Consider the following 71,677-nt stretch of genomic DNA (forward strand, 5'->3'; position numbering starts at 1 on the left):
CGCTGGTGGTGAAACTGGAACTGCACTTCTGGTTTTGCAGCTGGCACTTCCAGGGGTTGCATGGCTGATCTCAGGGGGTGCACATGCACCTGGTATGCACCCCTACACATTGCCAATGTGCCTCAGTGCCTGGCTGTGGAAAAGAGAAAAGCAGCCCACCGGCACTAGAGCAGGGGTGGCCACAAGGGGCAGGGGTTTACATGAACCCCGGGGACTCAGTAAATGGAGGCAGCACAGCCTTTTGGCAAAGACCAAAGGGGGCACATGAATCCCAAGACCTCTGCGCTTGCCCTTGGGCTGGCATGTAGGATGCCTGCCAATGGATTTGGGAGCATCTTAAGTCCCAGGGGAGAGCCTGGGTGGGAGGATGCTTGTGGGCTGTAGCATTAGATTGATTAAGTTCAGCCTGCTCAACCAATATGGTTTTGGGAATAATTGAGTTCTGCTGGTTCGATATGATTTGGAACTGATTTGACCTGGAACACGAAATACATTAATTAAAAAAAAATGAAGGCAGCCTCAGGATGCTACTGGGACCATCCAAGGCGCTGGGGACAGCCTGCAGCGTTGCCAAGTGAGAAAAAAAAGCGGCGCTGCCTCTAACAACAAGCCCAAGGCTTTCCAAAGAGAGGAGTGCGGGCGCTTCTCACCCCGCCACTCCCATAAGATTAAAGGGACTTTTACAACAAACCAAACCCAGTTCCGCTTATTGTAAGTGCGTCGGGCAGCGCGGAGACGCCAGTAGCCACCCCGGGCAGAAGCACTTCCTCCTCCCATCCCACTACGTCACACCGAGAGCAGCACCCCCCCACCCCCCGGCCGGCCCGGGTGCTATTGGCTGAGGTCCGCAGCCAATGGGCGAGTGGCGGCTCTTCCCGCGGCCACCCGCGCTTGCTTTCAAACAGCAAACAGAGGCGTTTGCGGGGCAACCGACCTTGCTCCGGGAGCGAGGGCAAGTCCCGCCCCTCGCGCCAGTCTCCGGGAGGCGAAGAGCGGAGTTCTGGGCCCTGGTAGGGGGTTTCCGCTGTCACTCAAAGCGGCGGGAGAACCGGGTTCGGGTGTCACGCGGAAGAGCGCCCGGGGCTTCTTTGTTGCCCGGAGGCCGAGCGGCCCCGGTGAGTCCCGGGGCGGCGGGGCCGGGCCCCGCCAAGGCTGAGGGGTGGAGCGGGGCAGCGTCTCCCCGGGAAGCGTGGTCGCGGGTAGTGTCGGCGTGACGGGGGCGACCTGCTCCTCGGGCCGTGTTTGCTGGAAGGCCCGTACCCCCGCCGGCATACATTGAAGCCCCTTAAAAGTCAGTTATTATTACAATGAACATTAAATCCGCCACTCAACCATTTCTCGCACATACCCCCAGACATGTCTGCCTATCCGAGGGGTATGCCCACCGCAGTTGGGGAGCCCCTGCCCTAACGCCGTTGGCACCAGCAGGATGTGGGTGTGATGGACGTAAAATTTTGAAGTTGGTTCAAAGTTTTGAAGTGACCGGAAATTTCTTGCTTCGGTCCTAGTTGGGCCCAAAGCTCTGGAAGCAACGTGCGTTCAGCTTTTTGCACATCTGTGCTTTGTTTAGCTGTACCTTGGGCTACAAGGACAGACTAACCATCAGTAGGAGAAAGATGGATTTATCTGCCTATATTGAATGAATGCTTATACAGCCCCCTAGGAGTTCAGTGGGTTGAGATGATGCAAGGATGCCTTTTTGGAACATAAGCAAACTCTGACTCTCTGTGTAGAGGGTATATATTTTAAAGGCTTCATTTATGTGCATATTTTAATTCCTGAAACACTAAATTCTTGGAGGTTAACAGCATTGCTAATCCATCAAAGTGATGCAATGGAAGATCAAGTTAATGCATGGATTATTTACGTGATTTCTTTGAGTAAGTGTTTTTCTGTAGTCACTTTTTTGGTGTTAATATGTACCTTTTCCTTCTCTTGTGACAGGCTCTTTTGGATACAAAACCTTGTTCTTAGAAAACAATGTCACTTGACTTTGACAGTGGAGCTCTGCAAACTCAACATGAAGAAGAAGAAGAAGAAGAATATGACCAGGAGGACTATGCAAGGGAGCAAGAGGTGAAAGCAAATAAAACATTTAAAGTCTGATTTAAATCTCCCTTTTCACTTATTCTATTTACATTTTAATTTATTTTGAAGGATTAGGGCTCTGAATTGATAATTCCATGGATTCTTGAAAGAACATAGCAGTACACTTGCACTCAACAGTTTTACAGTATTTTGTTTTTAAAAGGATTGCAATTGAGCATCTTGGTTTTTAGCCTTGCTTAGGAGAAATGTAGTCTACTGTGGTCACAGGCTTGAGTGTATAAATTTTCCAGAAAATAGTGTTGTCAGTACTGGTATTCTCATCTTTGGAATTGAGGCAGTTCCTTGTCTGCCTATGTTGGGTATGTCTACTGCCATTATTCTACATTGTGAAATTGAGAAGTATGTTGCATCTTAACACCTGGGTGGCAAACTGGCTCCAGGGGCGCACCCAGAGGGTGTTGGTGGATAGGTCAATGTCGACCTGGGAGGGTGTGGGCAGCGGAGTCCCCCAGGGCTCCGTCCTTGAGCTGGTGCTGTTCAACATCTTCATTAGCAACCTGGACGAGGGTGTGGGGAGCACCCTGTTCAAGTCTGCTGATGACACCAAGCTGTGGGGTAAAGGGAATACACCGGCAGGCAAGGCCCGCATCCAGGCAGACCTGGATAGGTTGGAGAAGTGGGCGGATCTGAACAAGGTGCAGTTCAGCAAGGACAAGTGCAGGGTGCTGCATCTGGGGAGAGGGAACCAGCATTATGGTTATAGGTTAGGGGCTGACCCTCTCAGCAGCACAGAGGCAGAGAGGGATCTTGGAGTCATGATTGACTCCAGGATGAATATAAGTCATCAATGTGATGAAGCAATAGGCAGAGCCAACCGCACCCTGTCATACATCAACAGGGGCATCACTAACAGGTCCAGAGAGGTCTTGCTCCCCCTCTATGCGGTGCTGGTCAGGCTGCAGCTGGAGTACTGTGTCCAGTTCTGGGCGCGCTTCAGGAGGGATGTGGACAACACGGAGAGGGTCCAGTGGAGGGCCACTCATACTGTTGAGGGCCTCCGTGGCCAGCCCTATGAGGAGAGGCTGAGGGACCTGAATCTCTTCAGTCTCCACAAGAGGAGACTGAGGGGGGATCTTGTGGCTGCCTACAACCTTATCAGGGGCCACCAGCAGGGACTCAGGGAAAGTCTGTTCACCAGGGCCCCCCTTGGAGTCACCAGGAACAATGGCCACAAGCTGAGGGAGGATAGGTTTAGGTTAGATATTATGAAGATCTGCTTCACTGTAAGGGTGGCCAGAGCCTGGGATAGGCTTCCCAGAGAGGTGGTGCTCTCACCTTCCCTGGAAATCTTCAAGAGGAGACTGGACAGGCACTTGGCTGGGGTCTTATGACCCCTGCCACCCCCAGTGCTCCTTCCTGCCCATGGCAGGGGGTCAGACTCGATGATCTGTCTAGGTCCCTTCCCACTTATTGATTCTATGATTCTACAATATAATACTGTCTGCTTATCCAGTAGTGAATGCTGATTATATCAGTGGACCTTTATAATATACTAGCCAATTGCCTGTCATGAATGATGGAGTGTTTAAGGGAAAGTTTAAGTGCCCCCTCCTGTCCCCTGCTTACCCTTAGCTGCCGACTCACACAGGCCTATTGGATACCAAAGGAGACTGTTTGTTTATCTTGGTTTTATAAATAAATATATAGTGTGACAGTTCAGGAATATTCTCATTGGCCCTCTGTTTTATTCCCCACACCTTTTGGGGGTCCTACCTTCACACCAGTAATAATAGCTTAAGTTAGCATCTTGAGAGCTATTACTCTTCTCTGTGGACACCAGTATCATCTCCCAAGTATCCCAGGAGCTTAAATCCATTGTAGTGAAAGCCAGTGGGTTGGGAGTGTTAAATTGCAGTGTCCTGGCTGGAGTCCAGCATACATGATTCTAAATCTCTTCTTCCTGATCTGTCCTTGCAGGTTGAACTGGACAACTTATTCTTCCTCTCTGGAAATCCTTGCCTTCTGGAAACCTTATTTTAAACACCTGTTGTGGGGAGGGTAGTTTTTGGTGACATCATAATTTGCATGCATTTACTTTTGTTTCTCTTATGATGTCACCAGAAACAACTCTTGACACTTATTTTTAGGTCCCTGGTTACTTTGATTGCCTTTATTTTTTCCAGCTGAAGGGGAGGTATCTCTTGTTCTCATTTTTTTTGTTTTGTTTTTACTCCATAAGGTCAGCTGTTTTTTAACTGAATTCTTTAGTTGTTTTACTTGTGGTTGGTGCTTTGTGTGCATTTGTGTGTATGTCTAGGTTGTGAGCAGGGTGGATATGATTTAAATCACTGGTCAGTAAACTTTGATTTAATCATTGTTTTCTACAAAAGGTACATTATTGTTGTTTTGATATCCTGTATTTATTTAGCTTCTTGAAACTGCACTTTTAGAGAGGTAAGGGCTTGATTCTGTACACAAACTTGCAGAGAGACAACAGGGCTAATGAGTAGGTAATCATGTCTGTTCTCTCTCATCTCCATATACTGTTGTTAACAAGGATGTTATCTCTGGAGACACAAATACAGTTTGAGAACTGAAACTAAGCATCACAGAGATGTTTAATCTTGTAAGCACTGAGTCCCATTGGGTAGAGTTGTTTTCTTTAATCTTTACTAATCTATAGAGGAGCCTCAGGGAACCCCATAGGATTGGGCCCCTGATGCAGTCCATGCCCTCTTGTGACCTATTCATAGTTTTTTTTCTAAAAAGGTTACATGAATGTATTATCTCAAATAGTATATAATTAGAAGGTATAATCCCTATTCCATGATGATCTCTTTGAGCTTTTAATATATCTTAAATTAAAACTATCTTTGTATAGTTTATTTTTTAAAAAGCACCTTACCAAAAAAATTAAATACAATTAAATAAAAAAATCTGATTTAAGTATTTTTTTTGAAAAATTGATTTTTAGGTTTTTTTTAAATAAAACGCCTTTTTTTTTTTAATCTTCCTGGTTGTGAGGAAAACTTCTGGCATCAGTCTTTAGGTTGTGATTCAATTGTTTTCTAATAAGAAGGGGTGGCCTCTGAGCCTGGTAATCATACCGGTTTTCTTTGTGGGAGCTGTCTGCACCTGCAGAGGTTGAGGCAGGCTCTGTTTCATGGTGAATGGCGATGTGTAGTTTGTGCAAACTTTTATATTAAAGAGTAGCATACTGAAGATGCATCATTTGATCCTTGTATACAAACATTCCTTGGCTTCTCTCTAGGTAGCAACAGCATGGTCTATGATGCCCTTCTTGGAAAATGATAGTGATAATTCTTTTGAAGTGAAAGCCTAAGAAGAGGCATTCTAAAACTGACAAAGCAATACTTGTTCCAGTTAAACTTTGGAAATGAATGGAGCCAGCACTGTGCCTGCAGTGTTAGCTAACCAAATTTGAGTAATCCAATCAGGTTGGTGTTCTCAGTAACGATGAGACAGAGTCTGCTGTGTAGACAGACTCCATATCACATCCACTTTCTCAGCAGGGTAAATTAACTCTTGTTGAGCCCTGTGCTGCTGCAGCTAGAATGCTTCTTGATACCCGTACTAGTTCATTTAAGCCAGTGTGGGTATCTTTCTACTGCTTTGCAAATTCCAGCATAGAGATCCACAATTAACAGGGTATGCCATTTTAAGCTCTTTATTTTTATTTCATAACTGTACTCCTCTCCGTATGTTGAGATCAACATGAAAATGATTAAATCTCAGACCAAAAATGTTTGTTTTTGACATATGACATATGTTCTAGTTTTGGGCAAACAAAACTTTTCTTTTTTAAAGGTAATTGGCGTTATTCTCTAACTTTATAACTGTATTAGAATCTAGTTGAAGTTGGGGAAAGTGATCAACTGAAAATATGGTAGTCCTTGCCTGTTTTAAGAAAGAACAAAACCCAAAAAACTAATAGGCATAGGCTGTCTAGTAAGTGGCCCTAAATCATATTCTGATGCCTTCTTTTTGCAAAGTTCTGTAACATAAGCTTAGCCAGCACTTGCATCCCCCAAACACCCCATATTTCCTTTGCTAGTATGACTTATTGCTTGAGCCATCTTGTTATGGTTTCATGGATGAGCACATGCAGTCACTTACATGAAGAGACAGCTCTTATTTATTTTTTGTTGGGCTGAGAAAGATCGTGTGTGTCCTTCTGGGGAGCAGGCAAGGTTCAGAAATCCAAAACTGATCAGTCTTCCAAAAACAATAAAAAAAATCCATTCTAGTCTACATTAGAGTTCATACCTACTAGAACCGTCCTTTTTAACCTGTTCATTTCCATAACATGGAACTGTTTATTTCCCTGTGTCTTTGAGTGATTTTAATGTCATAAAGATATAATGTCCTGGCTTTAAACTAACTTTACCAGGCATTCTTATTTGGAGTCCCAGGGACTAACCCCTTATTAGGTGCCCAGCAGCCTTCTTAAAGAGGAGATCTTTCTTGTTAGATCATGTGCTTGGTGCTTTTCACTCACTTTTGCCAAACTTAAATCTCCAATCTAAGGCGAGGCCAGTAAAACTGCCAGTGTAGGAGTATTTTTCCCAATTGGGAGTAAAAAGGTCTGTTACTCTGCATGTAGCTGCATTTCATTTATTGTCATCTACTGGGGCCGGGTGCAAAAAATTGTGAGAAATTTTGTTGACAAAGTACAGGCAGTCAGAAAGCCCGAGGCTGAATTGATTCAGTCTTTGCTGGTTAGGCTAAGCTACAGAGAGTAACCCAAGAAACAAGTGGACACACATTTACCTTTGATTCAGGAAATGCAGCCACATGCGTAAGTGGCTCAGGCTAGAAGCCAGGGGGTGGGGTGCTAGACCATGGCTCTGGCACATGGCCAGCATGGGCTGTGTATTTGTTTCCTCTTCCTGCTGCTACTGAGGTCTCTGGGATTTTCAGTCCAGAATCATAGAAGGAGGACCCTGCAGGGTTGCTTATCACTTTCTCTTCCTGCTTCCAGATGCCTCTGGGATTTGTTGCCCATGCAGCCAGCATTAACTTTAGCGGGGCAGGGCAGTTCTATACTCAGGGGAAGGGGGGTTTAACCCCCCCTCCCTGGCCCCAGACTCCAACTGGGGTTTGCCTGGGGGCAGGCAGTCCCTGCCTCCCTCCTGTACCTTCTCTTTTGGAGCAGAGAGTACAGCCCCCCAGCCTAGGGCTGCAGAGCATGCTGAGATGCTGGAGGACTCTGATTTAACTTTAAATAGGAAGGGGTCTGGGACAGAAGTTTCATAAACCAGTTTGATCCAAATCTGTTAAGCCTGATCTACATTCAACCAGGTTTATCTTAAATCAGTTTCAACCATTTTGAAGCTGGTTTATGTGTACTAAACTTCTATTCTGTTACAGGTTTAAACCAGTTTCTGATGACTTAAACTGGTTTATGTGTAACTTTTGTCCCTAGCCCTGACGTCCCGCAGGGATTTGAAGAAAAGGGAAGTCTATCCTTTTAATCCAAATAAAGCAGGCCTGAACAGAAGTTTAGCTCTTCTCATTGTCTCTTAATTTTTTTTGCTGTAGCTTTACATTTTATATAGATATGTATACATGGGGTAGGGGTGTGTATATCTGTATCTATGTTCCTTAGTTCAATTTCCAATTCATTGCAGTTGCCAGTTAGAGTCCCAATCCAATCTCAAGCTAATATCATATCTAAAGTCACTACCTAGTTCTTATCAGTTCAATTAGATTGGCATAAGTGTGGCTTCCAGCCAAAAGGCCAGCCAGGCAGTTGTCACCACATTGCTGCTTGTGGTGCCTGGCCAGAATTGCTATGTAATTAAGTTCAGCGCTAATAATGTACATCTAAATTGTATTTTATATTATGCAATATAGAAAAAACATTGATTTTTCAGGGTCTAGAATATTGCTGGATGTCTGGGAACAAATGGAAAGGTTGGGCTGTATGGTGATGTGTTGTGTAAATGTAAAACGATTTTTTTCCTCCCTGATTTCTAGCCCATGCTTTTGTATGAGTGACTGTGTGTAAAGCTTTAGGGAAAAAAAGCTGAGTCTCCTAGTATTTTTGAAAAGTAAAGGTTTAATAGATTTAGGGATATTTGACTTCAGAGGTGTGGGTTGTGGGTGTGTGTGATTGTGCAAGTGAATGCTTTGCACATGTGCAGCCACATTTTTTGGGGCATAATTGTGAGAGCGTCTCTTGCATTTCATGTAACTCATGTTTCTACTCTAATTAACATTCACGTATAGCTTTGTTTGCTGGTTTGAAGAAAGACAAAGTTAGGGTGCAGACACTGGATGCAAAAACTGATTATATGTTATGTAGCTGTCTACTATTCTTATGAAAAAAAGAAAATGTACAGCTCTGATCTACCAATTGAGGCCCACTGTATGGCTATGTCCAGAATATTTTCTGAAGGCTTCGAAGAAAACGTGCGTTCTATACAGGACTCGTTATTCCAAGTAAGTACAGAGGAGTGACTTTTCTTTACTTTCTTTTAAAAAAGCAATCTCTGAAGGCAAATAGTGACTAAATATTGGGAAAAACAGGTTAGACAACTTTTTGATAGCCCACATGGCAGCGAACTTTTAAAAAGTTTTGGTTCCTTTTCCTAAAAAGCCTTGAGGTATCTTGACTTGTTGCTGCCTGTTGAAGTTAAAGAGTTTTTATGGCTTTTGTAAAATGTCAGCGGGTTGCAGCAATGTAAGTCTCTCTTAGCTCACAGGGATACTAGGGGGTTTAATAATGTTTCAACCAAAGTTTGGTATACAGTACTATTAAATACTGGTCCTTGGTAAGACTGCTGCATGTTTCTATTTACATTTTAAGCTGTAATCTCTTCTCTAGTTTACACAGTAAATTTGCAGAATAAAGTAGTACTGACTTGTGAATACCAGTAAGTGGTATACATAGGACATTTATACAGCTGGTAAATCCAGCAGTAGGGCTGTGCAAAACAGCACTGTTCCATTTCGACGGAACAGTGTTTCATTTCGAATTTCGTTTTGATTGGAAACTGCTGTTTTGTTTCATTTTGTCGAAACAGTTCCACTGTTTCAACATTTCGCCCATAGGTTATAATGGGGAAGCTCAAAATAGTCCTATAACTTTGTCATTTCTGGCCTGATTTGGATGAAATATGTAGGAATAGTAGCCCCATCTGAGAGCATGATGCCTGCCAAGTTTCATGGAGATAGGTGCAGGGGTTTCAGGGAAACTGCACCTCCAAGTCTTGAAAGCAAAAAACTCATGTCACATGCATGTGTTAACCCACAGTGGGGTCAAACTGCAGGGTTGTTAGCCCCTGCTGAGACAATGAGGCCTGCCAAGTTTCAAGGAGATGGGTGCAGAGGTTTGGGGGAAAGTGCACCTCAAGCTGCAGACAAGCACAACTTGTGTCATGGGTGATACTGTGTGTGTTAAGGCACAGCAGGGTGAAAGCTGCAGGCCTGCTAGCCCCTGCTGAGGCCACAAAGCCTGCCAGCTGTCAAGGAGATAGGTGCAGGGGGTTCTGGGGCCGTGCACCTCTAACTGCTGACAGGCAAAACTCGTGACATGGGTGGGTGACACTCGTGTGTGTGTGTGTGTGCCCGCCCTCACTCAACTGACGCCAAGGCAGAAAGCAGGTAGTTCAAACAATGCTGCCTTTCATGCTGTTTTTCCATCCCTCCCCCAGAGCACTGGGATTGGAAGGGACCTCAGGGAAGGATCACAGTCACTGACCAAGTACACAGTCAATATTAGAGCAGTCCTCCTCCCCCCTCCACACACACACACTTCTCCTTCCCTCTCCTTTCTTTAGTTTCTGTTTCCCTGCAGGCAAGCCCAGCTTGAGCTTGCAAACTTGAAATGTTTTGAAAATTTCAGAACATTTCAACTTGCCTCATTTTGTTGCACGGTGGTTTTAAAGCTCTCTGTTTCGTTTCAAGCTCGAAACGAGTTGAAACAGCATTGAAACAAAACTGCTGGTGAAATTTTGCACAGCCCTATCCAGCAGTCAGTCTGGAGACTGGAAAAAATAAATTCTCAAGTTAGAAAAACTTGTTGACTGCTCTGGAGTGACCAACCTTCTTTGACTCTTCTGTCTAGGAATTAGGCAAAAACTTTTGCCTAAAACTGACCTAATGCCCTGGGATGTATAGTTTATACACCTAAATTAACAATGTAATGCAGCTACAGAAAAAGCAAATCCTGTTTTAGGCTGCATCAACAGCACTATTAGCTGTAAGACATGAGAGGTTATAGTACCACTCTATTTGACACTGGTTAGGCCTCATTTTGAGTATTGTGTGCAGTTCTGAACTCAGGATTTGAAAAAGGATGTACAGAAATTTGAGAGGGTCCAAAAGTGGGGCAAAACAAAAATAATGAAGAGCTTGGAAGGTGAGCCACCCAAGGGGAGAAATAGGCATGGCTATTCATGGCTGCCCTAGAACAGGAGAACAGTTTTACTCCCTCGCTGCAGAGAGTAGGGTGCATAACAGTGGCTCGAAATTTCAGCAAAATAGGTTTAGATTGGATAGTGGGAAAAACTTTTTCACTGTTAGAACAATGAGCCAGTGTCATAGACTGGTGGGAAAGCTAAGGAATCATAGCTTTAGGGAAGCTAAGGGATCTCCTTCACTGAAAGTTTTCAAAAGCACTGGTCAGAGGTGACGTAGGGCTAGCAGTGCTTACTGTGTGCTGTGAAGAGCAGTGTTGATGTGCAAGAGACCCCCCAGCACATACTCATTGCTCTGTGATCGTGAGAAGAGCTCTGCAGCCCAGAGCAGGTGGAAGTTGGAGAGGGACACGCTCAGCAGCAGAAGCATGGAGCAGAACTGCACAACTGGCTTGACTAAAAAAGAGCATTAAAGGAGCTGGGAAAAATTAACAGGGTAGAAGATGATGGAAAACGAACTGCCTGCTTTCCAATCTGCGTGTGTTATGCATGGAGGTTTTGCTTGCAGCTTACAGGTTGCGGTGCAGGGTGGAGGTGTTTGGTTTTCCCATGCTTCTGGACTTTGCTGCTGGGCCTTGGAAGGAATTTTCCCCCTCACGTTGCTATTGGTGTCAGTTCATCATTTTCCTCAGAAGCTCTGAGTGTTGGCTGTAGCCAGGGTTGGGGACTTTGCCTACTATGTGCCAATGCTCTTTCTAGGACTTAAAATATCCAGAGATTTCTGGTTAGAAGGCCTTGCTTCTCTACTCAGAATCAAATTAATAGCCACATCTGGAATCAGGGAGGAATTTCACCCCATCATGAGTTTGCCATGGACTGTGGGATTTTGTCTTCCTTCATAGTGAGAATGTGGCACATTCCTTGACCTTGGATCTCTTGAGCATATTGTAGCAAGCTGCTTCCTGTCCTCATTGTGGCTGGACATGGACATTTCCCTCATCCTCCTGCTTTATCTGTGGCAAGTTAGGTTTGTTTTTCAAGTCTGAGGCATCTTGTTTGGTGGTTTACAGTCTTCTTAAGAGTAGGTTATAGGCAAACACTTGTTTACATGCAGGTGATCCTGCTGTGAGCAGGGGTTGGACTAGAAAACCACCTGAGGTAGAGTGGATAACTGAAGCGCTCCGATCTGCTGTATATACTAGTGCTGGGAGGCATGTTTGGATCAGCACTCCAGTTAAACCTGCCGGTGGAACGGCAAGCTTTGGGATACCAAGAGCCAACGGCATAAGCAGTGCAGCTCCTAAGCTGGATTAGCTCATTACAAAGCATTGCTTTTCCATGTGAAGGAAGTAGTCTGGCAGGTTTTGCTCTCCAAAAACAGGCTCTGTCTGCCAGACTCAATCCAATTCTCTTTCTTTTGCTTGCTTCCTACAGGCATTTGTTAAAGTATGTTGTAGCTTAGTTACTCCTCCAAGAAATATACTTATCTCTTAATGTGCATCTTTCCATATGGTACCTGAAAGATAACCCCTGAGGCCACAGACAGAAGGTATGCTTGTCACGTGACTGGCCCCTGGAAAATGCTCTACAGCCATGCCATGACACAGGCGCATGGCTGCAGAGCGCTTTTGAAGTGGTCAGTAGCATGACAAATTAACCCTTAACACTTTGTAGCCTCTTAGGAAACTTGTGTTCCCTAGGGTTAATTTGTGGCGTGATCAGCCCAGCCCCCACCCCTGGGGCTGTCAGCAGGAGAGGAGTGGGGAGTAGGGAGGGAGAAGCCAGCAGCAGTGACCTGCCAGCTGGGGTTTGCCGGGCCTGAGCTGCAGGTGGGGGTGAGTGGATCGGAGTGCCCCCACAGCTTTTCTCCCCCCCACCACATCCCCAATCCCTGCCATCCTCTAGTTCAGGCCATGCAAGCCCCAGCCTGCAGGTCACTGCTGCTGGCTTCCCTTTTCCTCACTCCCCCCTCTCTTTCCCAGCTCTAGGGATGTCAGCAGAGGGGGCAGACTGGGGAGAGGGGTGGCTCCTCAGCTAGCTGCTCCCCTGAAATCAGGCTAGATTTCCTGCCCCCCCCTTCCCCTCACAGGTGAGTCTGTTGGGTTGTGGGGGAGGGGAATTGCACTCATGGCACTTTATGTAAAGCGTCATGAATTATAGCAGGGCCCTGCACACCAGTGAGCACCCTGAGCGGAGGTTGAATTAGTGTTAACCAAATGTGGTATTTCCTCAGCACCCATAATATGTATGACCTTTTTAGTTTAAACTCAGTATACCCATGTTCTTTTAAAAGAGAGCATATCTAATAAGTATTATTTGTTTCATTTCAGTTGCAACAGCTATTGACAGACCTTCCCCATGATATGTTGGATGATAGTGGAGATCAACTCTCCAATTACTCGGACTGCAGTGTACATGAGGATGAAGAACAGTAAGGCCTGAAATTAGTTCCAGTACATTTGTTTTGCACACTTTTTTACAAAGAGGGAGGAAGACATTTGAAACTGAATCTCCAGCTCTTGGGAGTTATTGTGTAATTACAACTTAGCCTTAAAGGAATAGGGGACTTTGCCACAATTTCCAGTTCCATGACAAATGGAGCTCAGTGTAAAATAGTCTACTTCTTTCTGACACCATGGCAGTATGTCAGATACCCCAGTAACACTGTATCGTGATGTGTTTTCTCTGTAGAGCACATGAACCCTGGCAGCATGAAGGCAAGTGGAATGACCATCCACTGATAACTAATCCTCAAAATGTGAGTTTATGGGTAAATGGCGATTTGATTAATTGGGCCCTTCCAATTCATAATGAAGTTCATGATTAATTCCTATGGTACAATTATTTAAAAACAAATAGTACAACATTTTACCTACTTTGGAGATTGCGTAGTCTTGGAGTGGGGAAAAATCAATACCATATTTACTTGAATATAAGATGAGGTCCACCACCCCCTACACACACACAATCAGCATAGTGGGGTAGGGAAAGCCCTTCATTTTATAGCCACATACAGGAAAACCTTCTCATTTAAATACATTGTGTGTCATGAAACTGTTCTGTGCTCAGTCATGGAAACCAACTGAAGTTGATTGAATGCAGCCCATGCTGAGAATGCCCATAACCTACCACAAGGCTAAGTTAATGCGGCCCATCTGAGTATGGAAGTGGTTCTCAACCTGTGGCCTATGGGCCACACGCAGCCCAATCAGTAGACTGCTGTGGCTCAATGTTTTGAAAAACAAAACATTTTTAAAATTGATACACAGGCAGTAAGTTGTTTGGGTGCAGCCCACATAATATCCTGAGAGCTGCAAGTATGGCCTACTATGGCAAATAAGCTGAGAACCACTGGAGTAAGGTTAGTGTCGATTTGCACTCAGTCCCTCTCAGTGCTGACTGTTTTTCAAGTTATGGTGAGCCACTACATCAAATACATTTTGACTTGCTCTTCACTCCCAGAGCTGAGAAGTGCCTTTTTCCCATTTCCTATGATTTCTGTTTCTTTACTAGCCTTAAATGTCTGATAAGTGTCACTAAATGTCTGTGTAGATGAGAGGCTGTGTTGGTTCCCTCTCTTGGCATGTCGCATGTGACTGGTATGGCCCTATCCTCCATGGGGTGAAGCTGTACCTGGTGGTTCCATGCCACATCTGCATGTACATTTTTTGAGGGTCCCAGGACTTGTGACAAGAACATCCAGTTCCAGTTGTGAATGGGGGGCTAGTTAGCACATGGCTCTTTTTTGGCAAGGGGTGGGGTGGGGTCGAAAGTGTGCATGCATACTGACCAGTGCTGGGCTGTGGGGTCACCATGGCTTGAAATACTGCTGGCTCTGCTGGTGTGCAGCCCAATGAAATATGCAATTAATCTTGAACCTTTTGGCTTTGGACTAATACAGGGGTAGGCAAAATGGTGGATCCAGCCAGCAGCTGGACTTCATTTCCCAGCAACTCCTGGCCTTATGGCTGGGGCCGGTCTCCATGGAGGCCTCAGCTGCAGCTGCGCTGTGATAGTGCATGGCTGGGTTTGCTATGGAAACCGGCCCCAGCTGCACTGGCAGTGCATGCAGCAGGGCAGGGCAGGGTGCTGATCCAGAGCTGCTGGGATCTTGTGATGGGGGCAGTTTGGCCTGGGGCCAGGACAGAGCCACTATCCACTGCCTGTATTCCCCTGCCTGGAGCGTGCCAGCTGCAGATCACGGCTCTGCCTTGGCCCCAACCAGGCTGCCCTGCCACAAGATCCCAGCAACTCTGGAGCAGCTCCCTGCCCTGCCATGTGCACTGCCAGCATGTCTGGGTCCAGTCTCTATGGAAACCCCAGCTTTGTGCTACCACAGAACAGCTGCAGCTGGGGTCTCTATGGAGACCAGCCCCAGTCATGTGGGCAGGAGCTGCTGAGAAATGAATCCACTACTGACTGGATCCAGTCCGTGGGATGGACTTTGCCTGCCCAGGAGTAATATGTATAGTTTATACTATGTACAAATAGATATAAAGGTACTGCTCAAAAGTGTGTTATGGACTACCTGTGCTGAAACTTGTAGTAGTTTGCAAAAAAGGTAAAATGTATCAATTTTGGATAAACAAAGTCTCTAGGCATCCATGGTCACTTGCATTTATGCAAACCTTTAGAGATATTTTTATTTCAAAGTCAATGTTTTTTGGTCCCTTGTGTTTCAAATTAGCCTCTGCTGTACCCTCTGCCCCCTTACATGTCACATGTAATTCATTTCCACATGCTTGAGGAAGGAACAGAGCCTGAGCAGGGGCTGACAGTCGTGTGGAGAAAGGGGCTGCAGGTGGAAAAAGTTTGTCGGGGGCAGAGGGCAAAGGGACCATCTGCCCACCCTCTATTTCTTTGCTGTAAGCAGTAGGAGGGCAGATTTAAGACATACCTCTGATAATTGGATTCTATACCTGGAAAATTATAACCAATTTCTACATTTTCCATATATTTAATATAATTATTGTAGGGTGTCTTAAATGCAGGGTCATCTTAGATTCAAGTAAATATGATAATTCATGTTAGTAAGGATAATAAGTCTCTAATTTGTTCATAGGGCTATGAACAAGGGGAGAGGTTGTATCCTGACCAGTTTCTATATGACCGAGGCAACAATCATGGTGAAACACATGCCAGTAATTGGGCTGACCTGCACAATGAGGATGAAGAGAAATGCACGTATGAGATTAAAAGAAATTACCCTGGCACCCGTAGTGAAGCAGATGACACATACCTTGGCAAAGATGGTTATAATGCACCAAGTCACTACCAACAGAACAGTGTGTACCATCTCCCAGACAACTTTAGACAGTACACAAATGGCCATAAGCAGGAATTTGCTGGCCATAACCAGCAAAGCAAAATATTGAATTTTCCTGATGCTCCAAAGGAACATCCTAAGGTACTTTGAAAACTGCTGTATTTTTTGTGCTAAGACTTCATTGATTCATCCATTGATGCTAGATTAGTAATTCATTTTGACTGAAAACACATTTCTAGATGTCAGGCAGTAGGTAAGGGAAGATAGCATTTAGAGACTAAATAGTTGAGAGACATGGGTTTGCATAGGCAACAACCTACTTTGTCAGATGCTAAGCAGACATTACAAAGTAGGTTGTTGACTATGAGACCTCATGCTTCTTCCAAGCAGTTGGTCTCTAAGGCTGTGTCAAGACTAGCGCAGCTGTGCAGTATGTGATGTTGCAGACGTGTCTATGGTGCCACATGCTGCATGTTCAGTTGGTCCCCGCAGTGAGAGAGCAGTGCAGAGGGGTTTTTGATCCTGAATATCCAGGGGCCACAAAAACCTGCAGAGAAAAAAAGCAGAGCAGCACATGTATTGGCAATGTGCACTGCTCTAAAAGCGGAGCTGGGCCACCTGGAGCTGCGGCTGCCAACAGCCAGGTGTGTGTGGCAGAATTGCTGCTGCTGTAACCCCGGGAGGCCCCCGGAACCCTGAGTAAGGCTTCTGGGGCCAGCCCAGTGCTGGCTTCAGCCTCCCCTACCACCTCCAGGGTAACTTGCCAAGTGCTGTAGCATGTGTGGCATGGGTGTTCCCCCAGAGACAATTAGCAATGGCACAAGGTGCGCCACTGCTAGTTGTCCTTGGGGAGCCAAATGTCCATACCACGTGCGCGTACAGGGTAAGATGTCAACCTGCCCTACTTTCTGCCTGACCTAACCTCTGACTTTTATTTGGAACGATGAGATGCTTCTGTAGGCATATCTGTCACATTGAAACAGCTGAGACTCAATTATCTGAGCTGCTACTTACATAAATGTAATGGCTTTGTTTTTATTTATAGAAAAACTAACTAGCACAAACTAATAGTAGATGTGCTGTGCTTCACAGTTAGTGTAAACTTTGATTATAAGGCCCTGATTCAACAAAGTGCTGTTCACTTAAGAGTTTTGCTGATATGGAGCCTTAAGAGATATAAAAACTTATAAAAACTTGTCAGTCAAAAAGAAGAAAAACTGCCATGAAGTTGGGGAAGGGAGTTTTAATTTATTTATCTATCATCACAACAGCAGTTTGGTACCTCTGAAGTTGTTAGCAGCCAACCAGTGGAATCTTACAAAGTCACATATAAGCCATATAAAAATGGCCTTCAACAAAATGTCCCTGTAAACCAAGAAACAACAAGAAGAACTGAAGCATTTGAAGAACTACAACGGGAATTTTTGGGTACTGATGAGAGTAAGTGTAAACTAACAAAGCTTGAAATTATGGTGAAATCTTTATCCCACAGAAATTGGTGGCAAAATAGCTGACATCCTGCCCCTGGGGCAGGGGCTGGACTTGATGATCTTCCAAGGTCCCTTCCAGCCCTAATGTATGTGAAATATGAAAATTCCCATTTGAATTTAGTGGAGTCAGGATTTTATCCTTAGTCTTTATTAAATTGGAACTCAGAAAAAATACAGTGATAGCTTAGATGTATGTAAATCTTTATTGCACTCAAAATTTATACTGAGGGATAGTTCCCTGAGTTAGTCCTCACTTCTTCCTATTGCAGTTTTGTTTTGATTTGGTGTACTTGGTTTTGAATAATCAGAAATACTTTTGCCCAGATAAAGAACCTATATCTCGCTAGTTGCCCCACCCCAAGTATTGCTGATGTCACTCAGCTTATTGACTGAATAGGAAGCGAGGGTGCCGTACACTTTCTGGGGTTTACTCTGCTCCTTGCAAAATTAGGCATTGAATAGGACCAGCCAATAAATGAATGTCAAATCTGTAAGTGTAATGGAGAACTATTAAAGCCCTTGATGAATGTGTAAAGGAACTGTGAATTTACACTGTGCCATTGTTTACCCCTGAAGTCTGTGTTACTTTGATTCTCCAAGTGGAGTTCTAACTACATGTGCAATTCTTATCCACTTTAGGTTTGTGTTTTGGGGACCAGCAGTGGATGTGACACTGAACAGAAGGCAATTGCTTTCTGTTCCAAAGGTCTTGTGTACTATAAATATTTCATGTATGTTGCAGTAACTGACTTGTCTGAAAGTCATGCCTTCATCTTGACAGATTCTTCAGACAATATGCAGATTCTTCAGCTTCAGGTTCTTAATAAAGCAAAAGGAAGGCAACTGGAAGAACTTAATGAAAAGCTGGAAAAGAGCACCCAGCAGATAAGGTATCTGAATCATCAACTTGCAATGGTCAAAGGTATGAAGTTTACATAGACCTTTAATTTCTAGAACTAACTGAGATAATCTAATGAATTATTATATGTTCCTTCATTCTTTTATAAGCTGTTACAACATTCATGGAGATAGAGGCTAGACTAGTGAATTCAGTTGTAATAAAACACTGAATTTGATTGTAACAAAATCCTGCTCTACTTCATTTTGGACACACGTTGGTCAGTGTCTAATCTTAATGATCACGGATTCAATTGTTCTACTGTAATACTAATCCCATTCAAAATCTGTTTACTGACATAGCTTCTATTTTGCCATCAACCTTAAAGAGATGTAGGTGTGTGTAGTATGGTCCTACCTGCTTAGCTGTGGCTATTGTCACTCTGTTTTGCTTTCATCTAAAGATAAGCCAGTTACTTCCTCTAGATCTGTTAACTACATATTTTGGTTCTAGAGGCTGGTTCTTTCCTCACGAGCAGTTGACAGTATCTCTGAACTGCTTGGACATGCCTGTCATATGAAAGCCCAGATTCAGAAATTGCTTCAGGGTAGTACTTTTCTCCAAGTTATTTCCTGAAGTAGGGCCTAAATTAATAGCTATTTATTTTCTTTATTTTCATTTATTGTGTTGGAGTGGATTCAGCTGTATGTAACTTGAACATTCTGGGAAAAAGGTAGTCCTGTTGTACTAATGCCATAAGGAACTCAGGATTTGGACCAGCACTATAGAAACTCCTAGGAAGATGAAGAACCATCCCCAAAGGCCAAGCCTAAAAATACAAAAAATTTAAGCAAAGCAAGGTTAAGACGAGACACTGAAGTTATCAGAGCAATAATGGAGATATTTTGTGGTCATCTTAATTTATTTTGGGGGAGACAGAAGTGAGAAAAGGAATAATTGCAAAAAAAGAAGGGACATGAATGAGGAGAGGAACGAAAGAACAGAAATTTGGAGGGAGAGCCTGACAGTAGGGAAGGGGAGAAGATGCCTAGAGCAGGACAAAAAAACAACTGGCAGACAGGAAATGGTGGCCAGATTTCAATCTCTACCATCCCTGGCTGTTCTGGGCAAACCTCTGTTACCTTCTAGGATGCCTAGTTTAGTTTGCCCCATTGTGTGTGGCAGGGAAGGTGTTCTCACCAGGTCCTGGCTCCTGGTGCTGTCAGACTGGGCTTTTGTTTTACTCAAAGCATAAATGGGCTGGTGTCTTTCTGGCTGTTGCTGGGAGAAGTAGTTAGAAGAGGTGGAGTGAGTGGGGAAAGAGAGAGGGGTACCTAAGGCATTGGTGAATGGAGCACCAAATAAAAATGGCCCCCAAAAGATGTGCTTGTGGCTCACACTGCTTTTCAATTATTTCGCTTTTATAAGATGAAAAGGATGGCTTGGCCCTGAGTCTCCAGGAGTCGCAAAAATTGTATCAAGAGGGAAAAGAACGGGAGGTGCATCTTGAAGGTCAAGTAAAATCACTGGAAGCCCAAATTCAGGCTCTTGCTGCCAATGAGGAGAAGGTACTGTAATTATCTTAATATTGGTAACTGGGAAATTTCTGCTAGATGTACTTATTGGAAAGTAAATGTTAAGTATAATCAGGATTAATTTTCTGTTGTTAGGTGTCAAAATCTAAGGATTAGAGCATGCAGCAAAAGAGTTGGAAAAATAGCTCATGTGATCAAACCCATTAAAACATGGGGACTATTGATTATGCTTACAATAGCCATGCATGCTTAAGTTGGTTGGGTCTTATGGTGACGTATCTATGACTTTGAATATCAGAAATCCTATTTGCTAAACTCTTATTTTTGTATTTTTTTAAGTATCTTTAACTGCTGCATCTTGAGCATTTAGCATGAAAGAACACACATTTTCTGGAATAGCAAAACCTTTTAACATTTTATCCTAGGATCATTTTGTGGGGGCTAAAATGAGTCACTTCAGAGGTCTGACTGCTGTCAGCTAATGGAAGAAAAATACTGCAGTCCTTTGAAAGATGTCAATAGCTTCTCTTATATAGACTTTCCTGGGCATTTTGTTTGTTGTTAGGGTTGGTTTTTTTTCTGTTTCTCTTTGGCATGCCTCTGGATACTGTATAAGGTTTTCACTGTTATAGCTCCGTCTCTGACTCAAAACAGGTTGTTTTCACTTTTCCTGTAGATAAATATAGTGGAAATTCTGAATGTTTGTGCTGTCTGGCAAACATGCACATCCTTCAGCTTTTCTTCCATCCTCCCTTTTGAGGTAGGATGGAAGTTGCTGTGATTTTGGACATTAAAGAAACCTTGTTGAAGAGTGGTGTTTATTTTTAACAGTGTTAAGAAGTATGTGACGCCTGCTACCTGATGCAGCATAAACAGAGCCTGTGAAGTTAGCTGCTTGTGGCAGTCAAAAGTGACAAATGGAAGGCTTTAGGAAGTCCAGGAACATTTTTAGTAGTGACTAATCCAGTGGCTAGATGTGTGCAAACCTAATGCATAGTTATCAGTGCTGAGCCTGGTAAAGAGATGAAAATAAGGTAACTTCTGACTTCAGCACCCAGAATGCTGGTGCTGTTAAGTCCCATTACAGTGCCTTGGATTGATTTCTTGGGTATGTGCAATTCCCCTGCCTTGTTGCATCTAGGAAAAAAACAAGGCACAACATTTCTATGTCATGCCCCCTTGTTGGCACAGCATACTTCACAATGTCACCTTGCAAGGTGTGTCTTGTGGCAGGGTTTTGAGCACCTCCTGGCTCCACTGGTCTAGCCTTATGAAATGCATCATCATCTGTTTGTGCTGCTTTGCTTGATGCAAGGCGCAGAGTGATTGTGAATTGGATGCCATCGCTTGACTTAAGTCAGTGGGAGCTTGTTTTGTTGATTTTTAAGGTCTGTAGGGACATAATTACATCTTGCCTGTCTGGAAGCATGCTATGGTCACTTCTGAAATTACAGAATAAATATGCATGATTTTGTAGGATTTTTGGATTTCTTCATAAAATTCGTGACTCAGTCCACATACCTTTTTGGTCATGAATAAATATTCAAGACCTATATAACACGTGGAGCTCTCTTAATAATAACGGTGGGACCTGAGAGAGCCAGAGAGCCTAACTTGTGCTGACTGTAGCTTTTTGCTAACTCCATTTTGCTAAGGAAGAATTCTGTAATTTGTACTTTTAAGCACAATGTATGCTTCCAATTTGCAAATGCAGTTGGCAGCAGCTCTTTAGATGTGGACATGCAAGTAGAACTTTCAGGAAAGTCAATCTTTTCTGGAAGAAAATGCATTTCGAACTGACTTGAGACCAGTCTCTAATTTTTACTTTGACTGTGGTTCTTGTAATTGGTCTCTTGGGTGCAGACTCTTGCCCACCTTGGTTGGGGAGGAAGAGGAAACAGGAGGACTCTCAAAGAGATGGATCTTATGAAGGATTTGGGAACAAGGCAGTAGTCAGTGTTTGTAGCTTCCCTTAGAGGTTCTACAGGTGGAACATACTTTTAAAGATATGTCCAGGCTGCATAGGGTTCTGCTGGCAGAGGTTGGTGTCCTGGGACATTGATTACTATGTCCTCCTAACTAAATGGCACTTAGGTTTTAGCATTGATTTCTTTGTTTCCATAATGCAGAGTTTCTGTAGATTGTGTTTTGTTAGAATACCAGGTCCCACATAGTTAACAGGGGAGTAATGGTTTAAAAATGCATGTTAATTTTGGCTACTTAACTAAAGTCACTTTTATGGTTTTTAATGTACTTGGTATTTTGAAGCTGTGCTCAAGTGCTATGTAATGGGTTTCTACAGATACTCAAGCAATCCAAAGTGGCAGAAGTAGCCATGGAAAGCATGCAGCAGCAGCTGGTAGAACTTCAGCATTCAGACTCTCTTCAGCGAGCCAGAGAGCAACACGAGACCATTGTAGCAGCACTCAAGCAGAAGTACGAAGAGCAAGTATTATCCTTGGAACAGCAACTTGACACTACAAATTCTACATTACGAGAGCAGGTTAGGATGGATTTTTAGGACACTGAATATTTTACCAGTACAGAAATCTGTACTAGATCCACTGTCTTCTATATCCAGTCCTTCCTAAAATTGCCTTGAATCTCAGTTAGGCCTTGAACCCCAATCTTTTCTTCCAATTGTTGACACCATAGAAAGGGAATCATACACAAACATCCCATGTAAAACAAACACTGCATGGTGATAAACCTCCCAAGCCAGTGGCTTTGGGAATACTCTAGTATGATGTAGCTGGAACACCACACTATGCGCACACACTTCTTACAACAATAGATTCATATAAGTAGGGTCAGAGGGAACCTGAGCAGATCATCTAGTCTGACCCCGTGCCCTGGGCAGGAATGAATACAGGGCTCTTATGACCCCTACTAAGGTTAAGCTCAAATGACCCCAGCTAGGTAGTTATCAAGCCTTCCTTTAAAGACCCCTAAGGTAGGAGCTAGCACCACTTCCCTTGGAAGCTGGTTCCAGATCCTAGCCACCCTGACTGTGAAGTAGTGCCTCCTGATGTCTAGCCTGAGCCTCCTCTCAGTCAACTTGTGGCCATTATTCCTTGCTACTCTGGGAAGTGCTCGGGGGAACAGTGTCTCACCCAATCCCCTCTGGTTCCCACTGGTAAGTTTATAGATGGAGTTAATAAGTCTTTGAAGTAACTAGATTTCTGTGATTTATTCCAACTGATATAACATTTGCTGGGTTCATGTTGTAGTCCATTGTGTTTTGTACAATGCTCCTAAGGCATTGTCTTATTTACATGCCATCAGGAATTTTCAAACTAAACTGTGGTCTAACCACTCCACAAACTGAGAGCCCAATAATTTTCCTTGTTTAATTCTTTGAAGCATTTCTTATCTGTAATTTTTTTTTTTTTTTAAAAAGCATTTTTAGAAGAAAGAGGCATTTCACTAAGGTATTTGGAGCACTAGCTGGTTAATGATTGTGAACAAGGTGGCTCTAACATAGTTGCAAGTGTTCTCATTGCTCTGGCTTTGCCTTCACTGAAAATAGTTGTGGGGAGAAGACTTTATGGCCAAGATGTAAAAATTTACGGCAGACATGAGGCCCTGCACCTTTCACCTCAGTGGTACTCCCCATCAGAGGAAATATTTTAGCTGCTACATGCTGTTAAGTCCTGCAGTGCCTTGTCTGCACTAAGACTTGCATCATACCTGCCACCCACATGTAAAAATGCTTTTTTTCTAGGAAGACATACTCGTACGTACATACTGTGAAAGAGCTTTTCAGTTGGGGTTGATGTTTCAGGCTTACTGAATCAAATGATACCTTTCTGAAGGACCATGTCAGCCTTTCATCAGTATGTATTTAAAATGCACACTTTTCCCATAATAAACTTAGGAAAGTGTGCTGCTACCAAGTTATACTGGATGATTGAGCAGCTGCCTTTGAAAAGATGGGTTTGTAACTTGAAAAAAAATCTCTCTCTTCAGAAGGAACTTTGTTGTCATCTAGGGGAGCATGTGAAACAACTCGAAAAAACACTAGAACAAATCAAATGTGAAAAAACAGAAATAATCAACCGGTTGACAAGAAGCCTAGAGGAAAGCCAAAAGCAGTGTACAAACTTACTGCAAACAGGTCAGTCTGGTATATGCAACTTACCTGCTGCTGTAAAAACTCTTGCATTTTTTCCAGAAGAATGAAACTGTTTGTTTTCATGTTGAAATAGGTGCAATGCAAAAAATGAACGTACTAGATTATTTGTGACAAATGTGTTAGCCAGTAGCGCTGTGCAAAACTTTGGCAGCTGTTTCATTTTGGAGGTGTTTTGGTGCCCAAAACACCAAATCTGAAACTAAACAGAAGGCTCCAAAACAAAATTAAATCATACAAAATGTTTTGGAAAACTTTGGAATGTTGGAGCTGGACTTGCAGGGAAACAGAAACTAAGAAGAGGGAAGGGGAAGAGGGGCGAAGGGACTGCTCTGATATTGACATCTGCAGCTGGCCAGTGTCTGTGACCTGTCCCTGAGGTCTCTTCCAATCCAAGTGCTCTAGGGGAGGGACAGCAGTCTGCTGTCATTCTGCGCAGATCCAGGGGCCTGCACCCTTCTAAGAGGAGTCTGGCACAGCCCCGCAGTCCTCCCAGAGGACACGGACCTCCAGATCTGCATGCGGAATAACAGCAGGCTGCCACTGCTGGCTGGGGCCAATGCCAGCACCCAGGTCTGCTTGGTGCATCCCATGCCAAGTGCTGGAAAGAAACCAATGCTGGCGCTGGCCCCAGTCAGCAGCGGCAGCCTAATGTCATCCCATGTGTAGTTCTGGGGCCGGCATCCCCTGGGAAGAGTCTGGCACAGCCAGTATGCTGCCACTGCCAGTAAGTGATACAAGTTTTGCTTTGAACAGTTTGAGGTGCAGTTTTAGAGAAACCCCTGCACCTATTTCCTTGAAACTTGGCAGGCTTCATGCCCTTAGAAGGGGCTACCAGCCCTGCAATTTTCATCCAATTTAGGCAAGAAATGGCAAAGTTTTATAGGCATTTTAGTGATTTCCCCATTATAGCCGAATCACTGAAACAGCGTCGAAACTCCGAAACAGATTCTACTGAATCAAAATGGAACAGTGATCTGAAACACCAAAACAAATCGCTGTCTCTCTGAAACAGCTGAATCCAAAACCAAATCAAAACATAGCTGTTTCGCACAGCCCTATTAACCAGATTCATTTGAAAGTCAGTGAGCCAGTTTGGGTTGGCTTAAAAATGTTAAGACACAACATGCCATACATAAATGTGTATTTGTCAAATTTACCTTCTATTGTACTGAAACTGATTTCAAACAAACAACTAATTTTAATGTTGGGGCTCTGTCTAACCTTAAACACCTGTACTCAAGTATTGGTAACAGAGTAGTTCTGTCACTTCTAAAACAAATTAGGTTCACATTCATCTTAGATTAGTGGTGTCTCGAGGCCATTGGTGTTTTAATTCATGGCAGGATTCTTAGGCTCTGTCTGTATACAAATTTGCACTGGTTTGAGATAGATGTGTTTTCACACCAATTTGTTTTTTGGTTTGGAGCTGATCTGAGGCTGGTAAATGCTGTTTGCTTTTAAAAAAGAAAAGAACCATAAAACTAAACCAAAATAAACTTCAAACAGAAAAGAGTGTCTATTTAAAAATGAACAAGTTTAACTGAACTAGTGCAAAAAGACAAAATGGGTCACAACCTACAACCTTGAAACAGTGGAAGTTTATTTCCCAATGGATAGGCATTAAAAGTATAGCTTTTCATTGTTACTACTACTAAAGTGGCACTTGTATAGACAGGTTCTATAGAACAGAAGCTTTTACTCCTGCTTTTATGTATTAGTGATTTGTGCGTGTTGGGTATCCAGGTTGTAGATTTATTGGTCTAGAGGCAAAAAGAATTGGAACTTGTGGTAGAAGTTAAAAAATGTTCAAAAAATGTAAAAAAAGGTTTAAAGAAAAAAAAAAGGTTTGAACAGAGATGTGGGTTTTCGGAAAATTTTGAATTGGAAAATTTTCCAATGCCCTGAATACAGCGTGATCTGATTTAGCATGTTTATATGACTTTTACTTAGCAAACAAAACTAAAAGAGTACCCCCATGTTAATTTTATGTCTCAATAGCCACACATATTTGAACTGAAGTATTTGATTAGGAAAAAAATTAAATACATTATGCTTGGTGTGGTTTAAATGTTATATTCAAAGCTTTACATGGAAAAAAATATTTTTATGTTTTTACAAGTTTTCCAATAAAGACAATGCACAATAGCATGTACTTCCCTTACATGCTAAATTGTTTGTTTAAATTTTAAGGGAAAAAAATCAAGGCACTGAAAACTGCTGACACGCTAATTTTAGCACACCCAAAGAATTGTGCATGATATGCCATGGTTGTCCACTCATCTACTTCAACAGAGTTTAACTGTCTTCCACTGAGGTCCCTACGGCACCTCCAGTTTCACTGTCACTATCTGGAGAGTCACTTGCACTACTTATTAGTTCCATTTCAAAATCAAGTAAAATCTGATTCCGAACTACTTGAAACACATTCTCTTTTGCTAAAGGATGGTTTTACCAATGAGTCTACCGGCAAGGGCAACTTATAATCACACTGTGTCTTCTCCACTAATTGTGCTCCTGACTGATTCTCCAGAAGCAAGAGATTCTGAGAGATAGAAACAAGCTTAGTGGTGTGTTCATTTGGTAGTCTGTTCCTCTTTTGTGTCTTGATTGAGCTCAAAGGTTTTCAGTTCTGTTCACAAGAAGCTACTGTTGGTGGAATACTTAGGATCCTGGACAACAGTTGGGTGTTACGCTATCCCTTCCACCATGTGAGAGTAGACGGTCTCTGCTGCCCACCAAATGATATCTTTGCTCCAAAGTTTTTCTTCTGCGTGGTACTCAGCAATGTCTGTCATCATGGCTATTTCACTGATGTTGGGGACATTCTTAGCTACTTCCATAATTGTATTGAGAGCAGTAGATATTTCATCTTCTGATAAATGTTGTCCTCTGTGTTGAGGATTCAAAAGGTTTGCTGCCAGATGAACTGGATGAGAGCAGAACTCAGATCTCTTAGTAAACATTTGTTTTACTACTGTTTCTTCTTTTTTGGATAGAGGTGATGCAGGCAAAAGCTCAATTAGATTTTCATTTAGTTGTCTGAATATCTCTGGAATATTTGAAAGTCTTGGTGTATCTCCTTCAAGTTTCTTGATTAGCCACTGAAACTGGTAGTAACAAATTGAATGCTCCTTGAACTTGAACCTAGAACATATCGTTGTCGAGAATCTGCTGCCGAATGTTCACGGGAATAATCTTGGGATACTGTGTCATCTATTGAAGCATACTGCAAACAGTTTTTTGTGCACAGCAAACTGTGAACGCTCTATAGCCAAGCCCCATCTAGTTTCTCCTGGCAATAAAAGTGCACTTTCCTTCCCCCGTTTCTCTTTCTGTAATTTTTTCAAAGTCTGATTAGCAACATGATGATTGTTGAATACCTTCACAATGGCTTTGCAGTTTGCCAATATTGTGTTCACTGTATTCACACTTACTATGTCCTTTGCCAGAAGATTCAATCCATGAGCAAGACAGCCAAATACTATTAAATGAGGATACTTTGCCTTTAATATTTGCCATGGAGCTTTTGTGTTGTTCACAATATCAGTTACAAAGGCTTGTACCCTGGAGGTACCTGCACTTTCTTTTCACTCAGTAATTTTGCTATGTATTCGCCTGTATGACGAGAAGATTTAGTAGCAGTTGCTTTCAGGAATATTAATTCAGGTGTTGCTAACATAATGTTCAATAAAGGATTTACTTGTATATCAGTCCAACCATCTGACATCAGAGTCGGTGATTCTGCTTGACCAATCTTTTGAATAACCATTGTTTGAACTCTGTCATAAGAAAGAATGTGATAAGCAGTAATGTGATGGTAGCTTGTATGATGGGCGCATTAGTTTGCAATGTTCCTTCCAGTACTGATTTTCAGTTATGGAAAGAGGTATGTATACCACTTGCAAATATAGCTTGAGCTAATGTCTCATCTGCTTTTTCTTGATCTTCTGACATTTTGTCCACAAAGCTTGATGAAAAGTTTGACTGTCTTGAACAGTTACTCATGGTGGATCGCATATCTGGTGACAGTGATCTTGAAAGCGAGGATCCTGCTGCTTCTTCCCCCAGACATAGCAGCTCAACATTTTCATTTTCCATTTTTTGTAAATCTGCTATTTCACTTGAGCTACCAAGTTCCTGCAAGAAAAGGGGGAAAAGATTTTTATTTTAGCTTATTCTAGTCTGGCCTCATCCATCAGAAGGAGAAGCAGCAGGGAGCTTGCTTCCCCACTCCCTGCCAGAGAGAACGCTCTGCTGCTCGACTTGCTGCTCAGTTGCCCTGGGACTGCAGAGCCAAAGGGAAGTATAGTCTGGCCTCTGCCACTGGCCAGAGGACTAAGCTTGCTCTGCTGGGTTGAAATAGTTAACTATTTATCTGTTATATAATAAACAATTATTGTTAAGCCTAAGCCACTTGGTGGGCTTAGTGCAAGCAGAAAAGCAGGATACAAATATTGGAAATAAATAATATTTCAGAGTTGCATTAACAACTTTTAAAATTATAATGTTTTAAAACAATATAGATGCTAGTCTATACTGTGTGGTGTTTAACATATTAATTTGTCTGTTGACATAGGATTCCTGAAGTAGACTTTTCTCAGATGATGTTGTTCCACCACTTGGTTGTACAGTAAACTCTCTGGTAACTGGCACCTTACAAGCTGGCATGCTCTGTTAACTGGCATGCCGGCTTGTAAGAAAAAGTGAAACCGGAGGTGCCCACTGTGGCACTTCCAGTTTCTCTGCCTGCGCTGCCAAGCTCCCATGGCCCAGGGTCATAACAGGCTGTGCAAGGCGTGCCTCCCTGTCCCGCGGGGCCTGCAGGGTCCATGGGAGGGGCAGCGATGCCACAGGAGAAGCGGCAACTGGGGCCACTCAATTAACAGACATATTTTGTTATCTGGCATCCCCCAGAAATGGGGGATGCCGGATAACAGAGCTTTTACTGTATTAGTATTCTGTGTATGGCTTGTACTCTTTCAGGACAGTTTCTACATGTTATTAAAAGTTTCTTCATTCTCATTGCATTGTTAGCATACTCCTGCCCACAATATTTACATCTACCAACTTTCTTCCTTCCTTCAGTGGCTTGAACTTCATTATAATGATGCCACACGCTAGTTTTGTTCTGATTAGGCATTATTATAACTACTTCAAACCAAAAGCACTAAAAAACTAACAGATCTTATGCAAAGACTTCCAGCTTGCCCAACTTGAAATGAGACACTGCTCTATGTGTTTGAACTGAAAGCGAAACAAAAATTAATCGCAGTTTAATTTTGGTTTTGCTTTCACTTGCAGTCTGAGATGAAGTAAGAATTTAAGCTTTGGTTTTGATTTGATCTGCAGAGCCAATTAGTATGAAGCAGCTAGTATTCACTTCAGATTCGGATTCGGCCAATTTGGGGGACAATGATTCGATTCGGTGATTTTGAATCACCGCCCTGAATTGATTTGGCTGAATCAAACAGGCCCCAGTCCCTGCCCGCTCGCCCAGTCCCATCAATGGCTGCCTTGCCTGGCCCCAGCATCCCAGCTCTTTTGGGAAAAAAAAAAAAAAAGCCCTGCACTCGCTGGCTCCTGCCAGGCAAGGGAGCGATCCCCACTGCCCTGTGCTGCAAAGGGGCTCTGCAACAAACCCCCATCCCCTGCCTGCTTTCCCAGCCCAGCCGATGGCCGCCCCGCCCGACTCCCAGCTCCAGCCCCCCTTGCCCCCTGCTTACTGGCATGGAGTTTGGGTCCAGTTCCCTGCAGTGGTGAGCGGGGACTGCCCAAAGCTCTCTGAATCTTTTCTCAATCCATCTGTAAAGCTCAAATTGATTTGGACCTTTTATTGGTATCCCGATTCAATTTGGATTCGGGGATTCAGCCAACAAATCTCCTCCGAATCGAATCTGCACCCAAAGCTTCGCATAGCCCTACCAATTAGGTGAATTCATAACTTGATTTTTGGTTTGGATTATTATGCAAGTGTATTTACCCTCCTGTTTACAAATTAATAAACATATATGTACTTTCTCTCACACATCCTAGGGATAATCGCTTCAAAAACATTAATTACAACTTTGAAACCGCCAAGTGTGCCTAACATTGCATTGGCATCCATTCATTGTTACTGATGAATTTTATGAAACAATGAATTTTTAGAAATGAAGAATTTCCAATGGAAAAATAAAACACTGGAAAGTTTTCTGGATAATTTTCCATTTGGGAAACTTTTCTGCCCCACATCTCTGGTGATTAGAGAGAAGTCTTAAATGAAAAGAGGCTAGAAAAAGCCTGGATTAAGTCAGAGTAGGAGGTGGAATTAAATTGTGTTAAGAAAACAAGTAATTATTAGCGTGATAGATAATATCAGGTAGAATATACTTGACCACGTAACACCACTGGATATCGCAGATCACCAAATGATTGTTGAATGCCCTTGGGTAGTACTAGCAACTAAATATAATTAAACTCTTTCATTTAAAAAAAAAATTATCTGTTTTTCCAAGGCAACAGTGTTCCTGATGGCTTCCTGGCGTAATTGCACAATTTCCTTTTTGCTTCTATATGAAAAGTAAATATTTGATGCATCTTCTTCCATATAACTTTAATTTTAAGTCTACCAATTAAAAAAAATCTCTGAAATGAAGCCATGACAGCTTCTGAGTCCCAAAATAAGTTGCTGTATTTAAATCTAAGAACTGTAGCCAAAAACATCCTCTTTCACATTTGCAACTTGTATCTTAAAATAGTGGTGTTCAGGCTCATAGTAAATGGAGTAAGAGTAACTAGTGAAGTCAGCATAACTCTTCACAATGAATATTCAGATGACTGTGTAAACTCCCGTGTTTCTGTAGGCTCCGTACAGGAGACCAGTCAGTTACGGTTCCAGCTACAGCAAGCTCAGTCTGCCCAGCTGATGAGCAAGAACATGAACAAGGCTTTGCAGGTTAGTTTATTTTATTAAAAATGTATTGCCATTGTTGTTTTTGATTTTAAACAGACAAACACGTGGGGGAGGAATGCTGTTGGGTTAAAACATTTTATGGAAATGGAATGTCCTGTTTTAGTCCTTTACTGAAAGGAGAGAGTTCTGGGTTATGTGCGTTACAGTGGAGTAAATGTTATTGTCTTTTGTCTGATGGAAAAAAATATTTAAAATTCAGTCCTATATTCTGAGGTGTGGGTAGACTGGGAATCTATTATTTAATTGGAAATATAGAATTATAGTCCTGAATCTTACTTTAATGAGTTGGTATTGCCACCATGATGTAATGGTAAGGAGTTCTTGGCCATATATAGCTAGAAGTATACATTTGTGTACTTTTTTGAGACCCTAAATCCTTTAGTTGCTATGACTGATAATATAAAGAATATGTACTCCCCCTACCATGAAATGCCTATCATGGTACTTGAGTAAGGGGAAATCAGATGAAAGTTAGCTAGCTTTCGGGGGGGCGGGGAGCTATATTACTAAGAACCCTGTAATATACTAGACACAGAGTGTGAGGAAGAATCTCTGGTTTCAGTTATGACTTGTGACAGGCCCAATAAGTTAAAATGGTTCTAACCAACTAAATCACATGTTTTAGAAGAAGTGAGGTCCTCCAAATATCCAGGTCCAGTGTATAGAGAACTTGGTTTCATAAGCTTGTTTTAGTATTAGTAACAAGACTCAAACAATTCTTGTTGGGCCTGTTATGTATACTATAATACAATATGCATCATAATTTTCTTTTGTGTATGTGTGTTTGTTTTAAGGAAGAGCTAACAGAACTAAAGGAAGAAATAGCTTTGTATGAATCTGCTGCCAAACTTGGAGTATTTTTGAATGATGCAGGTGGCGAACTACGTGTAGATATGAATGAGTCCTATGTGGACTTGGGTATTAAAAAAGCCAATTGGAAAAAATCAAGATTTCACAGGTATGGGGTAAATATAATTCTGAGGAGGAAAAAAAAAATCTCCTAGATGGTCTAGGAGGAAAATGTATAATGTTTGAAATAATATATATTATGCCAATGGGTCTAATATACATAGTAGACTTTCTTCTTTCAAGGCATTGGGTTTTAGCTACTGGAGGCAGGGTAGGACCAGTGGTCTGAACCAATATAATTAAATCCAATGTCTGAATACTGCTGCATTAGATAAGGCAGGGGTGGGCAATTATTTAGGCTAGAGGGCCACCTAACAAGTTTTGGTGAGCTGTCAAAGGCTGCACACAGTCTTTTAGAAAATATAATTTTAACAAATTATAAATTAAAAAAACCTAATTGTATACTAAAAATCAGACATCTGCTATAACATGTTTTTAACTTTATTTAAAAAAATATTTTTGCCCTTTTTTTGCATAGCATATAGAGGTGATTGCATAATAGCTCAACATTAAAATCTTACTTTTGTCTATTGTGGGGGGTGCTGCCTATGCACTAGGTCATGGGGGGAGTGGCAGAGGGCACATGCAAGGAGAACTCACCTGGGCAGTGCAGGTGCAGGCTGCCCCCACAGTGCTCCACATTGGGCCAAGCCCCACCTACTCCTGCCTGAACCAGCCCAGACTGTGCTTCAGCCTATGTCCACAGGCTCTGGCCCAGCCAGGGCACACAGCTTTCTGGTGGGGCTGCTCCTGGTGCGGCTGTGGCTGTCCAGGTACTACTGGGCTCTCTTTGCCTCTAGTGGCTTCTCCTTCTGCTCCTGCTGTGCCACTCCAGGCTGGTGGAGACTGGGCAGCTTCTGCCCCAGTGCATGGGGCTGCAGGTCCTGCTCCCAGCTGCCTTCTACCTATTCGGCCACCTACTTTTACAGGGAGAAATCAGCTTGTAAAGTATAAATAAAGGTCAGAAATGTATCTGGGTGGTGGATCTCTACCTGGAGCATTATATATTACTGCAAATAATAGGCATTCATTCCTTTGCCTGTTGGAACTCTTGGTCTTCATGAAGAGCCTGTAGAAATATACATAAATTCATTTCAATACTTGTGGCTTTGCTTCTTTCTCTACTTCAAAACTGTTTGGAACCAGGAAATTGATAGTTGTTTCAAAAGAGCACAAATTATGTATAGGTGAAGGAGTTCTAGGAAGTAATTTTTTAAACCTAGAATCTCAGCTACTTGATTTCTAATTGGTTTCATAGTTCATAAGCTGCCTGACCTTTATAGCACTTGTATTGAATGTAGAATTTAACTTGGCTTTGTTATCACGTTGCATGGAAAATGTAGTTCTTAGTATTCTTTACATGTTTAAAGTAAGCTTATTATACTTTTTAAGCCATGTAACTTTATGAACTGTAGCGTGAAACCTGCCGTTTTTATTTTACAAGTGTTAATAAACAGGGACTGATCATGTTTTCTCCATAGGGCAATACAAAATAGAGATAAGGAACTTTCTAAAGATGATCTCATCATAGAATTGAAAGCTGAACTAGAACGTTTATTGAACAGTAACAAAATGAAGAGAAATCAAATTTCTCAGTTACAAAATGATCTTAAAGACTGTCAGAGAACAACAGATAAATTCCAGCAGTTGTTGAAAGCAGAAAAAATAGCAAGAGAGTCTGAGGTTTGTTCATTTTAAATCATCATTATACTTTGTTTTATTAAGATTTCACAAAACTTTGCAAAACTTCACTGGATTTTAACTAAAACCAAACCTGTACACCAGTGGTCTCCAACCTTTTTATGGTGAAGATCACTCTTTGACACCCCAGGATCGCTCCTGCCTCCCAGACAAATTGCCTGGTCTTTGACCCCATGCATCTGCCCCAGCAGAAAGGGGCGTGGCTCAGCCTGGCTCTGTGTGTCCTGCTGCTCCTGATTGTGGCACCTCTGACAGGCTGAGATCGACTGTCAGAGGCTCCACAATCGACCAGTTGATTGAGATCGACTGGTTGGTGGCCACTGCTGTAAGCCATCTCTTCCCCTTCCTCTCCCTCTCCCCTTTCCCCTCCCCCTCCCACCGTGAGAATATAAGTAATTTCTTCTAATGTTTAATCCACGAAAGCAAATTAATCTATTAACTTCAAGGAAAGTATTATGTTCCGCTGCTACCTTTTCTATAATCCGTGTGGGAGAAATAACTGAAAGATGTATCAGAACTCTGGCATGTGTTTTATTCTTATTAAGATTCTAGTACATGCTAGTACGCTTTAGTAAATTGGTTATGCTCTCTCTTTGTTTTGGGGAAAAGCAAGTCTTTATATGCTAAAAAGTAGCGCTTTCCTTGAGAGATTATAGGTTTAATGTAATGTGAGATCATAGGTTTAATGTAATGTGTATACACACAATTCACTCAAAAGCTTGGTGTCAGCAAGCATCTGTTAAAGGTCATCTAGCAGTTCCCTGGACTTTATTTAGTATTAATTGTAACTTGATCTTTTCTCATTCTCCTATATTACTCTTGTCCCCTTCCCCCTCAATACTGAATGCTGTTCTTCGAAGCATGCTTTTTATAAATTGGACAAACTTTACAATTTCTCTCTTTATATAAGGCCTTTGGAAAATTGTGACCTGGAGAGGTGGGTTTTGCAAGATCCCACTAGAAAGGCCTGGTGTCTCCATTAGGTGATGCCTTTTCAACTTAGGTCTAGGATACCGAGCCATGTACTTTTTGAGTGAAACCTGAAGGCCTTTAGAAAAATCATAATTTACAAGTATTCAGTCCATGTCATTGCCTTCTACCATTTTGGTTTAAGAACAACTATTTGCCTAAGATATGAAAGCATCCCACTTTAATTTCTAAAGCAGGTATAAGTCCATATATGCCCGATCACTTATCCTGACTTTTTTTCTTTACAGACTAAAGTTAATAATGTAGAAAATCATACTGGTATCTTATGGTCCAATCTTTCTGCTTCTGATAATCTTAAGGAAGAAATTCGGAGACTGAGGGAGATGAATGAAGCTTTGCATCAAGAAATTGAGGTCAGTTTAAACTTGCAGTTCCCAAGACAAAGGTGACCAGTTACTGTTCCAGAATGTGAAATTCAAACTGGTTAAAATTAGCATTGGTTAAAATTTATTTCATGATCTGATTCCTTCATTTGCATAGAATCATAGTTCATCAGTTCAGAATCTTAAAGCAAATGAGGAAAAACTGAAAAGTGCAAACCAAGATTTATGTAGTCAAATGAGACAAATGATTCAGGACTTCGATCGGGATAAGCAGGAAGCCATTGACAGGTAAGTGTTTCATTTGTATGTATTTTAACACCTCCTTCTGGTTTTTGATATTGAAACTATACCAGAACTTTTTGTATCCCCTTTGGGTTGTGAGGGGAATGTTTACCCTTGAATCCCTTGCCAGAAACAAGCTGCAAGGAGTCACTTGTGCACTGCTTCCTTCCCCTGGCCGCCCCTGCTTTCCCATATTCTTACCACCTATCCTAGGTGTGAAAGAACCTATCAGCAACATCATGAAGATGCGAAAGCCCAGCTTTGGAAAGACCTCCTGGAGAGGCATGCTACAGAGAAAGAACAACTCATTCAGGTGTATGAAGAGACCATTTCTCAGTTAAAGTAAGACACCACTAGTTTTTGTCATTCTTTCAAATCTGAGGGTCTGCCATTAAGCTTACCTCCTCAGTCAAGGTTTTTATAACTTCAAAAAGCAAAGTATTTGAACTGACTGTGCTCCTATGAGTTGAAAGAATAGCAACTAAAAATAAGTCACTTCTATCTTGAAGGGCTAACACAGAAGTGTTGAACAAGGAGATAATTGCAGTGAAAGAATGTTACATAGCAGTCTGTGGAGAGAAAGACACCCTGGAAGCTACTCTGAGGAGGAAGCTTGAGCAAGACCAGCAATCCAGGGAAGAGAAGGTATAAGTGAAAGTGTCTGTAACTGGCACTTTTTCAGAGTGCTGTGCATCTAAACTAGTTGGAAAAAAAAGTATGATTGAATTTTAATTTGACTGATATGTTAACAGCAGGGATGTCAGATTCACTAAGTGGATATACTTGCCTGTAGGCCAGAGTATAAATCCCAAAGTTGGCCTGCAGCTCATGCTAATTGTGAGCTGCTTTAGAGAGAAGCCATAGTTACTACCTAAAGGCTAGAGTCTACAATTTACTTATCTGTTTACTCCTAGTGTACTGTCATGGTTTGGATTAGATGGGGGAAATTTGCTCCTTTTCAGAGTTGCTGCTATTCTTGCCCTTAGTTTTCATCAGTCTGTCTTTTTCTTCTGTTCCTCATTTCTTACCCTGATAATGCTGACTCTTGATTGCTGCTGTTTGACTTCTAAGTTGATAATTTAGCAGAAGTAATGGGATATAGTGGAGTTAATTCCTTTTAAAATCATTGCTTTTGAAACTGTCTGTAGACTTAGGCATGTAGACTGCTCTGTTTAGACATATCCTATGTTCATGTATGAGAAGTTTGCTTGACAACTGTGAAGCCTGCCTTCATTTTGAAATGCAAGTTAAAATCTGGACCACCTGGAAATATTCTGTAGGTCACATGATTAAGCAGATCATGCATCTGAAATCTTGGTTTAAGTAACTGCCTCTTCCCAAATGTTCATTTGGGTTGGAAACCTGACAAGCCTTAGTGTTATGTTGTTGAGAGCTTTCATTTAAAAACAATAGACCAGATTTTGGACCTGCCCAAATCAGTGACTGATGGCATGCATTTTTACTGTTAAGGTTATTCTAGGTTCCTACCAAGTTCACAGCAGAAGCGGGGTACACTGTGGCTCCCTGAATTTTGCAGGTTCCCTGGCTCCCCCTCCCCCTCTGATTGGTAGAGGTGGCCTGCTTTGCGGCTTGCTCCAGATCAGCAGGGAGAGGCCCTGGTTAAACTGGTTTTAAATACGGCACCGTTTTTTCCCTCCCACTGCTGATTTGGCTGAGGGGCCCCAGATGGCCCTGCTGTTTGCTGCTGACTGGTGGGGAGGCAAAAACAGTGCCATGTTTAAAACCGTGGTTTTAGCTTCCCTGCTGATCAGGAGAGAGCGGCGAGGCCCTTTTCTAATGGCAGCGTGGGGTGGTGCGGGGGCAGTGGAGTTTAACAAGCATATGTCTCACTGTGCTGGTAATACATTGGGTTTCTCTTCACAGCTGGCCCACAAGAAATAAGAAGATTAGACTTCTGATTTCAGAAACTGTTTGTTTGCCACATCAGTCCTGTCTAGTGCCACTGTGTAGAAGTAGCAACATAAGAGGGGGGTTTTTTTAGTTTCTTTTGTGTCAAACTTGTTTGGCACATAGGGTAATAATATATATTTTTCTAATTTCCAGCTATGCAAATGCCACATTATCTGAAAGCAAACTCTATTCTTGTATAATGACAGTGATTTAAGGTTAACTGTTTTTAATGGGATATATTTTTATTTTGCTTTGCCATATATTTACTAACTTAGAAGAGCCTGTGGTGTTTAGCTTGTCTTAATAAAGTATGGAAAACAGTTGCAGCTCCAACATACTTTGATTAACACCAATATTGAGTAGAACAATACCCCTTTGTACAGCAGTTGCATTTATAAAACAGCTGTTCCTTATCAAGAACCAAATTTCTTAAGGTGATGTTGCTGATGCATTGGACAAGATCTAGAATATTAGTCAGATATATTTGCATACCTTTAATTGCTTCTTTTTGGAGCAGCTGTCTGCGAGCTGTAGTTGGAAAACTCTGAAAGATCAGCCCTCAGTGGTGGTGTGGTATGAAGTTGTTCAGTTGCATGTTCTAAATTTTGCCTAGCTCAAGAAACAGCTATTGGAAGAAAAAGAAGATGCTCTTGACTACCTGAGGACTGAATTAGAAGAAAAATGCAGGAAGTCTATTATAGCAGCAAAAAAACAGTGGCTGAAAGAGAGAGAAGTTGATACAAAGCAACAGGTTGAAATTGAAGTTACATTAGCAAGAGCCCAATGGGAAAAAGAGAAAAAAGAGGTGTGGGGCTTGCATGAATTGAAATACAGAAGTGTATTAATCAACTTTGAGTGGATGTGTGGGGGGCATATCCTTGGATGGCACCTTTTGTCATAGCTTCGGATAAAATCAATGTTGCCAAGGCCCTGTCTTTTAAAGCTTAATCCTTAGAGAAGTACTGAGCTATAGTTAGTGGGCATTGCAGAGACTCTGCATGTCCCAAAAAATTGAGCCTTAATAATTTTAAATTTGCATGTAAAGAGCACAGTAAATATATTTGCACTTTTTCCTTTTCCTTTTTGTTTAGTTGCCGTGCACACTTTTCAGGTACTGTCTCTCCTGCTAAATCTGTGGCATGGGGACTCTTTCCTTCACTACTTGATCACATGCTTTAGTTTAGTTTTATTTTGAGTGTGCTAATGGGACCAGATAAGAAATCCCTCAAGAAACTTAAGAATTCTACTCATCCTTCAGAAATTAAGGCTGTTTTATATTTTCTGGGTGTGAGTGTCACTCCTTTTCTGCCCCCTCCCACACCTTCCTCCCTTGGCATTAAAGATTGTACGCAGAAATGGAGACTTAAGTTTTTAATCGGTGCTAATGGTAGTTCCTGGATATTTCTGGGTTTCTTTATTTTAAAATACAGTCTTTCTCCTAATACAGATCAAAGAACAAGTCATTGTAGAAATAGGAAGAGAGTGGAAGCATAGACTTGAGGAACCTAAGAAAATTATAGTTGAACTCAAAGATGCTGGTAGCCAAACTGACCAATTAAATGCTGCATGTGAAGCATCCACTGTTCTTGCAACGTCCCTGTTTGAGAAGCAAAAATTGGAACTTCAGGAGGTGCTTAAAGAAAAAGAGAGAGAGGCTGGCGAAGTCTTGAAAGAACTTGAAACAAAACTGGAGAGGAAACATTGTGAAACAATGGCCAGCCAGGTAATAGACGTTTAATGCTATGTTTGTTTGACCTTTGCACTTAAAAATATGCCCAAAAGTGTGTCAGATTGGTACCAAATTAGAATGGCAGTGTTTGTGTCCTTGCTTGTTAACTCACTGGTCAGTAAATGGCCACAGAAGATGAAAAAAGGTTGAGAAATGGCCCCTTTGGTAAGCACAAAAAGCAATAACAAAATCATTTTAATTCTGTTTGAGCAACTTGAACCCCCTGAAAAGTTGTTTGCCTCCAAAATTCTCAAAATATTCAATTTAAACTTCCCTTTTTGTTCATTAGTTCATGTGTTTGTGTTTTATAGTGGATTTTGTTGATATTTTGAAAGCTTTGTAAAAGATCTGACAGGGAAAGTGGTTCTCTAGCTGTTAGAGTTAACCTGTTTGTGAAGCCTGATAACATAATTAAAGAAATGAGTCGGTTATGAGAGTTCCTGAACTGAGCAAAAACACTTGATGTATTTTTAATTAGCTAATGCTTCCTGTTTTGGTAAATCTGGAGAGAGAGAATGCTGTGAAAATTGGAAAAAAAGAAAAGAAAGAGGTTGTAACCCTGTCATGCTATTTGCTGTCAATCCCAACTGAACTTCAGTTGTCTTGTACTCCTTCACATGGAAAATGTAGTTGCATTTTCATGAACACTAGCGATTTTTAATGATCTCTTCTTTCTCCTCTTCCCATTTATAGGTAGAGACAGCTTTAACCCAAGCTCATGCCAAATGGCTGCAAGAATTAACAGAACTTGAAGAGTACAAAGCAAATTTAAAGGTAGAACGAGATAAGTGGGAGAAGGAACATGAAATCAAAGCAGCAAAACAGGTATCAGAGAGCATTTGGGTGAATTTACTAGCTTATTTTGGTTGGGGCAGGGAGGAAGCATGCTAAACAGTTTAGTGTCCTAATTTGGGCTCTGATTATTAAAGCACTTCAGTGTGTGCTAAGTGAATATGTGCTTTACTGAACTGCAGCCTTAGTGAAGAGTTTGGAAATTGCAGTGAGATTCCTGCTTCCTTAAACTGAAAATAAAGAAAATTTTAAAGCACTAAATGCGGTTTGGGAAGCCAGAGCCAAATAGTTCGTTATTGGAATCCCTGTTAAAATGACCAGACAGACTAATCTGTAAAATTCCCTGCGTGGGAAGAACAATGATCTTAGTTTGAGCCTTTTGTATTTTTGCAGAATGAGAATTTAAATGGGGATAATAATATAATTAGGCTTCTCTTAAAGTGTATGACCTGGTACTACACAACATTTCAATTAAACTGGAGTGATTTAACACAGAACCCATTAAAAGGATTTAAAACTGGTTAACTGTAATTGCAAATGGCAAGTCATCCTTGAGGAACTGTCTTTCTGGTGAGGTCCAGCATAACTTTTTTCTTGGTCTTTTAATTTATGTTTATTAATGTGAAAGAAAACAAAATCCTAATTTTCAGATGATATGAACTTTAGGAGTGGGGTATGACCGAAAGTTTAGGGCACTGATACAGAGGGCTGAATTACTTGTTAGCTGGGCAAAGACAAGCTATTTCAGTCTGACAAAATAAAGTTAAGCACCTGGAAACAAAGAATGTTGTGTGCCATGAGGGCTAATATGATCCCTGAATGTGTAAACTGTGGAATCTTCAGTGGGGTAGGGACATTTATACTGGTGGATTGGTGATTGCAACTGACCACTATTGCGTACTGTATCCAGTTTTGGTGTCAAGAGTTCAAGAAAGATGTTGATAGTCTAGGGCATGTTACACAGGAGGTCAGATTAGATTAATATAATGCTTCTCTCATGCCTTATCTCTACATTTGCAGTAGAATTAGTCGTCATATTCTTTAGGGAGGAAAGACACTCTGCAAATACTAATCAGTAATACAGTACTGAGTGTGTGCATCAGCATTTTCAGGCTGCTTAACATATTTGCTATCATTCATTGCCGTACCACCAATTTTATGGCCATGGCAAACTAATTGCCAAATTGACATGGAAATCTTTTAAGTGTTTGCTAACAAGCTGTCTTTTTTTTTTTTTTAATACATTTTGCATTCTTTAGCTATCATTAGTTCTTTCAGCAGCTGAAGAGAAATGGAAGAAGGAACTTGAAAATGCAGAGAAATCTGGAGCAAGAATCAAAGAGCTTGAAGAGAAAATAATTTCTCTCAGAAGGGAACTGGAGATCAAGAAAGATGAAATCCCGGCGACTGTTAAAGCAGAGGTAGCAAAGGCCCGTGCTCAATGGAACAAAGAAAAACAAGAAGAAATCCTCCAAATACAGGAACAAAATGAGAGAGACTACTGTTCATTCTTAGATGATCACAGAAATAAGATCAAGGAGGTACTTGCAGCAGCCAAGGATGATCTTGTAAAGCAGAAAAATGAACTCCTTGCTCAGAAAGAGGCAGAAATAAAGTCATGTCTAGACCAAAAGCAACGAGAATGGACTGCTCAGGAAACCAAACGACTCCAAGAGGAAATTCACCAACATAAAGAAAAAATTCTAGTTGAACTTGAGCACCTGTTAGGAGAAATCCATGAAGAACTAGTCAAGAGCACAAATAAAGAGTGTTCTCAGCAGGATAACTCTTCTAGTACCCCTGGGCAGTTAAATTGCCAATATAAAGAGAGGCTGAAGACATGCCTGGAGAAGGTATATAGAGGCACAGTTCACACACTTCTAGAAAAAGCCAAGCAAGAATGGAGAGAGGTAATAGTTCTCTAAAATGAAAAGCAATAACTATCAGTGTTTTTAACAATGAGATTTGATTTTTAGCCATCAGAGTAGACTAGCAAGGGAAGTCATGGATTCTTTGACTCTTCATGTTTTTCACAGTGTGACTGGTTGCCTCTTATGGAAAAGGTGCTTTAGTTAAACATAATTTATTAGATTAAATTATGAGTAAAATACTCCAGGCTGTGATCAGCAGGGAGTCTGGTTTTCTCTGTCTTAACAATTGCAGACTCTCTTATTTTTAAAATTTTTCCAAATTCTGCTTTATAAAACTTGAAATCTATCACTTTCTGTCCAGAGCCCCACTCCCCCCAGCTGCCAGAGCTATGGGGCCAGGGACCCAGGTCCACGGTCCCCTTGCTGCCTGTAGCAGCAGCAGCTGAGTCCCAGCTGCCACCCGTAGGAGGTGGCAGCTGCTGCAGCAGAGTGGAGCGTGGAGCCCTGCTTCCCCTTCCCCGTGAGCAGCACAGCTGAAGCAGAGCCCTTGTGAGGGGTGAATGTGGGCTGCCCACTGAGGGCTCGGGCTCCCTACCCTTCTGCCCTCTCCCCCAGGGCCTTTGCAGCCCAGTGGGCGAGACCCAGCATGGCAGGGCAGAGTGTGGCGGGGAAGCTTGGTGCCACTGCCAGGAGCTAAACGCCACCATGGCAAGGCACCCTCTCCCCACCTAGCAGCTGTTGGGGTGGTGGTATGGAATTTTTCTTCCTGCTGCTGCTGGGCAGGCAAGGGATGCCATGTCATGGCAGTGCTTGGCTCATGGCAGTGGCACCAACCTTTCTGCCTGGCTCTCATCTGCCCGTTGGGCTGTGGAGGCCCCAGGGGCACGGCAGCAGGGCGGGGAGTCCGAGCCTGCAGTGGGTAGCCTGCCTCTGCTCCATGCACCGATCTGGGGGTATGTGCCCCTGTGCCTTCCCCTGCTCTGAAGTGCACGCAGTGGCAGGGAGCCAGCCCCCCAGAGAAGATGCTCATGGCACCATCCTACTTCCTGCCTGGGCCCTGCAGCTGCGCATTATGGGCCTGGGCCTCAACCATCATCTGGGCTAGGCAGCAGCCCCAGCCCTGTCCAGCTCCCTCCATCCCTCACTATGGGGTCCTCAAACCCTCCCCCCACCCTGTCTTACTTGCAGGAGCTGCTGTCCAGGCTGCCTGGCGGTCATGTGCATGTGTACATGCGCATGTGCAAATGGTGCCCCCAGCATGGATTGCCCTCCTGCTGCTCCCCCAGCTTCTTACATGCTGGAACTCTGCCAGCCTGCAAGGGGAACCCACTGTTTCCCACGTTTTTTCTCCTTTTAAAAGAGAAAAATCCAGGTTTTTCCAATGTGAACAGAAAATCCAGATCCCCGTTGATCAGGCTAACTAATCTAATGTTTTGTTTTGTTTTATTTTTTGTGCATGTGAGTGAGTTTTTTGAGGATAAAATTTGGGAATGGATTTCTTAGAATGTTGTAAAGCAGGGAGGGGCAAAGTCCAGTCCCCAGGCTGGGTTGGGCCTACAGCAGATTTCATTTCCCAGCAGCCCCTGAGGTGGCAGTTCCTTCTGGCTGCCACCGCTGGACCCAGCCTCTGGCCCGTTTGCCCTGCACCAGCTGCTGGGGGTGGGACCCATGCAGGCACAGTGCACAGCAGGGATGGGGCTATGGGCAGGAGCTAGACAGGAGGGTAGGGCCAGGGGGAACTTTGGATCTTGGGGTGGTGACAGCACGGGGCCGGGGCAGAGCCACAATGCACTGGCCGTACACCCCTGCGATGATTTCATAGACTTCATAGACATTAGGGCTGGAAAGGACCTTGGAAGATCATCGAGTCCAGCCCCCCACCCAAAGGGCAGGAAGTCAGCTGGGGTCATAGGATCCCTGCAAGATAAGTATCCAATTTGCTCTTGAAGGTGTTCAGTGTAGGTGCTTGAACCACCTCCAATGGCAGGGTGTTCCAGACCTTGGGGGCTCAGACACTAAAGAAATTCTTCCTTATATCCAGCCTGAAAGGGTCTTGTAGTAGTTTATGACCGTTCAACCTTGTCATCCCTTGGGGCGCTCTGGTGAGCAAACGTTCCCCCAGATACTGGTGGTCACCCCTGATAAACTTATAGGTGGCCATCAGATCACTCCTGAGCGCAAGTTCTGTGGACAGGGTCTTGCAGGGAGTGGATTGTGTCTGTACTGTCACTGCCCCAAGATCTGGCCTGGCCCCAGAGCAACGCCCTGCCAACATGGCTCCTGACTGGTGTCCCTGGAGATCCGAGGAGCAGTGGATCTGTGACAGTGCAGGGCCAGGGCAGAGCTCTGGTTCTGCAACGCCCATGCTGGGGTCTCATGTAGACCAGCCAGGAGCTGCACAGGCAGAGGCTGCTGGAAAATGGAGTCCAGCCACTAGCCAGATCTGCCACTTTCCCCACCCCTGTTGTAAGGCCACCAAGTTCATTGTAATCTGGGAAACTCCATATTAGTCTTTACGAACTTAAAAAGAATGGGTTAGGTGGTCTACAGGATAACATGTGTGCCTGTCAAACTCTCTCTCTTTGCCCATAAAGCTGCCACCGAGCTGATCTCTGTATATTTATATTTATGACTGAGAATAGATTTCAACCAAAATATTTAAATTGCAGAGCAAAACATTGTCCTTTTTCTTTCCTGTTGTAATTTTCACTCTAAGGATTACAATGTAACACATAAAATAAACTATAAACAGCCACAGGGGGATCCTTCTGGCTCACAATCAAGGGGATACCATTGCGGTCACATTGAATCAGAGCATTTACAGCTGTAACATGTTCTTATTTTGGTCTCATCCCACTGTAAACTTGGATTATTTATATTGATATAATTTTACACTGTTGTAAAATCTCTGATAAAGATTAAACTTAATGTCTAATCCTTTGAAATTCCATTCATTGTCATTGCATTCTACAATTAATATCTTGCTGTTGCTAAGGGTTTTAGTGTATAATGTTTGCACTGATTACGGTGCTTTATCAGCAAGTTGGTTTTTTTTCCCCCTGGAATCCATTTTTACTTAATCAACTGCTCTTTTTGGCAAGTGATAGCTGACTGATATCTTATCTTCCTTCCATGCTCTTATGTGCTATGTGTTTGGAAAAAGTCATAACACCTTGTTTTTATTACTGATAGCTGTGTAAGTCTGCTTTATCTTCTATTACTTATGACCTTCAAATGGTGAGGAAAACTCATTTCCTCTTCCCCTCCTGATTTTAGATTTGTATGACAGTTAATAATAGAGATGGCAAATTACCCATTGCAGACTGGGAAAGTTGTTATTCTCAGACAGAATACAGTTTCTCCTTGATGACTTGCCTTACAAGTATTTCCATCCTGAAAAATACTTTGCTTGTCTATTAGAGGAGTAATGAAATAGCAAAACTTTACATTGCTTACATAAAACTCTCAATAGTTTGTCAGTAAGCTTTCTCTTATTTGTATTCTGTTGTATGACACATGCCTATTGTGCAATGTGCATTGCCCATCCTAGCAGAAGTTTTTATTTTTTTGGGAGTGGTCCAGTGGAACTTCCCTAATTCCCCGAATTATTAAGAATGTCTCATTTATCAGGTGAGGAATAGTGCAGGAACAGGAAAAATACAGCTGCTGGCAAGTTGCACTCATCCCTTCAAGAAGGAACTGCCTGTCATAAGGCTGTTAGCTGTATGTGCCAGTAACCATCTCTAGTTAAAACCTACTCTCTCTACAAGCAACTGGAACTTCACATTTCTGGTGTTTATACAATATTTCTTTGATTAAGCAGGGAATTGGGAGGTATTCTTAGTGCATCTGATCTAAACAGCAAGAAGTAGATGCCCTTAGTGAAAGTTCTTGGCAAATTGATAATTATTACTGGGCAATAAATATGATTATTAATGTGCTGTTAAACTTTAAAACCCCCACTGCTTGAACAACTTTATCTAACTATCCAGTAAGCTCCTTGCAATTACTTAGCAGTGTCTTTGCCACAGCTATGAGCCAGAAAGTAAAATTTCTTTTTCTTGCTGTCTTTTTTTCCATCTCTCCAGTTAAGCAGGAACTTCCTAAATGGGATCCAAGACTCCTTTCCACTAGGCACATCTTTGAATAGCTACAGCTTTTTTTTTTCCGTGTTGTTTAGTTCTGCCATATTAAGGACTAACAATGTTTACTGAAAATACTGACAAAATAGCAAAGTAGTAATACTGCTGCAGATTAGAAAAAGCAAACATTTTTGTAAACTGACAGAAGGGTATCCTTTTGCTTCCTCTTGCCAATGAGCAGTTTTAAAAATTATACTAAAGTGTGTAGCTATATAGGATGAACTTTAAAAAAAGTAACAAAAAGTGGCACTAATAGGTGATGGCTCACTTAAATGAGGAACACATCATAAATGTGTAATTATATGTAGTAGGAATTCATTACTACTGGGTATTCCTAATATGATTTCCAATTGCAGAAACAAGAAGAATTAATTAGTAATTTTAAAAAAAAAGTGTGTTCTTGCATGATAAGTGGGGAAGAAGAAACTGGTGACAAGGCAAGACCACCCGTGTATGATGTTGGACACCAACTTGAAATACATAGAATAATAAGAAGTCAGATGCCTTTGCAGGGGACTGAAATGGAGAAAGGTATTGTTCAGTTTTATTCTTTATCTAATTTTTGCAAAATTTACTGTGGTGTTTTTTTGGTTTTTTTTAAATCTGGTTTAAAAGCAGTCACCTTTAACACTTAGTACTTAGTGACTTTGAAACTAAAATGTTAATATAATTAGCTAATTGGTAAATAGATGGAGGGTAATGTAGTAGTGTGACGTTTTCCCCTCCCCCCCCCCCAACTGAGTTAAGCACAAATGTGTTGCATTAGAAACAATAAAGCTGCAGTGGCTAGATAACTCAGGGTCTCTAGTTACTGATTTAGTAATGGCATTTAAATACGAAATATTTACAGGGCTTCTAGTTTGAAGCCAATTTTCTAGCATGTTTTTCGGAGGCAAATACAGCTGCAGTACTTGCCTCAAAATTCAAATAGCTTGTTAGGGGGCTCAGATGGATAACATAAGTCAATTTATATTCCATGGCTTGCCTCTAAGAAGTAAGTTCCTGCTGAATACCACGTGTACAAGGATGAGTTCAGGATTTATTCTAAACAGCATCTTGGGTGGGGAAACAAATGCTCTGGTGGTCAAACTACACGTGCTCTTGACTCTGGGTAACACATTTTTTCATTCAGGGTGAATTTCTCATTCTTGACAGTGGGGTTACTTAGATTTTTTTGGAAAGATTTTGGAATTATTGCTCCACGATATGAATTTTTTATAGTATTTAGGTTTATAGTATGGGCTCTACAGTACTTCTATGCAGGGCCAGGGCCTGTGTAGCTGAAGAGAAACATGGGCAGCTTTGGTCACGAATACAGCTGTCTCTGGGGCTTTGTGTGTTTAGTTGGAATCCTTCTGCAACCAAAAGAATACAAAGCAACAAAACCCATCCCAGTCTCTGGCCTCATGCCTGTAATGTGGCTTGAATTCCTTCAACACCAAAATAACAAACCGTTTTTGAAACACAAAACAGTTCTGGCTCTCGAGCTCCCTATGCTGGCTATAGAAAATAGCGTTTTTCTCTTCTGGAAGTAATTCAGATTCTTAGTGTTTTAACTTAAACTAAGCTGTATGCAGTTCTTCCCAGCTGGGAGTGCCTCCCTGACTTGACTCCCCAAACCCCTGTTTGGCTCCAACTGGAAAAAAAAAAATATAATTCCAAAACCTGCATTGCTGTCCAGCTTGATAGGCCTTCTTTTAGGCCCTACTGGGATGGCTCCCTTCAAGGCTGGCAGGGAGGCCCAAAGACTTATAGGTTCTGTCAGATATGACAACTGGATTAAATGGTCTGTAGTGTCCTATGACAAGTTAAATTAGATAAGTACAGGGTGTATGTTCCTAGGATAAAAAAAGACTAAGTAAAAAAGCTGAACATGGGAAGCTTGGTTTTGGTTCTCTTGATCCCAGAGGGTGATGTCTAACTTGCCATAATTACTATTGCAGATCAGAAATGTAAGCAAAGGAACCTTTCCTGTGAATGCTGTTGCCAAGAGCTTGAAACAAAGGAGCGAGAATGCCAGGATCTAAAAAAGAAGCTAGAGAAAACCTGTAGACATCTCCAGCTTGCAGTAAGGGAGCACAAAGCTAAGGCTGAGCAAATTCAAAGTTAGTATCTTCATTCTCCTAAACGAAGCTTTGGATGGCTTCTTTTTCTGCTGGTTCCAGAAATTTACCTGTGATCTGTCTTTTGAGCTGTAACTTCAGCGGCGGCAGTAGTAGATACTTAAATGATTCTTGGTCCTGCTGAGTTTACTTTTATAATATGGGAGGTGTAATGATACCTGTCACTTTCATAGTGCTTTTCACTGGATCTCAAAGTAGTCTGCACAAAAGTTTGGGGGGGGGGGAGTTGTCTCTTTGCCTCAATTTGTGGTTTGCCTAGGTTACTCAGTGGGCAAGCAGCTGAGCGGGAACCGGATCAAAGTCTGTCTTAGTTCAGTGCTGTATCCAGTAGGCTCAAGTCTTCGTCATTCCCACTCCATTAACTATGCATCTCTGTGCTAGCCAACAGGATAGAAAAGTTGAGAGGTCAAAGTCCTGATTCAATTCTGTGCTAAGAATAAACACATTCTTTAAAAAATATAAAGGAAAAAAAAGAAGCAATTTACAGTAGATACTCTTTCAGGCTATCTTCTGGGTAGCCAAATGGTTTAGCTGAGCAGGAGCTCAATTACCCAGGAATGCGAGTCAAATAGCTGAGTTCTAGATCAGGTTTATTTTTTTCCTTTAAAAAGGAGGAATTGTTTGATAGACTCATTTGCTGCCAGTGCTTCTACGAAATACCTGGTGGTGCTCCCCAAAGGGAAATAAGCTCTAGTTTTCTGCAGAAACATTTGTGGGCACATCAGTTGTGGTCCTTCACCTCTTTCACTAACACATTTGTGATTTACAAGGTCAAGGCAGCCTGGTTCTTTGTCTAGTCCTGGCATTTGTGCATCTGAAAACGTGCAGGCTAACTTCTGTAGACCTAAACTCTTCAGTGTCTAGACTGGGTCAGACCAGTGGTCTGTCTAGCCTGGTATCCTGTCACTTAGTGGCAGAAATGGATTCTAGAGGGAGAGCATTGAACTGGATAGGTCTGGTCTATCCCTTATCCTTACCATGCCTGGCATCCACCATTATTGGTCTAGAGATGCCAAAGGAAACATCTCCAACAACTCTTTACAGAAGATTTTGGTCCGTAGCAAAAAAAGCATCTACTAGGAGGATGTAGCATGCCAAGTGAGAACACATTCATTGTGGTACATAAAGTATTTTCAGCCACTATTCTGATCCTTCTCTTTTGGGCCCTGTATGTTTTGATCTACTCTTGAATCTTCGATTTGGGAAAGCTTCCCTTACTGTTGCATCTATTTTTTTGTCCATGCCTTGAAAGTCATTTAGTATTTTGTTAACTAATAGGGTGCCTAGGTTTTTAAAGAGCTTGATTCATTTATTCCCAACACCTAAAGAGACTTTTTCCACCAAAGTTTTGAATGTAGTGAATGCTGTCTTTGTGTCTGTGTTAACCATATTGCCTTTCAGTTAAAATACCATTCTTAAATAGACTCCTGAATCCTACAGAAGTTATCCAAATTAGATATCAATCTAAAAGCCTACCCATTTGTGTGGAATAGTTGTATTACTCAAATGGACTGTGTTAATAGGTTTAACACCATTTTGTAAAAAAATTTGATAGATGCATTGTAACCATGAGCTGAAAACATGGCCCCAGCCACCCCAGAAGAACAGTCACTTGGAGCATTGACTTGTAAGAGGCACTGATCACTTATTTTACACCCTGCTGTCAGAACCAATAGTTTTATGCTATGAACCTTGTAGCTTTCAGCCTTTGTCTGTCCCCCACACATTTCACCTGCAGGAGTCAACCTGTGCCGAATAAGGAGGTAGGGATCAAATGACTGCTGGCCTGTTCAGATGCATGCGATCTTAAATTTGGCTTACGGTACAGCACGCTTTGAAGCACATAGTTGTTTTTCAGTCTTGAAACTATGTTCACATCTGCAGGGCTGTCCCTGAGGGGGTAGCAAATTGGGGCAACTACCCCAGGCTCCATGGTTTGGGGGGGGCCCCATGGTCAGTGCCGCATAGGCTCTGCTGTCGCAGCCGAGCACTGCCAGCTCCTGCCACTCGCCTCAGCCCCTGCACAGGCTGATATGCTCCTGGCCCCACACATCCCTAGGGACAGCTCTGCTCATCTGAAATGTGCGCTCATGTGAACTTAATGGCAGCAGTGCTGATTTAAGATGCAGTATTGTTAGTGTTGTGGGATTAGCAGCACCAAATTAGATTAGTCCATGTCATTTTCAGAGCATCTAACAGCAGTCATAAAACAGTCCATGTCCTCATCCAAGTCACTGATGAAGATGTTGAATAGCACCGGTCCAAGGTCCAAGCCTTGTGGGACTTCTACCCACATCTTTCCAGCTTAATATTGACCCATCCACCACTACTGTCTGGATGTGACCCCCTAAGCCAATTTGCCATCCACCTAACCATGTAATCATCCATATCACAGCCTGTTAGTTTATTTACGAGAACGTAATGTGATATTGTATCAAAGGCCTTCTTAAAGTCTAGGTAGATGACGTGTACCTCAACTCCTGCATCTAAGCATTTTGTAGTCAGGCAGGATCTACCTGCAATGAATCCATGCTGATTTCCTTTCAGCATTATTTTCCCTGCTGGGCTCCCACAAATGTGATCCTTAATGATTTTTTCCAGAGTTTTTCCAAGGATAGAGGTGAGCCTAACTGGCCTATAGTTTCCTGGTTCCTCCCTCCTCCCCGTCTTGAAAATAGTAACCGCATTGGCCTTTTTCCAGTCCTCTGGGACCTGACCAGAGCACCGTGAGTACTCAAACAGCCGTGCCAGCGGCTCTGCTATGACATTGGCCAATTCCTTCAGCACCCCTGGATGAAGTTCATTCGGGCCCACTGATTTGAACACATCCAGCCCATCCAAGTGCCCCTTCACTAAGTCTGCGCTAACAGCTGGTGGGCTGGTGTCCCTCCTGCGTCTGTCTATGATTCAGTTAGGAGATTTCTCTTGGTCTGTGTCTGGGAATACAGTCATGTCCTTTCTATTTCCTGGTGCAGGGGGATCACTCATCGTGATCCTGAGCTCCCCCTGCACTTGTCTGGGGGTGACAGTTTATGCCACAATTAACTCATTAATCAGCATAAATGTAATGAGTAAAGGGGACCTCACAGTCAATTTTACTACTGCTCTTGAAAAATGAGTTTGTCAGTTTCAAGGCTGCCATCCTCCTTCGTTTTTCATGGCTTCCAACAGAAGGTATGAAGAGGACAAGTTCCCATCGGTTTCTGGTGGGGCAGCTACTCCCATTTCTATGCATTTAATTGGAGTACAATTAAGTTACAAAGTGGTGTTGAAAAATGCTGTGCATTTAAGCATTTGTGTACTTGACCAGTATGCAAAGAACTGATGTTTGCTACAATGGAAGCAGAAGGCCACGTACTGACCTGGTCTGGTACGATGTGTTAGCGAATTGTATGCATAGAAATAAAGTATACTGCACAAGCAAACTGAACTTAGGTTTCACTATATATTTGTACTCTTAGCTGGTGCCTGTCAAAATTGCCACTGGGGGTATAAAATCTAATTTATTTTCCTTCTCTGTCCAGAAAAAGCCTCAGTTGCTACAATACAAATCATCTTTTTCTTCCCTAACACTTTCCAACACAGACTTGTTGCAATGCTGCCTCCCACTCTCACCTTGCACTTCCCCAATCCCACATTCACACTTTCCAAGACACACGTGTTGCAGCTCTGCCTCCAGCTGAGATTAGAAATTAGTTGCTCAAAAAAACTCTGTATATCATCATTGAATTGGTGAAGGTCCCATTGCTTTTATGTTCAGAGTTCAATGGTTTGTGGTCTGGTGAGCTCCTCAGTGTTTGTCATTGTGATGGTAGTACATATCATGGCTTCACTAATACTAACTTCTTAAAATAGAGGTAGCAGTTTTACATAACCTAGGATGAGCTTCAGTTGGATTAAAAAATGCAGATTGGGGTGTGTGTTTTTTGTGTGTGTAATCCATTTTTTTTTTTTAATAGAAAATGAAAGAGTTTTGGAGGTTTTAATGGATGAAAACTCTGAGATGAAGACTAAACTCAAAGATCTGAGAATGTGTGACACCCCACCCAGGTATTTCAAAAGTGCAAACAAACTGAATTCCACAAGTCATTTTGCTGATCTTGGACTTATAAGGTACTATGATTTGTGTGCCTCTTAGGTCATTGTCTGAAGGGGCCATTTCAAAACCTTGTGCATCTTGTGATGGTCTGAAAGGACTGGAAGAAATGCGTGCTCAGTACATTAGAGCTGTGGGCAAAATTAAGAGTAAGTGCTAATGAGGTTTTGCTAAATCTTTACATCTGCAAAACTAACAATTTCTTCTCATGAGCTGGTTTGTACAGGCATCGGAGTCACTGACATATGAGTGTATGCTGAACAACTAAGCTTGATTCCTAGTACATCTTCTCTGACCCACAGCCCGAATTTATATACATTTTACTGGGGGGGAAAAAAATCTGTTTTCTCTTATTGCATTCTAAATGGCTAATATTGTGCTCTTGTACCTCAGAGCACATATGGTCTTTGGTAGACTTTAACTTGAAAAAAGAGAATGTGAGAAGCTGAATTAGCCTCTCATTGTAACTAGCGTAGGTCTGATTCTGCCAGTCTTACTTGGTAATATGCTGTTATACATACAGTTATGGTGTGCTACGCAGCCTGAGAGGCTGGTGGAATCTAGGCCTGTAGAGGTTGTGCTGGGCTGTTACTAAAAATGGGAAAAGCTTTTTGTGGGACTTCCTGATTGGGGAATTTCTTGTTTCTTATGCCTTTGAATTACCAGCAAATGATTCCCCCCAGTTCTTCCTCTCCCCAAGAAGTTGTCCCAAGGGAAATCTTAATTTCCTTCATCTTATTTACCCACATTCCATGTACTAAGTTTTTGGTCACCATCCCTTTGGGTGAGGGAAGACTAGATCAAATACTATTCCTTACTTGACTGTATGGGTTTGTTGAATGGCAGCTACGCTGCTATTGCCACACTCTTAGCGTATCTCCCCATACCCTTTTGTCCTTGTGCAAATCTGTACTAACACAGTGTATTTGTGCAGGTGACATGCTTCACTATATCCACGAGAGTAAAGAGAGAGCAGCTGAAATGATAAAAGCAGAGGTTTTAAGGGAGCGCCAGGAGACTGCCCGGAAAATGCGCAAGTACTACTTAATTTGTCTTCAGCAACTTCTCAGTGATAATGGGAAACACGAAGGGTGAGTCAATATGCATGGACACACTAGAATTGCACTGTTATTAAAAAGAAATAAAACCCTGTGGGATTAGTAAAATAACATGGGAAAAGCTCATGTGCTTCAAAAATCTCTTAATGATTTTTATATTGAAACGTTCTGGGGTTTTCAACAGAGCTGAAAAGAAAATCATGAATGCTGCTAGCAAGCTTGCAACAATGGCTAAAGTGCTTGAAACACCTGTTCGGAATACAACCCAGAGCAAAAATACCCACTCTGGTAGGTTGGAACAAAAACTGGTTCCCTTCTTTCTCATTTTACAGGTTTCATTCATTTGGTGATGAAAATGTAGGTGCACAGTGAGAAATGCATGTTCTGTATTCTGCCAGGGTTTACATAGTTTATACCTTCAACTAAGCAAAAGCATGGACAGTTTGGTTTACACTATTATTGACAGCTTTTTGTATAAACTGATACTTTTCCCACATTGAAGTTTCCTTTAATAATCCCTTTTTTTTTTTTTCCTCTCTTCTCCTAGTCCTGCCACTAAATTCTGAACTGCCAACTGGAGTTGAGCAATCAAAAAGGAATTACATGCATCAGAGTAGGCCAACCCATATGGAAAGCAAATCATGTGGCAAAAGTATTGCCAAAAAAGCTAGTGATCAAGTTGTTCAGAAACGTGTACCTTATAACTTGAGACAGCAGCTTGATGCAGCACAAGCTGAAACACTGTCTCTGCTTCATGGAGGAATGACTTTGGATATCCAGAATGGGAGCACTGCTAAACAACTAGCTGATACTCCACAAAATGCTATGTCACAAATTCACCCCTATGAACATGAAAGAAGAAACAAAACTGTCTGTGTTTCAAATACAGAGGCAGGCCTGATAAATGCCACTAGTATTACAGCGCTTCAGCAGGCACCCACATGTGTTTCTCAAATGAAGCTTGGAAACTTGCATACATCCAGCAATATAAATGGCCTTTCTGACTCTAGGCCATCTCCTGTACTGTTTGAAAGGCAGAATGAAAGACCAGCATTAAAAAAAGTTAAATGTTACCAGTCAAATGGAAATTGGAAGGCTGCATCAGAGAGGACTCAAGATTTTGATGTTCAAGAAGCCCCAGTAAGGGATGAAGGAGGCTGCACTGACTGGAGTTCAATTAGTGGAAGCCTAAATTTGGATAATGCAACAGGTGATATGTGCCTGTTGTATCCTGTGCAGAAAACAAACTCTAATACACTGGTACAACTCGGATCCTATGAACAGTCTTCTATGACCAGTCTGTTTTCTGATGAAGATACTAGTCCTTTCTGTAAAGAACTTATTAGTCATGAAACCAAGATTCTTGGTACAAAAAACAGAGACTCACTTCACTGTAAAGACCATCAAGATGTGAACTCAGGGTGTACTTCATACCAAATTTCTAACAAAGCTAGTTCTGCACTTGTGCAAGTCAGTGTGACACCATATTCAAATGTAGGAAAAGGCCACAACCAACATTTAAGAAAAGCAGTGCTGGATGCTAAATCATTTCGGCAAGATAGTGGTTTTGATAGTCCATTTGCTAATCTGGACTAGCATGTGTAATTCTTTATCCTAGAAGAATATATTTAAATGGAAACTGGTGGTGTGGGGGAAACCTATTAGAAATGTGTGGGTTCTGTCCATTCTGTGTTCCGTGTTGCATGACTCGGCGTGTTGTATGAACACAAATCATATAAAATGACTTGAAATATTGATGTAGGTTTTTATGTTTGTCATCTGGCTTTTGTTGTGTACATTATTTTTTATGTGTGTGAGCTTGTTAAACAGAATCTATTTTTATACCTCAAGATTGGCTTGCAGTGCAATGTCACATTTTTATTTATCTAAAAATAAAACTACTTTCATTTGTGGTCACTTTTTAAAAAAAATTGGTACAAAAGTTTGTTTCAGATTTTAGTGCTGTTTCAGAACTTGAGAGATCCAAACATTTCATCTTGAAAGATCCTTGTAAGCAGGATAGCCCTGTAATTTGTAGATACAGATTTATGCAAATGTAATGCATGCTTATTTTTAAGTATATATGTATTATAACCAGAATCAAACTCCAAGTATGTCCTCCTCTTGAATACAGTGAAAAGTAATTTGTTTTTGATGGAGGGGGAAAAAAATCTTAGTTCTTTCTGTACCTAGGCTACAGAACTTCCTTAAATAGGCTGCAACCTTTACAACTTTCCTAAATAGGTTCTCATTCTGTAGGTTTAGTAATATTCCTGTTGACACCCAATACTTCATTTTAAAGGCTTTCTCCCCCCCACCCTGAGTGTATTTCTAACCTTCTGAAATTTAAAGCTTTTGAGACTGATCTGTGCTTACCTTTTTGCTCATGTTTATTTTTATTTCTAGGGCCACTTACATGAAAACAGGAATTTTGCTACATGCTTTATCTGCTCTTGCTGTCCTCCTTATGTGTAGGAGCTACCACCAGTTTTCTGGTTTTTCATGCTGAGGCCTCCTCATGTCACTAATTGGTCAAGAGCCCTGGTGGCAGCCTCTTTTATTGCTGCTGATTGGCCAAGAGGGCTGCCATTTGTGTGGTTTTGCTCCTTGCTACTAATTGGCAGCCACCATCTTAACTGCTTTTCTGTGTGCCGATAGCCATGAGAACTGCTGGCTCCCACTGGGAGGCAGCATTTTATTTTCAGTTATTTATTTATTTATTTATTTATTTTACCCCCAGTGATTCTGCTGAAAATAGCAGAGAATACCACGGTTTGCAGGAATTGGCTCAAATTTCAGTTTCTGTAAAACACGTGAAATCACACTTTGACTAGGTGCCTACTTCTACGAGGATGTAACAATATACTACTATTCACAGTGACATGTACTAATAAGTGACTGGATAGTAAAGAGGACAGTTAAAATATGAACACCTGACCAAGTCTTTTCTGAACCCCCTTCCCCTCACACAAATGCCTGCAGTAATACAAGCAAGAAAGCAGTGCTATGGAAGAGGAACAGTCGTCCTGCAATCGGATTTCTCTCATTTTTCAAGGTTGACTTTGAGCAATTAAGAACATTTGTACCCTTTCATATGTACTAAAAGGTGGGGAAACAAAGTTACTGCAGCAGAAACCTGATATAGAAACATGATTTCTGTCAGACTTTTAAGAGTGAAAATGAACATGCACACAGTTTTATTAGTGGCATACAATAGTCTTCTCTAAAGAGGATTTGAAAAGGGCCAATGTGGTCCCCATTTACAAAAAGGTGAGAAAAGAGGACCCCGGCAATCATAGGCCGGTCAGCCTTACCTTGGTCCTTGGGAAGACCTTTGAGAGAATTATCAAGGAGCACATCTGCCAGGGCCCAGCAGGGGAGGTAAGGCTCAGGGGCAACCAACATGGCTTCATTCATTCATTCCTGGTTTCTTTTTATGATCAGGTCACAAAGTTCCTGATCATTCCTGGACGAGGGTGTCGGGGTGGATGTTGTCTTCCTGGAGTTTAAGAAGGTCTTTGACATGGTTTTCTATTGCATTCTCTTAAAAAAACTTGGTGACTGCGGCACTGATGCCTACACAGTCAGATGAGTGGCAAATTGGTTAGATGGTTGTACCCACAGAGTGGTGGTGGATGGGTCATTTTTGACCTGGAGGGATGTAGGCAGTGGAGTCCCTCAGGGCTTGGTCCTGGGGCCTGTTCTGTTCAACAACTTTATCAGCGACCTGGATGTGGGTGCAGAAAGCACACTGTCCAAATTTGCTGACACCAAGCTGTGGGGCGAGGTGAGCACGCTGGAGGGGATGGAGAGAATCCAGCTAGATCTAGACGGGTTACAGAGGTGGGCGGATGGGAATAGGATGGAATTCAACACAGACAAGTGCAAGGTGCTGCATCTAGGGAGAAGGAACCAGCAACACGCCTGTAGGCTGGGGAACTCCCTTCTTGTCAACATGGTGGTAGAAAGGGATCTTGGAGTCATTGTTGGCACCAGGATGAACATAAGCCGCCAATGCCGCCCCTTGACCATGCGAGTTGCCCTCCTCTGGACTATCTCCATGGTGTCTACATCCCTCTTGGAGTATGGCACCTAGAACTGGATGCAGTACTGCAACTGTGGCCTGACCAATGCTGCATAAAGGGGAAGGCGCATCTCCCTGGACCTGCTTGTGATGTATCTGTTGTTGTGCACAAGGGGCAGCAGGGCAGGCCCTACAAAGAGGATAAAGGGCCTGAACCTATTCAGCCTCCACAAGAGAAGGCTGAGAGGGGTTCTGGTAGCTGTTTACAAACTCACCAGGGGAGACCAGCGGGAATTGGGGGAGGCTCTGTTCCCCTGGGTACCGCTCAGGGTTACTAGGAATAACGGCCACAAATTGTTAAAGAGAAGGTTCAGGCTGGACAGCAGGAGACACTGCTTTACAGTTAGGGCTGCCAGGCTCTGGAGCGGGCTCCCAAGTGTGGTAGTGCTCCTCCCGTACCTTGGGGGTCTTCAAGAGAAGGCTGGACAGATATTTGGGTGGAGTGATATGATCCCTGCACCCATTCCTGCCCAGGTCAGGGGGTTGGACCTGATGACCTGTTTAGGTCCCTTCTGGCCCTAAGTACTATGATACTAAAAGGAAAATAGCACAAACTTTAATATAGAAAAACTCCTAAAGAAAAGTGCATTTTAATTTTCCTTACAAAAATGCCTCACTTCACTTTTATCTGGTGGGCCAGCTACCATGAGAGCATGCATTTTCCCATAGTCAGGACTGGTTTGTGCCTTGAAACCAGGTTGGGAGATCTAATGTGAGAATTCTGAAATTCCTGATTGCCTTTTTAATGCCATAAATTCAATACCACTTCCTCTGTAGTAAAGATGGAGTTTTGTCATCTTCAGAGGGAGCAAGTTCAGGCCACAAGAGGTGTTTTGTGCCTAAACAAATATGGGCAGTGGCTTAGTTCTAGGGCCAAATCCATAGCACTTAAATGAGGAAATAGCTGTGGCCTTTAGTACAGAGAGGAAACTTTTACCAGTTATACCATATAAACCCCCATGTGGACAATTTTATTTCAGTAGAAAAGTGACTTGGTTTAGCTTAAAACTTTTTCCCCCCCAGACAGTGTGAGCTAAACTGAAACAGGCCTGTGTTTCCTGGTGGTAGGTAGGGGTTCTTTGACTAGAATAAATTACAGGTGGACAAAAGCATAAATCTTTCCTTTCTCGACATGGGCTGAATCTATACAAGTAAACACTCAGGACAAAGAATTGAGCTCACAAACCAGGCAGTTGGAAATCTACTTACTTGGAATGGTATGTGCAAAACAGGTGCATTACCCTTGCCTTTCCCTGCTGTTTTTATAAACTGATTTGAGTAATCATTTAAAAGGTCAAGCTAGGTTGGCTCCAAAGTCTGCTCTAGGATTTCTATGAAAAATAACAGGCTTTAAAAGAAATACATTTTTTTTTTAACACTTGAATCACTAGTTAGACTTATTATAATAGAAAAAGCTTTTGTATAACCAAAAGCTCTCAAAACCTCTAACTTCTTAGGGTGTATTTCATTACATTTTATTAGTCTAACGACCAGCCCCTTGGTCGTATTTATATGGAACTTTCACTTGTAGCTCTTTTAAAATTTTACAAAAATTTGAAGTGAGATGATCCAGATACAGCTAAAGCCTGAACCCAACAAAACTCAGTCTATCATTTGGTTAAAAGATTATGCTTAATAGAAATAACCTTTCTGCAATGCAAATTGCTTTCACTCAAAGCGTGGCTTAAGCCAGCGGTTCTCAACTTTTTGCACCTTGCGTCCTATCAACCGTTTTGTCAAAAAATCCTGGTCCCACCATGATAAAAACAAAATCCCACTTTTTCCAAGAACTGTACTTTTACATTTGCATGCACTTTAGTATTAATGGAAATTTTAAAGGAAATTAAAAATTAAAAATTGCAATAATTTTGTTGAGAATAAGTTTTATTGCTATAATTGTAAAAAAAACCAGTAACAAATCTATTAGCAGAAATGAGATGATCATTTAGTCATTAGTGAGAAGCCTGTGGTTGCATTTCATTAGCAAGCATGTCAGTTCTTGGGTTAATGTTTGAAATAGTGACTCGAAGAGCTGCTTTGAGTTGAAGATGGTTTCTTTCCTTCATTTTTATAGTTGCCATGGCAGAGGTTTGCTTACAAAGATATGTGGAAGAAAAGGATAGTAGTTTCTTAATAGCTTTTTCACTAAGTTGCTCATTTTCTTTAAGCCAGAAAGTATCCAAAGGCAAACGCTTGAATAATTTTTTCAATGTCAGGTTGCATGCTAATTCAATGAGACAGTGCATTGACTTTAATAAAATTTACTACTTTATGCAATCAGACAACGCATCAGGAAGTTCAGGGAGCATTTCTTTGCTTGCAGGCATTTCACGACGGATCATACAGTGTGTAATTTACAACTTCGCAAATTCTTGCAGCGACCCCAGAGTGCATACCTGCCATTGCAGCAGCATCATCAATACAAAGACCAACAATGCATTTCCAATCCAGGCCATCCTTTGATACTCATGCTCATCAATAACGCGGAATATCTCTGAACTTGTTCTTTGTGTGGGCATATTCCAAACCATAAAAACATTCTCAAGCACTTTCTCTTCATTGACATACAGGACAAATCCTGTCAAAACTGGACTGTTTGAGATATTTGTTGATTCCTCTATTTGAAGTGCAAACAACTTTGATTTTTTTTCAATCGGGCAATGAGTTGAGTTTTGATATCACAAGACAAGCTTTCAATGTGATACATAACGGTATCGTTTGAAAATAGGATAGTAGCAATCTTATTTGCTGCTCCAACACCAAGAACCTCTCTGCAGGCATCTAACATTGCTGGCTTTACCAATGTCTCTCCTATTGTGTATGGCTTTTTACATTTAGCATTCTGCAAGGAGACTAAAAAGGATGCCCAAAGGGTGCCAGTTTTTGTCAAAGCAAACATACCTTTTGTTGAGTTTTCATTGCTGAGTTAAGTCGTTGGAAGTACTCAATAGGTTTATCCTTGAGGTAAGCACGTCTTTGCTCCAAATGCGTCTTCAAATTGTGAGGTTTCATTCCAGAATTGGTTAATGTTTCTCCACATACAGCACATAACGGAATAGGTGCATTATCATTTCCCCTCTTTGAGAATCCATACTGAATGTAGCAGTCGTCATACTTCCTGTTAACAGTCTTCTGTTTCTTCTCAGCTGGAATACCTTCTTCAGATGTTGATGTTTCTGAAGGGGTGAAACCAAATCTTTTGAGTCCTTGCTTGCTCATTTTTATTCTCAAGGTAAAAACACCAAAATAAGGCAAACTAACAATTTCACAATATCAGTACATCACACCCGTCAAAAAATAAATGTACACATAAGTTATAGAAAAGCAAAAAAATATAAAATATAAATTCTTACAAGGAGAAGCAGCTCAGTGCTAATCGGTGCTAATGGCAGCAGCTCTGTGTGTGGCAGCTCTGTGCTAATGGCGGCTATGATGTCATCAAAACATTACACTTTTTCCGGTGGAATCTTGAGCCCCTACCTTTGTCGGGAATGCCGTTTTTGTCGGATAAGTCCCACCTACATGACCTTTGCCTCCCACCAGTAGCTGAGAAACGCTGTTGAAAAGTCCTGCCTACATGACCTTTGCATCCCACCAGTGGTTGAGAAACGTGTCCCACTGGTGGAAAAGCACTGGCTTAAGCAGATATTGACAGTAGTAAGGAAATAAGGGAAATTTTGTTCAACAGGTTTAAATACCTTGGGTTTTGGAAACTTCCCTTTCTTTCTCTTCTACCTAATATCTTTTTATGTAGACAAACAGAGGAACAAGTCCTTTAAGTCAGGAATACTTAAATCCTAAATTGCCCATGTGGGATATGCTGCTTTGCATTTTTGACCCAGAAGGCATCACAGTGTTGAATATAAGCTCTTAATTTATAGAGATAACAAAAAAAAATGCCTGTAACAGTGTAAATCGACATGCAGTTAAATGCTTATTCACTGAACTTTAATGAGAAATGTTTTTGCCTTGGCAGCTCCAGGTAGCACCATCATTGCTGAGAAGGGATTTTAAATCCTTCCTAATGAAATGCAACTGCAGAAGAGCAAAGAAAAGATGGGACAAAACAAGCAGTGTAACCATTCCCTGGTAAGTGGTGATGATGGAGCAACCCAAATATCAGCAAGCCCTCTCATGAATAGAAATTTCTAGGCGTTGGCTCTTCCAGTGTCAGGAAAACAGAATGAAGCAACAATAGGCCGGAATGGTTGGTCACAGTCCCTCAAACCGAACAGCTAATGACATTAGGAGGAAGGGTAGAGGATGTTTGTTGCAGTACACGTGGCTGGAGTTGTACATTTGTCCCAGGGTTTGTAAAAATAATAATAATAAAAAATCAATAAAAAGCCACTTGGGGATTGTCTTAGAACAAGGTCACTCTACGCTTCTTCCATCACACAATCTGTTCTTTCAGCAGTGTAACATTAATCAAGAATTCATTGCTTGGTATTATGTCTTTCTCATTCAGGCTGGTGCTTATTTCTAACGTGCTTCTCTGACAGCACCTCTGAGCTCTTGCTTTATTCTACTGCTGGTCTTGTTCAACACTACTTCAGTTCAGCTGCATTTAGAGGTCAGAGTCTCTCAATCAAATAGCAGACTGCAGGAATGCCTTCTGCCTCTGCTATAAAATTCTTTACTTATTTCCTCTTTGCTCTGTTGTCTTTTACTAGTTGCAGACAGATATAACAATCAAACCATTTCCAAGCAAAATGAGAACCGGAGCTAGGCCTAGGAGATGCTTTGTTGTGGACTGAACCAGCGTTCCCTCTAAGCTGCACGGTGTGTGTGACTGTGCAGGAGTGCCTGGCAGTGCAGCATGAGCATGCCTGCATGCCCGTGAAGCTTAGAGAGAACTGGACTAACGTCTGTTAATTAGCTAATGTCATGGGATATATTATTTATGCAGGCCAGGAAGCCTTCTGTAAGATTTTTGATTGTTTTGAGATGTCTTAAATACAAAGATTTCAGGCTTACCTATAAGTGCCTTTTAGTACAAAACGTTGCAAAGAGAGCTTATGAATATATCATCAACTTTTGGTCTCCAAGGAAATCTCTATACTAATCATTTTTCCTTGTAGCATTAGCACAGCTGCTTTCTTTAGGATAGGTGTCAAATGTATGGCCCACAAGCCACATGTGGCCCTGAGAACAGTTTCATCTAGCCTGCCGGGAGTCCAGTGGGCTACCAGAAGTTGGGTGGCATAGCCTGCTGCAAAATTCAGGGTCCCTGGGTCCTGAAGGACATGGCCATTGGTGGCAGACCCCTAGCTGCCCATATGCAGCCCTCAGCCCCTGCATGCCTCTGGATCTGAACTACCACCCAGCTAAAGCCCCACACCACTGCATGCCTGCTGCCCTGCATTGCCGCACGCCCCTGGCTCCATGCTGCTTTCTGGCCAGAGCCTCCCCATGTAGACTGTAATTTTGTTTTGGTACCTTTGCACTGAAGTTGCCACACACATGTGCAGCGTGGTTTACTTTAACAACTCTCAAAAGTATATGAACTTTTGAACTTGTGACCCACTTGGAGATTGAAAGCATAAGTGGTTGCATTGATATGAGTGGCGTAAAACCAGAGTGGTATTCCTGAGGAGGACACAAGCAACCACCTTGACTGATGGGAAGTGTATCAAAATAACACTGAAAATGATTGCTTATGAGAGAGGTGAAAGGTAAAAACAATTACAAGAACGAATGATTGACAGGAGCGGTCACCAAAGCAGAGTGATTGGTGAAAAGCTGTTATTAGCCAAAAGTGATTGGTAGAAGTATGATATGTAAAAGCTGTCAATCATCTAAAAGGTACTCAGCAGAGGTGTCTCTGGGTCACACCTGGGTGTTCCGTGCGAGTGGTGAGTGAAGTAGGGCTGTGTGAAATTTCAGCAGCCGTTTCCTTTCGGAGGTGTTTCGGCACCCAAAACACCTAATTCAAACCAAAACAGAAGGCTCCGAAACAAAACAAAACCATCCAAAATGTCTCGGAAATGTTTTGGAGGTGCCCCCCCGGAAGAGTCCGGCACAGCCCCGCAGCCCTCTTTTTAAAGTGCCGGGAGGCTGGGGCCAGGCAGAGAAGCTATGGGGGCTTCTCCCGCAGCTCCCCCCGCCAGGGCAGAGGCAGACACAGCCGGAGGAGCGGGGGAGAACCTGCAGACACCAGGCTGTGCTTGCCTCTCCCCAGCTAATCCGAATCTCCAAAACAGCGTTGAAACGCCAAAACAGATTTGGGCGAATCGAAACAGAACAGGGATCCGAAACACCAAAATGAATCACTGTCCTCCAAAACTGAAATGAAACAGCGGTTTCACACAGCCCTAGTGTGAGGCTGGGTGTGTGTTCCATTTCTGCAGATCCCCTTGGTGAGTGGAGATCGCCTTGCTTCACGCAGGGGAGTGGTGATCTCCTGGCTCTCAGGTGGAGAGTGGGGATCTCCTTGCTGGGTTTTGAGAAGGAGAGTGGTGATCTCCATCATTTGCTTCATGTTCTGCTGCCTCCATAGTGAGGACTGGAGCTCCTGTCGTGTGGTTTCTTTGTGGTAAGAAGAGCTCCTGGTTGATCCGTCCTATGTTTCTTGGCTGCACTGTTTTGGTAACGTGTTAATGTATCTCTTTATCCTTGTTCGTCCCACACTGTGTTGAAACCTATTGCTCTTGAACACCTTTCTGCTAATAAACTTTTCTTGTTAGTCATCGTGATTGTTGTGCTATATATACACTAAGTAAACATAGGTGGGCTGCCAAACCAACATTGCCAGTTGGCATTGCTTGTCACCTTGGTTAGCCACAACCCTTTTGGCCACCCCTTTCTTGGCTGGGTAAAAGTAGGGTTCAGCCCCCTCTGAAAATTGGCACTCAACACCCATGGCTGCATGACCCCAGCTCCATGCTGCTACCCAGCCAGAGGCCCCCATGGTCACACTTCCCTAGCCCTGTGCTGATCCCTAAATGCAGCTCCATGCTGATGCCTGCCTCCAGACCCACACTGCTGCCTGTCTCGACCCACTGCTGCCTCTATATTTGCCATTGGCCCTGAAGATTGGGCCCAGGGTGAGTTTGACATGCCTGCCTTAGGACATGTTCTCCACTTGTCACTATGGGAGTTCAAAGCAGACCAACCACTGGTTTAACCCTGCTTGAGGCAAGTGCAGATAATAGAATTACTCTGCTACTATCAATGGAAAGTATCAGGATGGAGGTATACAGAAGGCAAGGCCCAAATACCTATTGTGTGGCATTAAACAGAAAAATGCTTCTTTCCAAGTGATAGCTGGCTGTCATATGTTTCAACTCAAGTTAAATTATTGTAGAAATTAGTTAATAGGAATAAACTGATATGGGCTGCAACTGAGATTATCAATACAAATGCACAGTGTCTAGCAGATTTTAGATGTCAGTCTCTTCTTGGTAATGTAATATTGATTTATTTTTCTTTACTTTATTTGTTTCACTTCCTACTGGACTTGGAAAAGGCCAGTCTGTTTGGCAATCTCTGATTGCTTTTGTATGGTCACAAATGTTATCTTCATTTGAGCCTTATATTGACAACTTCAAAAATAGCATATTCTGATTTTGTAAGAGGACAGATGTGTGGCACCCTCAGGTCTGTAAAACAAGAGTGCAGGGCCCATAGCTTGCTGCAGAAGAAGCCAAGAGGCACAACTGTGACTTATCTGGTAGTGACCCAGAATATAGTTTACAATGCTGCTGCACAGCAGGGGTTGGCAACCTTCTGCCAGAACGAGCCAGAGCTAGTGACCTGGCCATGGCCTTGGGCCAGAAGTCTCACCCCTGCTTTCATTCTGCCAACAGCCAGTTGCTGCAGAGGGATGGGCAGCACAGCGTATTTCCATGCCATTGATGCTGACAATCAGCTGGTCGTGGTCACTAGGCAGCCTGAGGGTTTAGGACACAGCTACTGCTTACCCAATCCCCAGGATCAGACTGGGGGCAGCCCTGGCCCTGCTTTGACTCTGTCATCTTGCAACTGAGATCTGAGGAACGTTATGTCTGTCATGACAGCGCAAGCAGTTTTTGGGATGGGGCATAAAATTCCTCAGCTCCCAGCTGAGCCATTATATTAACACCTGCCAGGGGCCACTGTGTTCGGAGAATGTCACAATCTTTACTGTATTAAATCCTTAAGGCCCTTGTGATGCTAATTTTACAGCAGGGAAACTGAGGCATAAACAGGCTAAGTAACTTGCCCCAAAGACTTAGGAAGTTTGGTAGAGTGGGGAATTTAATTCATGTCTCCAACACCTAGGCTTATACCTTACCACCCTTCTTCTGAACTTCCTGTGTAACTTGGAATACTTCTGCTTTGATTTTAAGCTTGTCTCTTTTATTAGTCTAATACTTCTTCCCCCTCACTCCCCATACACTGGCCCTTTTTCTTTTCTTCGGCTTTATGCTTAGCCTCTTAATTTTTTACTAATTTAAATCTTGGCGCCTCTTTTTCCTTTCAGCTTTCCATGGCTCTTTATTTTTGCTTGAACCTAGTTTAAGTCTTTTTCCATTTTCTCTAGCTCGAACCTCTCTGCAGAAGTTAGATTCACCATTCTGAAAATCTGGTCCATGGTGACAACAGAATTTCCTGGTTTGTTGGATCCAGAGTGCAGTTTCTCAATAGCCATTTTAAACTTGTTACAGCCTTGGCCATGTAAAGTATGAGACCTGGATCTAGCTCAATCCTGATTGCAGAAGCAGCTGGTTTTCTTCATACAGATAAACCTTTTTTGGAAAATTCAGATTTATATGCAATCCATGCCCCTAACCTTGCTTTAATCTGCTGTAAGAAGTTTAAGTTTTTTCAGGTTGTTTAAATTTGCTGATGTGTCTAGTGCTGAGCTATGATTTCAGTCTTTTGGTAAGAGTTTCCCACATGGTTGTGGAAAAACATCATTGTCAGGAGTGCCCCAAGCTAGCAGAACTTGAGTAATCGGAAAAGGGTTTTTTTCCCCCCAACCCTTAGCACTGTGACATTTGGACACTGGCAGATCTGTCACTCCTCGTCATTGGTTCTTTTCTGCTGTTCCTTGAATACTTCTGCAATACTATTGAGCATCTCCTTTTCTGATCTTTATAGCATGTAGCTTCTCAAGTTGGGTATTGTTTCCAAGGACTTCATTTGTCACTTGTCCTTGGAGCTTGTGGTCAGAATGACTCAGGCTTTCTTCTTTTGTGAGCTTACACGAAGCTCGGTCCACTATAACTTGCATCCTCATGTTTCCTTTTTGTTCTGTGGCAGCTGATGGATTGCATTTTAAATGGTTCTTTTGTTTGTTCATACATATTTTTTTCAGTCAGAAGTTAAGCCTGACATCATTATTGCACTATCTTGTCTCCAGCAGTTGAGTGATGATTTGGATGAATTGGAAAATAACATGAGCCCTTGCATTACTTTTAACTGTTGTGGGATTTAATTTTAAGAGTCTTCCAGTGCATAATATTCCACTGTCCAGAACTAATCAGCTCTCCCCAGTTACATGGCTTGGCTAAATGTCACCTTCTTTGGGGCAGTGAAACATGTTACAAAGAAAGTGATCTATCCTGAGGTCTTGCTGCTGCCTGGTCATGCTCAGCCCACTCACTTTACCTCTTGTCTTGTAGCTGCACCTTGCGTAGTCCTCCCTGAAACTAAATGAGCTTGTTTCTATCAAATAACGGCACTTCCTTGTAAATCTGAATGCAAGCAAAAAAACCTCATCTCTATTGCCAAATGTTTTGGCTCCATGCCATGTGGCGTGTTCTGGATTCATTCAGATGATGAATTTCTCCTGTCGGCCTGCAGATTAGTAAGAGGGGACAACTGAATAAAAGTACTATAATTATCTAATCATATTGCTTTTGGTTGTAAATTAATGCAATTCTTGAATACTTTGGTTTTACTATGGTTGTTAATTAGCTTGTGCAAATGTAGTTTCTACAGCAAAGTAGATGAAGTGTTCACTTTTTAAGTTCCTTTACTCCCCTCTAGTGGCCTTCTCTTGCATGTAATTTATGTAATGTCACAGGAGGTGAATTATCCCTTTGCAAGCAACAAGTCTTTAATTAATTCCTCCCCTCCACCCCCCAACTTAATCTTGTCTCTTAAAGTACGAAGCTTGTAGTTTATTTGAATTCTTTTCTACAGAACAGCTGTCTAGCTAAGAGACCAGCTATCATTTATGTTTTATTTTAACCATGAGCTAGTAATTAAAGGTAAGCTTTACTCAGGAATGTAACAGATCACAATCTACAGATAAATCTAATAGGGCTGTGCAAAGCTTTGGTCCCTGATTCGATTCGGTGGAGATTCAGCCCGATTTGGTAGCCGAATTTCCAAATCCGAATTGAATCAGAGGACCCTTTCATCTCTCTAAATCAAATTGGAACCCTCCAAATCGATTCAGAGAGATTTAGCGATTTGGACATAGACAGAACTTTAAACAATTACAGTAATCCTCCGAGTACACCAAGATTGGCTCCTTTCTATGTCACTCAAATTCTCGAAATGCATAATGAAGAAGTTAATAACTCAGGCCCTATAACAATACATCTGCTTAGGGCTGGCTCTATGGGCCCAGTTTTCCCTTTCAGCCAATGCCTATATTCTGCCTGAGAAGTGGTGCTCTGGGACTGCTGCAGTTCCTAGGCCAGTGGTTCTTAGCTGGTGTGCCATGAGACCCATTCAGGAGGGCTGTGATGCTGGGGTAGCCAGAAAGAACTGCCCTGTGTCCCTTTTGTGGAGCCAGACTAGAAATCAGATGAAGTAGGCACACTCAGTTCTGCCTGCATTGGGTTTATCTGATAAATAGGCCCTACATGCTCCTTGTGGGAACAGAGGCACATGGGACAGTTTTGTATGGCAGTGGTGGCACAGCAGCCTGGGAAAACACAGGAAGCACCCAGATAAATTGCCAAGCTGCTGTGCCGCTACACAGCTCCACTTGACCGTAGCAGCGGGCCCCCAGGTGAGAACTGCTGAGACAGTACAACAGTGGTTCTCAACCAGGGTACTGCTCAATTTAAAAAAGTTTAACAAAGGGATGCCTGCACCTTGAAAAGGTCGACAACCCCAGATTTAGAATGACATTCCTACCCCGCCCCCTTACATACACATTCCTTTGTGTGGTCTCTAGGGCCCTATTTGATTCAGTTTTGGCCCGAATTGGACAATGATTCAATTTGTTGATTTGGATCACTGTCCCTGATTCAATATGGCCAAATCCAAATCTGAAGATTCAGTGTTAATTCAGAGAATCAGTTATTCGGACGCAGACACAGCTTTAAATGTTTTTTCTACATACCTCTAGGTAGCAGTGCAGATCGTGAATGCTGCAATGCTGGGGCAGATGGAGCATCCCACAGGAGTGCGGGGGGGCCCCCACATGCTTGGCGGCGAACCTTGAAGTGGACTGGAAGTAATTCTGGTCCACTTTGGGTCCACCAGGGAGTGCATCGAGCTGCCTGCTGCACCCCCCAGGCTCAGTGATCGGCCGCTAGGGGACCCCGGGTGCCTCCCAGACCCAGAAGGCAGCAGTGGCTGAGCCGGAAGGTGTGGGGGGCAGACCCGGAAGTGGACTGGCAGTGCTTCTGGTCCACTTCTGGGTCTGCTGCCGAGCATGCTGGATAGACCCCCACACTTCTGTGGGATGCTCCATGCACCCCAGCATCTCAGCATTCACAAGCCGCCTGCTACCTAGAGGTATGTAGAAAAAGCATTTAAAGCTGTGTCTATGTCCGAATCACCAAATCTCTCCAAATCAATTTGGAGGGCTCCGATTAGATTCAGAGATATTAAAGCGTCTTCTGATTTGATTCGGATTCGGAGATTTGGCCACCACATTGGGCCGAATCTCCGCCGAATCGAATGGGGGACCGAGGTTTTGCACAGCCCTAGTCTTTAGTACCCCTCCCAAGTATATATTCTTTCATCCCCCAGTTTCAACCCCTCACCATCATTTGAGAACCCCATAATCCTTCTGGGATGTGTGCCATTAGAAAAAGGTTTCTCTTATGCCTAGGACCAGGAATCCCACCAGCTTTCTCCTGAAAGGACTGAGAGATGATCTACTGGAGTCTAAAGAGAAGGAGGCTACCTGAACTGTCACACAAAGGGAGGTAGAACTTCTGCACCCAGGAGAAGTGAAAGCCTGCTAGAAATGGTACACGGGGGCCCACAGGGTTCATGAAATAAAGAAAAGGATTGCCTGAAATTCTACATGGAAAATTGTGGGATGGCCAAGAGGAGTTGACTGAACTGGCCTACCTATGATAGTTGAAAGGTCAGAACCCCCATAGTTCTCCTCCGGGGGTTTATGTGACAGTGTGGGTAGCACTCAACTCCTGAGTACAGGGAGAGCATCTGTTGTGGGTGTGTTGATGGAGGCAGGTTCCTTCCTCTTATTTCAGAAGCCTGATCCATTCCTGGCTTCCTTTGTCCTTGTTACGAGATAAAAGGCGGGCTATATATAGCTGTATTTTCCAGAGTTTATTCTGTTTGGGTGGGTGAGAGTAAAGCTTTACCCCACTCTATCTTGTAAAGTTCCAGGTTGTAGCCCTTAAAGAGCCTAATAGCTTGGCTTTTTTCCCCTGAAGCACTAACTGTTTTTCAGGATTCACTTTTCCCTCAGCCCATACACCTGCCTCTGCTCTTTTGTAGGCCTTTATCTACTTTGGAACTCCATAAACCTTAAAAAGCCATACCATGGAAAAGGAATCGCGTGGCCCTTCATGCTCCCTGCCTTTAAAAGGGACCATGTCTATTACTATACAACAAGACATTCTAGACATTACATTCAATATATTACAGCCTTGCCCTATAATTAAGATGTGAAAGCTTATTTTTATTTTCCCATGAAACACTCATAACATTTTCCACCAAAACCCAAAGGACTAGACACTCCTGTTTTTCCACAGGGGAAAACAATTTACTTCTTTTTTTTGTTCATACAGAAACAAATAAAAAAGCTCAATCCTGATTTTCAAAAAATCCTTTGAAGATCACATTTCAAGAGGTATGAAAATCTCTTTTCCTGATGGCTGCTTTTGGCAACCCTGGAACCTTCCTTCCATTTATTGCTGACTTAATGACAAGAGGGGTAATTGTATTTGTCTTTCGGAAGTTCATGTACTTAGTGAAAACACTGTTTCAGCTGGAAGGTTTCAGTTTTAGTGGCGCTTTTTTGTTTTGTTTTTTACTTTTTATGGAATAAGAAAAAGTAAGGTATGTAGTCATGTGACTGTTCAGTGTAAGAAATATTCAAGCATTCAAAAATTAAAAGATTTGGAAATGTAGAAGTGTAGGACCTAATGCGGAAATATTATGACACAAAAGTTGTTCATGAAGGTAAAATTGAAGTAATCTAAAAGATTTAAAGATCTAAACTTTTCCATAAATATATGCAGATTCAGTTATGAAGTTAAATCATTTTCACATGACAGAAGAACAAGTTAATTCTTCCTTTCATAGGTTATGCTAAACTTTTGGTTTGATTCAAATTCTTTTCTAACAAGGCAAGCTGCTATAGATGCTCCAAACAACAAAGCCACTTCAGACATTTAAAAAATACATGGGTAAAGCCTTGCTGAGTTCCTGGGCAAGATCCAGAACTACTTCCAATTCTTTGCAACATCTTTGCAATTTGTCTTATCTGTTGTTTGGCTTAAATTAGGGGTGCACTGATAAAGATTTTCTTGGCTGATATCGATAGGTGATTATTCACTAGGCATATCCACTGATACTGATCCAATAACTGATTTTCAGGAGCACAGGAGCACAGCTGGGCAGCATGGAGAGAAACACCCTGCAGGTAAGTCTGTAGAGGGGGAGAGGTGGCGGGGGATGCGGGGTGCAGAGGGGCACGGCAGGGGGCAGATTGAGACTCCCACAGTGAGGGAGGCTGGGGCTGGGTGGGAGTGCTGCCCAGCCAGGGTGGTGAATGGGACCCTGGGGGTGGAGAGAAGGACAAAGCTGTGGGCAGCTTGTCCTGGGGATCAGCATCCTGGCAGTTAAAAATGGTGGTGGGGGCACTTGAACCAAACCTCAACAAAAGAGCTTTATTCCAAGTGCCGCCACCACTATTTTTAAGCGCAGATATGGTTTTAGGAGCAGAGCTGAGCACGGTGAGGGTAGAGATGGGTTGATGCTGTGGGCTCAGGGCTCTCCACTCTGCTGCCTTTGCCCTGGGAGCTGTGCACTGGCTGTGTGCCCCCTGCCCAACTGGCAGCAGGAGGTAAAACCTGCTACCACCATTGCTGCTGAGCAGGCACTTGATGCACAGCCAGCATGCAGCTCCCAGGGCAAAGGCAGCAGGGTAGAGAGCCCGGGGCAGAGCTGTAGGTGGCTTGTCTGGGGGGGGAGCAGGGGTTGCTCCCCACCACTGCGCGCACCCCCAGGGGAGTCATAGGGGTCATGTGCCCCCCCCAGATTTGTGTGAGCTGCTAGGGAGGGCTTGGAGCCAGGGGCTGTTCCAGCTTCTTCCCGGTGGGGGAAGCTGGGACAGAGCTGGCTTTGTGGGACAGGGGTGGGGTGGATGGCAGTGGCTATGGGGTGGGCTAGAAGGTTTTATGCAACTAGGAGTGTCTCTTAGGAAATCACCTTTTGTAATTCACTGATGGCTTCATCAATCAATTTATAACAAATCTGGGACCACTAATGCCCAGTTACACTTTAGAATCCTAGTAAATGCTCAGCAATTGTGGAATCTTGAAACTTTGGGCACAATACCTTGACTCTTCTGGTAATATATCTCAGTGTTAATAATTTGTCATCTGTGTCTTCCAGAAAGGGGTATGTGGATGAAATCTCTGAGAAAATCTTCCTACCCTTCTTACACTAAAGTTCTCAGCAAGCAACAATAATCAGTTCAACTCCTTTACTGGGGTGTTCCAAGGAGCAAATACTTTTCATGATTATGTTTAATTTTATAACTTTCATCACATCCTCTTTGAGAAGGAGGTCAAGTAAGGTCCTGGATAATTGGAAAAGGGTAAATATTGCACCCATCTTTAAGAAAGGGAAGGAAGGATCTGGGG

At 42.5% G+C, this 71,677-nt stretch overlaps 1 protein-coding gene across 8 annotated transcripts; it reads left to right on the plus strand.

The window, feature by feature from the left end:
• Positions 1-875: 875 nt before the first annotated feature.
• CEP152 (centrosomal protein 152) lies at positions 876-54,749 on the plus strand. Of its 8 annotated transcripts, none has more exons than XM_090028888.1 (28): positions 876-1,010; positions 1,945-2,076; positions 12,764-12,864; positions 13,125-13,191; positions 15,496-15,840; positions 16,971-17,139; positions 17,971-18,111; positions 19,456-19,595; positions 21,865-22,065; positions 23,532-23,679; positions 30,540-30,631; positions 31,444-31,607; positions 33,040-33,241; positions 34,477-34,602; positions 34,730-34,860; positions 35,068-35,196; positions 35,364-35,499; positions 37,379-37,570; positions 38,213-38,488; positions 39,188-39,319; positions 40,546-41,196; positions 45,656-45,830; positions 47,243-47,404; positions 51,382-51,472; positions 51,561-51,667; positions 52,453-52,609; positions 52,761-52,864; positions 53,124-54,747. In XM_090028888.1, exons 2-28 carry the CDS (start codon positions 1,981-1,983, stop codon positions 54,170-54,172), a joined length of 5,484 nt encoding a protein of 1,827 aa, XP_089885014.1. In that variant the 5' UTR covers positions 876-1,010; positions 1,945-1,980; the 3' UTR covers positions 54,173-54,747. The 8 variants fall into 8 exon arrangements, with proteins under 8 accessions (XP_089885014.1, XP_089885012.1, XP_089885013.1 ...); XM_090028886.1 differs by lacking the exon at positions 876-1,010 and adding an exon at positions 1,042-1,115; XM_090028887.1 differs by lacking the exon at positions 876-1,010 and adding an exon at positions 1,151-1,291.
• The last annotated feature ends 16,928 nt before the right edge of the window (positions 54,750-71,677 follow it).

The sequence above is a fragment of the Crocodylus siamensis genome, chromosome 15, assembly GCF_052110815.1.
Source record: "Crocodylus siamensis isolate JL-2025a chromosome 15, ASM5211081v1, whole genome shotgun sequence".
Classification (NCBI taxonomy): domain Eukaryota; kingdom Metazoa; phylum Chordata; order Crocodylia; family Crocodylidae; genus Crocodylus; species Crocodylus siamensis.

Coding starts and splice junctions, on each gene's coding strand:
- CEP152 (XM_090028884.1), top strand. CDS start 8,350: ATGCAAAAACTGATTATATGTTATGTAGCTGTCTACTATTCTTATGAA. Junction 13,192..15,495: donor TGATAACTAATCCTCAAAAT/GTGAGTTTATGG, acceptor ATTTGTTCATAG/GGCTATGAACAAGGGGAGAG. Junction 35,197..35,363: donor GAGACCATTTCTCAGTTAAA/GTAAGACACCAC, acceptor TCTATCTTGAAG/GGCTAACACAGAAGTGTTGA.